Here is a 72,089-nt window from a genome sequence, read left to right on the forward strand (position 1 = left end):
TGCTACTTGTGCATTCATTTGCCTCGAACATGCTTGTTGACCAGCTTAAATGAAATCATGGTGAGAACTGAAGAATAAAATGGGTTGTTTTAAAAAATTTCAAAAAAATTCAAAAAAAGAAAAATAGTTTTAAATCTTGAAATAAAGGTATTTAATAAATAAAAAAATTTCGAAAATGATTTTTTTAGTATAAATTTTCAAAATGAATTTTGACTTTATTAAAATTAAATTTCAGATACAAAATGAGCACCACACAAAGCCCCTCGTCCACGAGTACAGAAGAATTTCTATTTCAACTTCAAATGTGGTGGTATGATTTAGGCGAAGATGGTCAAAAATGGGTCGTCAAGCATTTGGGAAATCTCACGGACATTATGAAAGTTAAACCCCGTGATGATCTGATTGCAGCGTTAGTAACTTTTTGGGACCCTGCTCACAATGTCTTTCGTTTCTCTGACTTCGAGCTTACTCCTACATTAGAGGAAGTAGCTGGATATGGTGGTTTTGACGGAAGTCTAAGAAATCAAAGCTTGATATTCACAAAGGCTCCTTCGGTACATCGATTCTTCGGTCTTCTGAACATCAGCAGTCAAATCAGGAAAAGCAATGTCATCAATGGATGTTGTTCCTTCAACTTTTTGTATTCAAGGTTCGGAAAGTCAGATGGGTTCGAAATTCATGAGAAAGGCCTTACCAATAAGCAAAACAAAGACACTTGGCAGATTCACCGTCGCTTTGCTTTCATGGTGGCTTTTCTAGGAGTCATGGTCTTTCCAAACAAAGAGCGAACAATTGATATTCGCACCGCAAAAATTGTGCAAATCCTCACCACCAAAGAAAATCACACCTTTGTCCCCATCATTCTATCAGACATTTATCGGGCTTTGACTTTATGTAAATCAGGAGCAAAGGTCTTCGAAGGATGCAAAATTTTGTTGCAAATGTGGGTGATGGAGCATCTCCAACAACAGCCCAAGATCATACAGTATGGGTCAAACAATGATAATTGCATCGAGAGCTATGAGGAAAGAACAAAAAATTATCAGGCTCCAGAAGGAATAGAAGCATGGGTATCTCATCTAAAGGCTTTAACGGCAAATCAAATTGAATGGACCCTGGGATGGCTCCCGATGAGGGAAGTAATACATATGTCAACCTCAAATAGTTATCTACTACTATTGGGATTAAGAAGCATTCAGCCGTATGCACCACTAAGAGTCCTAAGGCAACTAGGGAGATATCAAATAGTTCCTGATGATGAAGATTTGAGTATGCAAGTAATCGAATTACACCCAGAAGCCACTATTCCCGAAGCTCTACTTCAGCAGATGTGGAATGGATGTCGATACTTGAAAAGTGATACTCAAGTCCCAGACACTACAAAGGGTGAGATAAATCCTGGATATGCAAGGTGGTTCGAAAAACGGTCTCGCGTGGATGATGTACCAGAACCTGAGCTAAAAAGGCCAACAAAAAGACCCCATGTTCAAAACTTCAATGATAAAATCCAAGAGCGGTTGATCTGGGGAGAAAAAGAAAAAGGGTACAAAGCAACTATCCATGCCCTAAAAGAAAATCTAAGAAGCCTCAGTTTGGAGAAAGATTTGCAAGCACAAGAAGCCGAAGGCGAGAAAAAGAGTCTAGCTTGTGAGAATGAAAATCTTCATGCTCGATTCCAAAAAATGAAAAGAGTTTCTGAAACGCCAAAGAGGAGCTGGAAGGATCAAAAAACCATCGCCAATCTCTTTGAAAGAATGCAAGATTATGATTCCATTCTTGCGGAAAATGAAAGGGCATTGAGCAAAGCAAAAGAGAGGATCAAACAATTAAACGAAGAAGCCAGATCTAACAAGGAACGCCAGGATAGGCAATCCGAAAAAGACAAGGCACAATTCAAGAAGGAAAAAGACTATTGGATGCGATCAGAAGACCAACTTCGTTCACAACTAGAAGAGGCAAGAAGATGCAATAGAGAACATCAACAAGCAGACCTCGACAGGGAAAGAGCGCAAGCAAGATTAGAGCAGGCCAGACTCCGAGCTCTATTAGAATCAGCTCTAGATCGGGAAAATCATGTCAGAGATATAGTCACCACTCGTCAGCAGCAATTGCAGAACCAAGACCAACGTCTCCAAGATTTCAGGGCACAAATCCACGACCTGGCGGTCTACACTTCTCAGAGTTACGTAAACTGTCAGGGAATGGACTATGAAAGGTTTACAGAACATGCACCCACTTTTGCCCGTCATCTAGCATTGGAATTGGAAAGGATGTATCGTACGCTGGGAGGTCATCCAGGTCAAGCTCCACATTGAGCAAATAGTCTAATAATATACAACACAAGTGGAAAGTGGGGCACGTTGTGAGATGTTAAGAATTGTATCTTTTATTTTGATTTAAGTGTGTGTGTTTCAAGCCATTTTCTTAAAGTTTTCAAATGTAATTCCATCTTTGTGTAATGAATAAAAGTGATTGCCTTTAGTCCGAACTACGCAAGGTCTGATTCATGTAAGGCATGATACGTAGGCAATCTCTAAGATTCGACCACCACGATAAAAGATATATATAGTAAATAAAAGTGAATGACAATTTTCAATTTCAAGAAAGCTGGGACGACACAAGCAGCCGAGCAAATGCATAATAGAAAGGGATTATTTGTCTAGGAGCATTGCATCTCAACGTGTGATTATATATGTGTTAAACTCTCAAAACTAACAAGTTTGTTCATTTTCAGAATTCAAGCAGTTAGTTTCTCTAAAGAGTATACTGGCATATTATCACTATCACACAAGATCAAAAGGACCAATACCCGAAAGTATGTCTATCCCAGATGTTGACACAGGTATGGAACTAGAGGAGATGGATGTCGGGAAAATGAAAGAAGAGATGTTTAAGCTCAAGCAGCAAATGGCTGAGATGTACCAAGCCTGGTCTACAGGACAGCTACCCCCATCTTATCCAAATAACCCTGCTCCATCAATGACTCAAACTCAGGATAATATCACCACTGAATTATCCCCAAACTTCCCCATTTACCAACACTACCGAGGCACCACCTCTCAGACACCGCAGTCTCCACCTCCGAAACCCGTTCCATATTTTCCTCTACCTATGACTCCTGTTTTCATAGCACCTCCCCCTGCTACATTTCATAAATCTCCTAGTGAGCCTACATTCCAAGCCCAAGACAACCAATATTACCCCCAGGAACCCACCCTCAAAGCTTCCGAAATTCATTCAACTACTCCTCGTTTTGATCTCCCAACCGAAATTGACAAGCCAGTTAAAAATGTTGAACAAGAAGAGATGTTCAGGAAGGTCAAGAGTCTAGAACAATTGTTCAGAGATATGCGAGGATTAGGCGGGCAGGTCAGTGTAGCATACAAAGACTTATGCTTATTCCCCAATGTACAATTGCCAGTTGGTTTCAAGATGCCCAAATTTGACCTATACAGCGGGCACGGCGACCCAGTAGCCCACTTAAGGGGTTTCTGTAGCAAGATGCGAGGAGCTGGGGGAAAAGATGAATTATTAATGGCTTACTTCAGTCAAAGTTTAAGCGGATCAGCTTTGGAGTGGTATACACGCCAGGACCATGGGAGATGGTACACCTGGGATGACCTGGCACAGGCATTCGCATACCATTTCCAATACAATCTGGAAATCATCCCAGATCGATTATCTTTGACAAAATTTGAGAAGAAACATAATGAAAGTTTCAGAGAGTATGGTTTTCGGTGGAGAGAACAGGCAGCAAGAGTGGATCCTCCTATGAAGGAGAGCGAAATGGTAGACTACTTCCTCCAAGCCTTGGAACCGACTTACTATGCCCATTTGGTTTCAGCGGTTGGGAAATCATTCAACGAAGTAGTGAAGATGGGAGGTATGGTGGAAGAAGGCCTCAAGACAAATAAAATCATGAGCTATTCAGCAATTAAGGCAACTACTCAAGCTATTCAAGGCGGGGTAGGAGGAATCGGAAGAAAGAAGAGGGAGGAAGCAGCCGTAGTTGATTCAGGAATTTGGTCGGGACCTAGAGGTTCACCGCTGTACTATAATCAACAACGACCTCGCCAATCAGCTTACCACCATGATTCATCTCAACACTACTATCACCCTTCAGAGCCTCATTTTTCCATTAACCATGCTCAAGCATACAATCAGCCACTTGTTCACACCAATTGGCGTGCTCCTGTCACACCAAATACTTACCCACGAGCCTATCCAGGACCAGGTTTCAGGCCTAGGCCAGCATTCAGGGGAGAAAGGGAACAGAAAAAGAAAACTTACACTCCGTTGGGAGAGTCTTACACTAGTCTGTTCCACAGGCTGAGACAGTTAGACATGCTGAAACCAATACAATCCAAACTACCCAATCCTCCTCCAAAGAATCTGGATTACACCATTAGCTGTGAATATTGCTCCGGTGCGCCAGGCCATGATACGGAGAAATGCTGGCATTTGAAAAATGCAATACAAGAGCTGATTGATACTAATAAAATCGAGGTTCAAACCCCTGAAGCCCCAAATATCAATAGAAATCCAATGCCAGCCCATCAAGAGGCTAATATGATAGAAATCATACAAGCTGACGGGGAGACAAAGAAGCCGTCACAAACTGTCATGATGATCAAGTCTCATGAAGCCAAGCCAGATAAGCAGTTAACAGGGGAGAAGCCGGTATCTAAGCAAAACAGAAATAGTAATGAACCATCTATGATAGTCGATGAGGGATCATCGAGCAAAGTTGCCGCAAAACGAGAAAGGCCGAAAGTGATAGTACCAGGGGTTGCCAACAAACCCATTGTATTCGTGGAAGGAGCCCGTACAGATCGGGTTATTATTGCACCTGTAATCCAGCTGCCGATCATCAACAACAAAGCCATCCCATGGAACTATGAACGGTTGACTGTAATGTACAAGGGAAAAGAAATCAAGGAAGAAGTGTGTGAGGTGCAAGGCTTGACTCGTTCGGGAAGATGTTTTACTCCCGAAGAGTTAAGAAAAACTAAAAATAATCCAACGCCAACAAAGAGAGCTGTGACGGAAGAAGAGGCGGAAGATTTTTTAAGAAAAATGAAACTCCATGATTATTCTGTTGTGGATCAATTAAAGAAGACCCCCGCTCAAATTTCATTATTGTCATTACTGATCCATTCAGAGGAGCACCGTCTGGCTTTGATGAAAATCCTGAATGAGGCTCATGTTCCTGAAAAGATCTCTGTAAATCATTTGGGAAAAATAGCCAACAGAATCTTTGAGACAAACAGAATTACATTTGCTGATGACGAATTACCTGTGGAAGGTATTGAGCACAACAGAGCTCTTTACCTCACCGTGAAATGTGAAAACTCCGTAGTAACCCGGGTATTGGTTGACAATGGGTCAAGTGCAAATATCTGCCTTCTCTCCACTTTAAGCAAATTAAAAATTAAAGAGGAGAGGATCCAGAAAAATAAGTATCTGCGTACGGGGGTTTGACGGTGGAAGCAGAGATTCATTTGGCGACATAGTGTTGGAACTAACAATAGGGCCAGTTGAATTCACAATGGAATTCCAAGTGTTGGACATAACTGTTTCTTACAACTTGTTGTTGGGTCGACCATGGATCCATGCTGCTAAAGCAGTCCCGTCAACACTACATCAGGCTGTCAAGTTTGAATGGGATCATCAAGAAATAGTCGTGCATGGAGAAGAAAGTTTAAATGCTCACAACAGTACCATTGTACCGGTCGAGGGAACAGAAATTGACCAAGGACCATGGGTATACCAAGTGACCGACACAGTGTCGATAGAGAAAATTCCAGAGGGGAAATACCTTCCAAATCCAAAGATATCCTCTGCATCAGTCATGGTAGCTTATGAAATGTTAAAGAATGGCTTTATACCCGGCAAAGGTCTGGGTTTATCTTTGCAAGGAATTATACAACCAGTATCTCTCCCCGAGAACTGGGGAACATTCGGTTTGGGGTTCATACCCACTGCCAATGACGTGATAAGGGCTAGGAAGCTGAAACACCAAGCATGGGTTCTTCCAAAACCAGTCCCACATCTGTCAAAGTCTTTTGTCAAGACCGGTGCTAAAAATCGCCCGATAACAACAATTCCTAAATCCCGGGTCAATCCTGAGAAGGAATTAATTGAAAGGTTCGAGAAATTGTTTAGTGATGTGAATATGTTGGAAAGCGGAGAAGGGTGTAGCAACGCAGAAGTTCAATTCGTTGGGCCAGAAACAAAGCTCAATAATTGGAAAGCCACTCCTCTCCCAATTCGAAAGGAGTCTTGGTAGTTTATTTTGATTTTCTTTCAGTTTGTTTGGGTTACTTCAGGGTTGTAATCCCAAAGCTTATCTTACAGTTTGTTTGAAGTGTGCAAAACCTTGTTATCTTTCATTCATCCAATAAAAAAGCAGTTTCCTTTTTTATCATTCCTGATAGTTTTCTTTTCTTTTTCTTTCCTGTACAGTTCCTTTTACGCTGGCTCTAGTGATATGGCATGCATGAGGAATCCTCAGCCCCGTCTTAAAAATCAATCTGGTTCCGAAATATTAATTCAAGAAATATATTGTGATTATGAATCAGAATATGATGAAGATGAGGTTTTTGAAGAGATTAGTAAAGAGTTAATTCACTTCGAGGAAAAAATCAAACCTAACTTGAGTGATACCGAGGACATCAATATAGGGGACACGAGTAATATCCGAGAAACTAAAATAAGTGTCCATCTCGAACCAAAGATCCGAGAGGAGTTAATTAAAGCACTCATAGAATTGAAAGATGTTTTGCATGGTCGTATGACGACATGCCGGGACTGAGCACTGATTTAGTGGTTCACAAATTGCCCACTGATCCAACGGTGCCTCCTGTCAAGCAGAGGCTGAGAAAATTCAAGCCTGACATGAGTGTGAGAATTAAGGAAGAAATCACCAAACAATTGGAAGCAAAGGTCATTCGAGTCACTCGATATCCTGTTTGGTTGGCTAATATCGTTCCTGTACCAAAGAAAGACGGCAAAATTAGAGTATGCGTCGACTATCGCAATCTCAACAAAGCAAGTCCAAAGGATAATTTCCCATTACCTAATATCCATATTTTGATCGACAATTGTGCCAAGCATGATATAGGGTCTTTCGTGGATTGTTATGCCGGGTATCATCAAATTCTAATGGATGAAGAAGATGCAGAAAAGACGGCATTCATCACACCATGGGGAACTTATTGCTACCGGGTAATGCCATTCGGTTTAAAGAACGCCGGAGCAACCTATATGAGAGCAATGACCACAGTGTTTCATGATATGATACACAAGGAGATTGAGGTATACGTGGACGATGTGATCATAAAATCAAAGCATCAGGCCAACCACGTTGGGGATTTGAGGAAGTTCTTCTTAAGACTTCGCAGGTACAACCTCAAGCTTAACCCTGCCAAGTGCGCATTTGGAGTTCCATCTGGAAAGTTGCTGGGATTCATAGTCAGTCGACGAGGCATCGAGCTAGACCCATCAAAGATCAAAGCCATCCAAGAACTGCCACCTCCAAGAAACAAAACTGAAGTAATGAGTTTGTTGGGAAGGTTAAATTACATCAGCAGGTTTATTGCTCAGCTCACAACAACCTGTGAGCCAATTTTCAAATTGTTAAAAAAGGATGCTGCGGTCAAATGGACCGATGAGTGTCAAGAAGCGTTCAATAAAATAAAAGGGTACTTGTCAAACCCACCCGTGTTGGTCCCGCCAGAGCCAGGAAGACCTTTGATTCTTTACTTAACGGTTTTGGAAAATTCATTTGGTTGTGTATTGGGGCAACATGACCTCACTGGCAGAAAAGAACAGGCCATCTACTACCTTAGCAAGAAGTTCACAGCTTATGAGGTTAAGTATACTCATTTGGAAAAGACATGTTGCGCCCTAACATGGGTAGCTCAAAAATTGAAACACTATTTGTCATCCTACACTACTTACCTCATTTCTCGGTTGGATCCATTGAAATACATTTTTCAAAAGCCTATGCCAACGGGAAGACTTGCAAAGTGGCAGATATTGCTCACAGAATTTGACATCATCTATGTGACTCGAACTGCAATGAAGGCTCAAGCACTGGCCGATCATTTAGCTGAAAACCCGGTCGATGAGGAATATGAGCCGTTGAAAACTTATTTTCCTGATGAAGAAACAATGCATATCAACGAGGTGGAGCGAATTGAAAAGCCTGGCTGGAAACTTTTCTTTGATGGAGCCGCTAACATGAAAGGAGTCGGAATAGGAGCTGTAATCATTTCTGAAACAGGGCATCACTATCCTGTTACGGCTCAATTGCGATTTTATTGCACCAATAATATGGCTGAATATGAAGCTTGCATTTTGGGGTTAAGGCTAGCCGCAGACATGGGTATCCGAGAAATCTTAGTCATGGGAGATTCGGATCTTTTGGTACATCAAATTCAAGGAGAATGGGAAACCCGAGACTTGAAGCTCATACCATACCGACAATGTCTACATGATCTTTGTCAGCGGTTTCAATCAGTGGAATTCCAACATATTCCAAGAATCCATAATGAGGTTGCCGATGCATTGGCTACCCTGGCATCAATGTTGCACCATCCGGACAAAGCTTATGTAGATCCAATACATATTCAAGTCCACGATCAGCACGCTTATTGCAATATGGTTGAAGAAGAATTTGATGGTGAACCATGGTTCCACGACATCAAGGAGTATATCAGGATGGGGATATATCCCGCACAAGCCACAGGAGATCAAAAGAGGACCATTAGGCGATTGGCAAATGGATTCTTCTTAAGCGGAGGAGTTTTGTATAAAAGAACACCAGATCTTGGATTATTAAGATGCATAGATGCCAGACAAGCTACAGCTGTCATGTCTGAAGTACATTCAGGAGTTTGCGGACCCCACATGAGTGGATATGTGTTGGCAAAGAAAATCCTCCGAGCCGGTTACTATTGGCTTACCATGGAGCGAGATTGTATCAGTTTTGTGCGCAAGTGTCATCAATGCCAAATACACGGAGATTTGATTCATTCTCCACCATCCGAGTTGCACACAATGTCGGCACCATGGCCCTTCGTTGCCTGGGGCATGGATGTGATTGGACCAATTGAGCCGGCAGCATCCAATGGACACAGATTCATTCTGGTAGCTATTGATTATTTTACCAAATGGGTTGAGGCCAAGACATTCAAATCAGTAACCAAGAAAGCTGTGGTCGATTTTGTCCACTCAAATATCATATGTCGATTCGGAATCCCGAAGGTGATCATCACAGATAACGGTGCTAATCTTAACAGCAATTTAATGAAGGAAGTATGTCAACAGTTTAAGATTACACATCGTAATTCTACCCCATATCGGCCCAAGGCGAATGGAGCAGTAGAAGCAGCCAACAAAAACATAAAGAAGATACTTCGGAAAATGATAGAAGGATCAAAACAATGGCATGAAAAATTACCATTTGCATTATTGGGATACCGCACTACTGTTCGCACTTCAGTAGGAGCAACTCCTTATTTGTTGGTATATGGCACTGAAGCAGTAATTCCTGCAGAAGTTGAGATTCCTTCCCTTCGGATCATCGCCGAAGCAAAGATTGATGATGATGAATGGGTCAAAACCCGTCTGGAACAGTTAAACTTGATTGATGAAAAACGATTGGCCGCAGTATGTCATGGTCAATTATATCAAAGAAGAATAGAAAGAGCATACAACAAAAAGGTGCGTCCCCGGAAGTTTGAAGTAGGTCAGCATGTGCTGAAACGTATTCTTCCACATCAGGTTGAGGTAAAAGGCAAATTTGCCCCGAATTGGAAAGGACCATTCATTGTGACCAGAGTATTATCAAATGGTGCACTATGTTTAAAAGATATTGAAGGCAAATGCATAGATATGGCGATCAATTCTGACGCGGTAAAGAGATATTATGCATAAAAGTTTTGAATGTTTGTATTTAGCATTATTTCGAAGATTGGAATGACAAAGACAATTTATTCTGCTATCCAAACACTATACCCTTTGTTTCCCCCCTTTGAGCCATACTTGTTTCTTTCCTACCCCCTCTTGGAAGCAATAAAAAAATAAAAAATAAAATAAAAAAATAATAATAATAAAATATATATATATATATATATATATATATATATATATATATATAAATTTATATATAAAAAATCACTATTATTTGGTGAACTACGTTTGACCTGACTCCTCAAAGAAGGATACGTAGGCGCCTCACGGCTCGGTCATAGAGTGCACAATATACATAATGTGCACAAAAAGTTATGTCAAGCGACCCCAATCAGAAACTAGGGCAGAAATTGTATTGGAAGTAAGAAAAAGATTCCAAGAGTTGTAATTTTAAACCCATACCAGAACTGTTTAGCTTTTAATACCTTTTCCATTTCTAACCCCATACCAGAAAGACCTTTCGACCAATCTTAGAAAAATGCTGAGTCAAGCAAATGAAGATGGTTCATAACACTCTGATACAAACAAGAAAAGAAAGTAAAAATGAGAGAGTCTTATAGGTGAAAACCCACACGGGCACCATAAGGCGACGGAAGTTGAGAGAAAAGTAAAATGAGAGTCTTATTGGTGAAAACCTTCATAGGCACCCTAGGGCGAAAAGGAAGTGAGAAATGAACAAATGAGGAAGGTTTATCGGTGAAAACTCTTTGAGATATTGCAAGTCCAACAGGTCTGTGAAATGAAAAATGAAGTTGGATTACGGAAATTTTGGGGAAAACAAAAATGAGACAATTGAAAGGAGATTGATTAAAAGACTGGGTTGATTAATCCGAAATGCATACCCTGATCATTGGTGCCGGTAACTCCAATCAGATAAGTTTTTATTCTTTCTCCAACAGTCATCCAAACTTGGATTTTTCTTTTCATTCTATAATTGTCAAAATCAGCGTTATTTCGTCACTAATAATCTTACATTTCTAAAAAGCTTTGAGATAAGTTTTATTCCAAAAAAATAAGAGGGAATGTCAAGGTATACTACCAAGATTCAAGGTTACAAAATACAGCCACGAAAGGTGGGAGATAAAAGATATGGGTGTAAGAAAGGTGAAATCAAAAGTGGATCAACAAAGTCAGAAGGGACATATGATTACAGTTAAAAGGGTTTGAAGGAAAACATACAGAGGGGAAGAGAAGCGAAGAGATCAAGGATCAATTACAATGACAAAACAGTCTTTTCAACCATTCCAAGGCAATAAAGAGAAACGAAGAGAAGCATCACCATCGGCAAGAATACCCCAGTCAACCACCCTGTTTTAAACTAATGAAGTTTTCTTTGATTTAAAACAGGGGCAAATACAATATTTGTGTCAGGAAATACCTGGTAAAGAATTAAAGAAGTCAGGCGTCCACCTGGAGAATGAGGATAAGAATTAAAGAAGTCAGGCGTCCACCTGGATAATGAGGACAAAGAAAAGAAGAAGTCAGGCGTCCACCTGGAGAATGAGGATGAGAAAAGAAGAAGTCAGGCGTCCACCTGGAGAATGAGGACAAAGAAAAGAAGAAGTCAGGCGTCCACCTGGAGAATGAGGATGAGAAAAGAAGAAGTCAGGCGTCCACCTGGAGAATGAGGATGAGGAAAGAAGAAGTCAGGCGTCCACCTGGAGAATGAGGATGAGAGAAGAAGAAGTCAAGCGTCCACCTGGAGAATGAGGATGAGAAAAGAAGAAGTCAGGCGTCCACCTGGAGAATGAGGACAAAGAAAAGAAGAAGTCAGGCGTCCACCTGGAGAATGAGGATGAGAATTAAAGAAGTCAGGCGTCCACCTGGAGAATGAGGATGAGAATTAAAGAAGTCAGACGTCCACATGGAGAATGAGGATGAAGAAAAAAAGAAGTCAGGTGTCCACCTGGAGAATGAGGATGAGAAGTTAAAAAGAAGTCAGGCGTCCACCTGGAGAATGAGGATGAGAATTAAAGAATTCAGGCGTCCACCTAGAGAATTACGATGAGAATTAAAGAAGTCAGGCGTCCACCTGGAGAATGAGGATAAAGAAAAGAAGAAGTCAGGCGTCCACCTGGAGAATGAGGATGAGAATTAAAGAAGTCAGGCGTCCACCTGGAGAATGAGGATGAGAAAAGAAGAAGTCAGGCGTCCACCTGGAGAATGAGGATGAAGAAAAAAAGAAGTCAGGCGTCCACCTGGAGAATGAGGATGAGAAGTTAAAAAGAAGTCAGGCGTCCACCTAGAGAATGAGGATGAGAATTAAAGAAGTCAGGCGTCCACCTGGAGAATGAGGATGAGAATTAAAGAAGTCAGGCGTCCACCTGGAGAATGAGGATGAGAAAAGAAGAAGTCAGGCGTCCACCTGGAGAATGAGGATGAAGAAAAAAGAAGTCAGGCGTCCACCTGGAGAATGAGGATGAGAAATTAAAAAGAAGTCAGGCGTCCACCTGGAGAATGAGGATAAGAATTAAAGAAGTCAGGCGTCCACCTGGAGAATGAGGACGAAGAATTAAAGAAGTCAGGCGTCCACCTGGAGAATGAGGACAAAGAAAAAAGAAGTCAGGCGTCCACCTGGAGAATGAGGATGAGGAAAGAAGAAGTCAGGCGTCCACCTGGAGAATGAGGATGAGAGAAGAAGAAGTCAGGCGTCCACCTGAAGAATGAGGATGAGAAAAGAAGAAGTCAGGCGTCCACTTGGAGAATGAGGATGAAGAAAAGAAAGAAGTCAGGCGTCCACCTGGAGAACGAGGATGAAGAAGTTAAAAAGAAGTCAGGCGTCCACCTGGAGAATGAGGATGAAGAAAGAAAAGAAACAGTCAAGGCACCCACCTGGAGAACGAGGGAATGTAATTGAAGTGTTGAAATCAAAAGCCCGATCATATGATAAAGGAGCACACTTAGAATCAATAAAGCGGAGGAGTCCAACAAAATCCCCAGCAAGAAACAACAAGAGTCCCAAAAGAAAATATGGGACACAATGAAAAGGAATGCGGAATAAGCCAAATGCCCAAGAGTCACCAAGATATTAAGACAACAAGAAACGCAAGGGCATGATCTAGATAAGATTTTTATAATTCATGTACCATAGTCTAGTTTAGCTTTTTGTATTTCCTTTAAAGTAAGGTGTAATAAGGAGGTCAGCAAGCAGTAAAAACAGCACGAAGCAGCAGTAACATCACAGTCCCACGGTAGTCCCAGCTACCCAAAATTCCCGAACTACATTGACCTGATTCCTTTATAGCCAAGGATATGTAGGAAACCTTTGAAGCAGAGGTTCGGTCAAATCTTTCTAAAAATGCTTCCCACGGAGTATTCGAACGGGCAAAAATCGCTCGTATCCGCTCACTTTATCTTTGCACGAAAACTCTTCGAGTTTCCGCACAAAGAGGGGCAGCTGTGAGCACGTGATTTTTGCCTTACGAAAAACTACTCCAAAATAAATCAAAAAGTAAAATAAATTTCTTTTACTGTGTAATTTTTGAATTTGCGTGGTGTTAAATATTTGTGTTATGTCTGTAAATGTTTACTTTGTCATAATGAAATGAAAATTAAAATAAAATACATGTTGCATGCATATAGGATTTAATTATGTATTTAAAAGATAATTTAAACAAAATCACAAAAAATATGCAATAGTTATATTTTAAATATTCCACTGTGTGATTGATGTTTTGTTTATATGTTAAATAATTGTTATAGAATAATTAATATATTTTTGTGAAGTTAAAATTGTTTTATAATTAAAATTAGAAATTTAAATTAGAAAAAAATGAAAAAAAATAATACATATATACAACATCGGACCTGGATTAAAATCCAGGCCCAAATCGAATTAATTCCCCCCTCACAGCCCAATCCAAACCAACCTGTCCGGTCCAACTCAGGAGTAAATCCAAACGACGACGTTTAGTCACACTCCATCAAGGACCGTTGGATTAAATCAATCCAACGGCTGATATCCCCTACCCTTACCCATAACCCGTAACCCGACCCATTGACCCGATTCAGTCCGACCCCAACGTTAAACCAAACGACGTCGTTTAGTTAAGTGAGATGATCCTGACCGTGAATCTTACTTGATCGGACGGACAAGATCAATCCACCCCTCCCCTATATAAGTTCCAGACCCCTACCCCGGCCCCCTAACTAAACACCCCCCCTTCCTTACTATTCATCATCGTCCCCAAACCCCCACTCCTAACCCTAGCCGCCCTAGGATCCCACCGCCTGAAACCCGGCGGCATCAACGCTGTCGGTCACCAAAATAACACCCTAGAATCCCCTGAACATCCTCTACACAGATCTAACATTGGTTTCCTTCGAATCAGGCCCCAACTCTTCGAATCTTAAATCGAAGGTTGGCCTGAAAACCTTATCTTCTCCGATGACCTCCAAAATAACACCACAGTTTCTCCTAAATTCCCTCACCAAGGATCTGTTAGTTGCATGGTTCGAATCATACTGGAACTACTCGAATCTTCATTTGAAGATTCGAGTACAACCTGACCTTATCCCAACCTACTTCAAACTCACACCAGTTACCCCCCTGACCTCCCTCGTGCCTAGAACATCTTTGGTTTCCCTCGAATCTAACCAGAAATGAGTAAATCCCAAATCGAACTTTCAAGAACCCTAAAAATACCAGACTTTTGGATTCTGTCCAGATTGAATAAAGATTGAGGTTTAATCGACCTTAGTCGAAGTATTTTCAGTGGAAAATACTTCGACTAAGGTCTGTTTGATTTCAAACAAAGTCCAAATCCAAGTCGAGTTGAGTTCAGTTGAATTTAAAGGTTCAGAGGTAATTTCTATTTCTTATGTGCATTCTATGTGTATTCCATGTTCGTTTCATTAGTTTGTTTAATTTTTCATAATTTTCTAGTCAAATTTTGTTATACTGTCCCCTACCCATCAACTTGATTCTAAATGTGAATTGTTTCTGTTGATTGTGATTATGTACAATGTGTGTAATCGACTCGATTAAGTTCGTCGATTAGTTGTATTATGAATCTTGCTTTTGGAAATATTGACTGAGATAGCCTGTTTTGAATAGATTATTTTGCTATAACCAGTTAATTAGTTATTGTTAAGCAGTTAGTTCTTGTTTAATAAACCAGTGAATTCAAATGAATGTTGTATATGTGTTGATTTCTGAGCATTGAGTTTCAGGGCATTGTCAGTATATTGACAATGCTCCTGTATTTGTTTGTTTTTTGGTTCAGTTTTGAATCTCAGTCGAAATGATCCTGCATATTCTGTGTAATGTTAGTGGGTATTATTCAGGTTCAGTATTCAATTGAGAATCATCTATCTTAATTCAACTCTTGTGCATAAATGTGATGTACTGTCTTTAATCCTAGGACTGGTTATAACTGTTAAAGCAGACTTTAAAATCTGTTTTGCAACATATTCTGATTTTAGTTTAAGGGCTGTAATTACAGAAGGATTTCAGGTTTATTTTAGAATGAAACAGTAGGGTAATGTGATAGTGTGCTTTCAATAATATGATAGTGGCTATAATTTAAGTAATAATGGGGAAAAAGGGATAATGGGGCTGCTGAAAAACAGGATAAATAGCACTTAGTTTTAAATTATTCAAAAGTAGTTTTAATGGAAAAACTTTCTGATTTTTAAAGGAGAAAAGGGTCCATCCAACACTAAACTGTATAGGACCAGCCCTGTATAAATACAGGGAGCTGGACAGACTGAAAGGGTCAGTTTTTCAGAGAGGGAGTCCTTCAGAAGAAAAATAGGAAGAAGAAAAAATAGGAAGAGAAAAATCTGATTTGAAAGGAAGCAGAAATCAGATTTTAACAAGGAGACTTTAGGCAGATTTTTTAGATTGAAGAAATCTGATTTAGGAGGAAAAAAAAAGAAAATCTGAAAAACAGAAGATTTTAAGAAAGAAAAAGAAAGGAAATCAGATTAGAAGGGTAACTTGAAGAGAGTTTGAGAGATTTTAGGAGAGGAGAAGAAGAAAAAATCTGATTTAGGAACCTTTTCAGACAGAAAAGAAAGGAAAGAGAGAAAATCAGTAGTTCAAAAGAAAATCTGACTTAGCAGACTTTAAGAGAGTGAAAAGTCAGATTTGAGTGTGGAAAATCAAGCAGAAAAAATCAAATTCTTTTCGGAATCTGAAGAGGAAGAAGAAACAGAAAAGAAACAAAGAGAACATTCACACACACACACACAGATACAGCAGCAGAAACAGAAAAATCAGAAAAATGGGAATTTGAAACTGAAAAGAAACTGAAATCTGAAATATTGTTCTTTTGTTGAATCTGTTCAACTTTATTTGATTCCATTGTTCAGTTAAAATCTGCAGTGTCTTTTAAAAATATCGTCACTGTTCATTTGGGTTCCCCGGATCCTGTTTGTTGCTCAAATCTGCTGAATTATTTGGCATATTCTGCTGAATTTATTACTGCTGCAACTGCTGAAATTTACTCCTTCTACCTTCATTTTCAGGTACATATCTCTTAAACTTTATGTTGGAAAGAGATTCAACATGACAAATAAATGAAATTTTAAATTGTAATATTGCCTCCTATCGTTTAAGTTTAAACATTTAAGTTTCAACTTTGATTTCATGTTGGATAGCCAGTAGTGAGTTCGACTTGATGGCTACAAGTTGATTGTCTTATTTTTTTCACTTTGTAATAATGTTATCCATGCTGAAATTTCATTAGTTTAGTTATCTTTGAGTTGTGTAAATAGGGAAACATGACATAAAGATTGGCCATTAACTAGGCCTTGTGACGTTGTTAGTTGAATAAAGAATAGCGTGAAAATGTCAAAACCATATTGCTAGTTTATTCTGATAATCTGATTTAGTTGTGGAAGGAATGATATAAGTTGTACGTTCCTATGTGGCATTATAACAGGTATCTATAGAACCATTAGTGGATGGTAAGTTGAGTTGTTATGGCTCAATATGATGTTAAAGTGCTATGAATGTTTCAAGACATACAAATATGTGGCATGTAAGGCAATGTTGTTAATCAATTTGTATAATAATTCCCTTTCTTATCAATTTGATGCCTATTTACCATCCTAAATAAATAATTAGGCCTATTAGATTAAAAGCAAGTATATGAGAATAAGATGAGATATACAAATTGCAACACTTTACATAAACGACAATTAGAAATAGGATTTGAACTAAATAGAAATAATAAAAGTTCTTGAATAAATATTCTTCCCTTTATAAATCATTTTTAGTTTATATACAATTCATTATTGGGCATATAGATATATATGTTGTATTTGTGAAGAATAGTATTAATCATGTTCTTATTCTTTATTTTGAATTTGAATAGTTTTGGATGAACATAAATTATACGCGGAAATTATAATCGACGGGCAACATTTAATAAATTGTGAATTCTTTTTCAAGAATTAAAGGGTATCTTAAATGGAGATTTTCTCATAATATAATAAACAATTTGGGGGAAAAGTCCATAATACTATTTTGCGCAATCAGGGATGCGTTCGCGCACCCTGATTATATTTTAAAAGTAACTTCGGATTATGCGTACGCGCAATTTCGAGCGAATATTTAATAAAAACGAATTTCTTTGGAAAATATTAAATAATTTCATATAACCCGAGATGTGCAGTTCATTGTCTAAATACAAGGGTAATAATGTTCCTGAATTTATTTTAAATTTCGAACATATGTTCTTTTTGTTAATAAAAACTATAACAATTTTATTGTGTACACGTACGCGTGGCACGATCCCCGGTAATTATAAAAAGTATATAATACGAATATACGTACGCGTAATTCGTCCATATAATTGTAAACAATAAGTAAAAAGCGGTAGTAAAATCATGCAATAAAAACGTATTTAGTAAAATCAAGATAATTAAGCCAATAATAAAAACAGTTAAGCGACCGTGCTAGAACCACGGAATTCGGAAATGCCTAACACCTTCTTCCGGATTAACAGAATTCCTTACTCAGGATTTCTGGTTCGCAGAATAATAAACAGAGTCATATTCTCCTCGATTCAGGGATTAAAATTGGTGACTTGGGACGCCTTAAAATTCCCAGGTGGCGACTCTGAAATAATTAAATAAATCCCGTTTCGACTGTCCTTTAATTGGAGAAAACTCCCCTTGTACCCTCTCGGGTATGTAAAAGGGAGGTGCGACACTAACTTTCCATGTCTGCAAGATTAATGTTGAAAGGTTGAGTTGGCTAAAGTGCTTGAACCACTGTTTTGGAATGCGAATACTTTTAGATTCAAACGAGAAGATTTCTTCTAAGTGATTATTACTCTTGAGTCTAGGGACATATTTTCTTAGATATTATGTTCATATCATTTTCTTAAGCGTTGGCCATTCCCGTAGTATCGAATTAGGCCACTTTTTTTGGATGATATCTTCGGTCGATGTAATTCTTAACTTTAAGCAGGGCTCATATTATATTTCAATCATTTATATTATTGTTCTTATTTTAGATCCATGATTGTTTAAATGTTCTAGTATGATTTTATTTGTTTAGTTGTTCTGTGACGTTATCCATGAGAAATACATAGCACTTTGCGTAGGTATAGGGTTAAAATATGGGCGTGAATTAATTTTTTTTATTTAGTTTCCTTTTATTCACTTTGATTTATTATATTGTTCATCTTAGCTTGCTTAAGGTGCGATTAATAAACCATTGTGATTATGGATACGGTTCCCGTGACGTAGTTACGATGCCTAATTCCAAAATTCGGGTGTGCATTTCATGTAACTGATCATAACAACTTTGAACAATAATAAAATCAACATATCGCGAATCACGGGTGCATTTCATGTAGCGTGATTTACGGTGTGTTCCAAAACAAATAAGTGAACGACAATCGTAATTTGTTCAAAAAAAGAAATCCATAAATCCTAAAAGCGGTTAAAATAATTATAAAGAGGTAATAAAGTTAAAAATGCACAATAGGTTTAAAACTTGTAATTAATCAGATAATTAGGCTAATTTTAATAGTTTAAGCGACCTTGCTAGAATCATGGAACCCGGGAATGCCTTACACCTTCTCCCGGGTTAACAGAATTCCTTACCTGGATTTCTATGTTCGCGGACTCTAAAGCAGAGTCAATCTCTCCTCGATTCGGAATTTTAAACCGGTGACTTGGGACACCATAAATTATTCCAAGTGGTGACTCTGAATAAATAAAATTATCTTGTTTCGATTGTCACTTAAATTGGAAAAACTCACTTATACCCTCTTGGGGGTAGGAAAAAGGAGGTGTGACACTCTACCGACTCTCGGGGGTAGAAAAAAGGGGCAGCTGTAGACATGTGATTTTTTACTCTAGCCAAAATTTTATATATTTTAGCATGCAAATATTCAGTTTAGGCCTAATATAGTCATTTAAACTAATTTTAACTCTGTTACTTTATTGCGTCAGTAAAATAAAAATTACAAAAAAAAATTATTTTATTTTATGTACTTTTCGTAAAGCTCAAACAATATATACAAAAATAGTACCTTATTTTTATTTTAATATGATATTTGAAAATACCAAAAAAAATAGGTTTGTTTTAACGATTAGTCTTATCTTAATGTTATTTTACTTAAGTAGGATTAATTGGTAAATGAGGTCGTATTTTTAGTCTTGTTCACGGAGAAGGAATAAAATTTGGGCTCAAACAACCCATTTTTAAGCCTAAGTTTTGGACCTGGCCCATAATTCCCCAACCCATACCCCCTAACCTAAAAAACCCCTGTAAAATAAAGCTAGACCCTAATACCTAGGACTGAGACCGATAGAAAAGCAAAAAATGAGAACGACGCAGAGGAAAATCGGCAGCCATTGCCAAGGCCACCCATTGCCAAGATCTTTTTCCTGTTCGTTCTTATAATCAAAAAGAGAAAAGAACACACGCACAAAAACAACAAAAGCATCATATACACCAAAAACAAAAAGAAAAGAATGGTCACCTCATCCTCTCAAACAGCTGGTAGGAATTTACTACCCTTGTTTTCCATTTTCAAGTCAGAAAAATACAAAAAAAATTTATGCAAGCAAATTGCCATTCATTTTGATTTTGAATTTCGGGTTCGGCTTAAAAAAGAAATGGAATTCAATTGAGGTTGAGGTCGACTCGAGTTCATACGAATGAAATCCGCTCATGGTTCCGTCCGAATTTCTGTCAGATTTGAGTTCCGGCTATAGCGTTTGGTTCATTTGCTCGTGTAATTGCTGAGAATTTCAGTCAATCAAAGTCCAATTTTCAGGTCCATCCCTTTTTCTTTCTTTTTTTTACTGTTCTTGTGAATTTCGTGATTGAAATATAATATGAGCCTACAGTGTAATTTTTATACAGTCATTGATTAAGTTCGAGCATAGAGCTTGGTTTGGATTCACTAATTTGAGTGCTTTTAGCTGGTCTATATGTTTAGTGAGTTATGTTTCTCCTTTATTTTCAATTATACTTAGAAGTATTAAAATATTTTGGAGCTATTATGATGTGCTAGGAAATCTGCATATTAAGTATTTAAAGTTTCAGCTTTGCTTTGACTAATTTCTTTTAAATCTTGACACTAACTTTCCATGTCTGAAAGATAAATATTGAAAGGTTGAGTTGGCTAAAGTCCTTGAACCACTGATTTGGAATGCAAATACTTTTAGATTCAAATGAGAATATTTCTTCTAATTGATTATTACTCTTGAGTCTAGGGACATATTTTCTTGGATATTATATTCAGATCATTTTCTTAAGCGTTGGCCATTCCCGTAATATCAAATTAGGCCATTTTTTTGGATGATATCTTCGGTCGATGTAATTCTTAACTTTAAGCGGGGCTCACATTATATTTCAATCATGTATATTATGTATTATTATATCGAGTTTCCGCACAAAGAGGGGCAGCTGTGAGCACGTGATTTTTGCCTTACGAAAAACTACTCCAAAATAAATCAAAAAGTAAAATAAATTTCTTTTACTGTGTAATTTTTGAATTTGCGTGGTGTTAAATATTTGTGTTATGTCTGTAAATGTTTACTTTGTCATAATGAAATGAAAATTAAAATAAAATACATGTTGCATGCATATAGGATTTAATTATGTATTTAAAAGATAATTTAAACAAAATCACAAAAAATATGCAATAGTTCTATTTTAAATATTCCACTGTGTAATTGATGTTTTGTCTATATGTTAAATAATTGTTATAGAATAATTAATATATTTTTGTGAAATTAAAATTGTTTTATAATTAAAATTAGAAATTTAAATTAGAAAAAAATGAAAAAAAATAATACATATATACAACATCGGACCTGGATTAAAATCCAGGCCCAAATCGAATTAATTCCCCCCTCACAGCCCAATCCAAACCAACCTGTCCGGTCCAACTCAGGAGTAAATCCAAACGACGACGTTTGGTCACACTCCATCAAGGACCGTTGGATTAAATCAATCCAACGGCTGATATCCCCTACCCTTACCCATAACCCGTAACCCGACCCATTGACCCGATTCAGTCCGACCCCAACGTTAAACCAAACGACGTCGTTTAGTTAAGTGAGATGATCCTGACCGTGAATCTTACTTGATCGGACGGACAAGATCAATCCACCCCTCCCCTATATAAGTTCCAGACCCCTACCCCGGCCCCCTAACTAAACACCCCCCCTTCCTTACTATTCATCATCGTCCCCAAACCCCCACTCCTAACCCTAGCCGCCCTAGGATCCCACCGCCTGAAACCCGGCGGCATCAACGCTGTCGGTCACCAAAATAACACCCTAGAATCCCCTGAACATCCTCTACACAGATCTAACATTGGTTTCCTTCGAATCAGGCCCCAACTCTTCGAATCTTAAATCGAAGGTTGGCCTGAAAACCTTATCTTCTCCGATGACCTCCAAAATAACACCACAGTTTCTCCTAAATTCCCTCACCAAGGATCTGTTAGTTGCATGGTTCGAATCATACTGGAACTACTCGAATCTTCATTTGAAGATTCGAGTACAACCTGACCTTATCCCAACCTACTTCAAACTCACACCAGTTACCCCCCTGACCTCCCTCGTGCCTAGAACATCTTTGGTTTCCCTCGAATCTAACCAGAAATGAATAAATCTCAAATCGAACTTTCAAGAACCCTAAAAATACCAGACTTTTGGATTCTGTCCAGATTGAATAAAGATTGAGGTTTAATCGACCTTAGTCGAAGTATTTTCAGTGGAAAATACTTCGACTAAGGTCTGTTTGATTTCAAACAAAGTCCAAATCCAAGTCGAGTTGAGTTCAGTTGAATTTAAAGGTTCAGAGGTAATTTCTGTTTCTTATGTGCATTCTATGTGTATTCTATGTTCGTTTCATTAGTTTGTTTAATTTTTCATAATTTTCTAGTCAAATTTTGTTATACTGTCCCCTACCCGTCAACTTGATTCTAAATGTGAATTGTTTCTGTTGATTGTGATTATGTACAATGTGTGTAATCGACTCGATTAAGTTCGTCGATTAGTTGTATTATGAATCTTGCTTTTGGAAATGTTGACTGAGATAGCCTGTTTTGAATAGATTATTTTGTTATAACCAGTTAATTAGTTATTGTTAAGCAGTTAGTTCTTGTTTAATAAACCAGTGAATTCAAATGAATGTTGTATATGTGTTGATTTCTGAGCATTGAGTTTCAGGGCATTGTCAGTATATTGACAATGCTCCTGTATTTGTTTGTTTTTTGGTTCAGTTTTGAATCTCAGTCGAAATGATCCTGCATATTCTGTGTAATGTTAGTGGGTATTATTCAGGTTCAGTATTCAATTGAGAATCATCTATCTTAATTCAACTCTTGTGCATAAATGTGATGTACTGTCTTTAATCCTAGGACTGGTTATAACTGTTAAAGCAGACTTTAAAATCTGTTTTGCAACATATTCTGATTTTAGTTTAAGGGCTGTAATTACAGAAGGATTTCAGGTTTATTTTAGAATGAAACAGTAGGGTAATGTGATAGTGTGCTTTCAATAATATGATAGTGGCTATAATTTAAGTAATAATGGGGAAAAAGGGATAATGGGGCTGCTGAAAAACAGGATAAATAGCACTTAGTTTTAAATTATTCAAAAGTAGTTTTAATGGAAAAACTTTCTGATTTTTAAAGGAGAAAAGGGTCCATCCAACACTAAACTGTATAGGACCAGCCCTGTATAAATACAGGGAGCTGGACAGACTGAAAGGGTCAGTTTTTCAGAGAGGGAGTCCTTCAGAAGAAAAATAGGAAGAAGAAAAAATAGGAAGAGAAAAATCTGATTTGAAAGGAAGCAGAAATCAGATTTTAACAAGGAGACTTTAGGCAGATTTTTTAGATTGAAGAAATCTGATTTAGGAGGAAAAAAAAGAAAATCTGAACAACAGAAGATTTTAAGAAAGAAAAAGAAAGGAAATCAGATTAGAAGGGTAACTTGAAGAGAGTTTGAAAGATTTTAGGAGAGGAAAAGAAGAAAAAATCTGATTTAGGAACCTTTTCAAACAGAAAAGAAAGGAAAGAGAGAAAATCAGTAGTTCAAAAGAAAATCTGACTTAGCAGACTTTAAGAGAGTGAAAAGTCAGATTTGAGTGTGGAAAATCAAGCAGAAAAAATCAAATTCTTTTCGGAATCTGAAGAGGAAGAAGAAACAGAAAAGAAACAAAGAGAACATTCACACACACACACACAGATACAGCAGCAGAAACAGAAAAATCAGAAAAATGGGAATTTGAAACTGAAAAGAAACTGAAATCTGAAATATTGTTCTTTTGTTGAATCTGTTCAACTTTATTTGATTCCATTGTTCAGTTAAAATCTGCAGTGTCTTTTAAAAATATCGTCACTGTTCATTTGGGTTCCCCGGATCCTGTTTGTTGCTCAAATCTGCTGAATTATTTGGCATATTCTGCTGAATTTATTACTGCTGCAACTGCTGAAATTTACTCCTTCTACCTTCATTTTCAGGTACATATCTCTTAAACTTTATGTTGGAAAGAGATTCAACATGACAAATAAATGAAATTTTAAATTGTAATATTGCCTCCTATCGTTTAAGTTTAAACATTTAAGTTTCAACTTTGATTTCATGTTGGATAGCCAGTAGTGAGTTCGACTTGATGGCTACAAGTTGATTGTCTTATTTTTTTCACTTTGTAATAATGTTATCCATGCTGAAATTTCATTAGTTTAGTTATCTTTGAGTTGTGTAAATAGGGAAACATGACATAAAGATTGGCCATTAACTAGGCCTTGTGACGTTGTTAGTTGAATAAAGAATAGCGTGAAAATGTCAAAACCATATTGCTAGTTTATTCTGATAATCTGATTTAGTTGTGGAAGGAATGATATAAGTTGTACGTTCCTATGTGGCATTATAACAGGTATCTATAGAACCATTAGTGGATGGTAAGTTGAGTTGTTATGGCTCAATATGATGTTAAAGTGCTATGAATGTTTCAAGACATACAAATATGTGGCATGTAAGGCAATGTTGTTAATCAATTTGTATAATAATTCCCTTTCTTATCAATTTGATGCCTATTTACCATCCTAAATAAATAATTAGGCCTATTAGATTAAAAGCAAGTATATGAGAATAAGATGAGATATACAAATTGCAACACTTTACATAAACGACAATTAGAAATAGGATTTGAACTAAATAGAAATAATAAAAGTTCTTGAATAAATATTCTTCCCTTTATAAATCATTTTTAGTTTATATACAATTGATTATTGGGCATATAGATATATATGTTGTATTTGTGAAGAATAGTATTAATCATGTTCTTATTCTTTATTTTGAATTTGAATAGTTTTGGATGAACATAAATTATACGCGGAAATTATAATCGACGGGCAACATTTAATAAATTGTGAATTCTTTTTCAAGAATTAAAGGGTATCTTAAATGGAGATTTTCTCATAATATAATAAACAATTTGGGGGAAAAGTCCATAATACTATTTTGCGCAATCAGGGATGCGTTCGCGCACCCTGATTATATTTTAAAAGTAACTTCGGATTATGCGTACGCGCAATTTCGAGCGAATATTTAATAAAAACGAATTTCTTTGGAAAATATTAAATAATTTCATATAACCCGAGATGTGCAGTTCATTGTCTAAATACAAGGGTAATAATGTTCCTGAATTTATTTTAAATTTCGAACATATGTTCTTTTTGTTAATAAAAACTATAACAATTTTATTGTGTACACGTACGCGTGGCACGATCCCCGGTAATTATAAAAAGTACATAATACGAATATACGTACGCGTAATTCGTCCATATAATTGTAAAAAATAAGTAAAAAGCGGAAGTAAAATCATGCAATAAAAACGTATTTAGTAAAATCAAGATAATTAAGCCAAGAATGAAAGCAGTTGAGCGACCGTGCTAGAACCACGGAATTAAGAAATGCCTAACACCTTCTTCCGGATTAACAGAATTCCTTACTCAGGATTTCTGGTTCGCAGAATAATAAACAGAGTCATATTCTCCTCGATTCAGGGATTAAAATTGGTGACTTGGGACGCCTTAAAATTCCCAGGTGGCGACTCTGAAATAATTAAATAAATCCCGTTTCGACTGTCCTTTAATTGGAGAAAACTCCCCTTGTACCCTCTCGGGTATATAAAAGGGAGGTGCGACACTAACTTTCCATGTCTGCAAGATTAATGTTGAAAGGTTGAGTTGGCTAAAGTGCTTGAACCACTGTTTTGGAATGCGAATACTTTTAGATTCAAACGAGAAGATTTCTTCTAAGTGATTATTACTCTTGAGTCTAGGGACATATTTTCTTAGATATTATGTTCAGATCATTTTCTTAAGCGTTGGCCATTCCCGGAGTATCGAATTAGGCCACTTTTTTTGGATGATATCTTCGGTCGATGTAATTCTTAACTTTAAGCAGGGCTCATATTATATTTCAATCATTTATATTATTGTTCTTATTTTAGATCCATGATTGTTTAAATGTTCTAGTATGATTTTATTTGTTTAGTTGTTCTGTGACATTATCCATGAGAAATACATAGCACTTTGCGTAGGTATAGGGTTAAAATATGGGCGTGAATTAATTTTTTTTATTTAGTTTCCTTTTATTCACTTTGATTTATTATATTGTTCATCTTAGCTTGCTTAAGGTGCGATTAATAAACCATTGTGATTATGGATACGGTTCCCGTGACGTAGTTACGATGCCTAATTCCAAAATTCGGGTGTGCATTTCATGTAACTGATCATAACAACTTTGAACAATAATAAAATCAACATATCGCGAATCACGGGTGCATTTCATGTAGCGTGATTTACGGTGTGTTCCAAAACAAATAAGTGAACGACAATCGTAATTTGTTCAAATAAAGAAATCCATAAATCCTAAAAGCGGTTAAAATAATTATAAAGAGGTAATAAAGTTAAAAATGCACAATAGGTTTAAAACTTGTAATTAATCAGATAATTAGACTAATTTTAATAGTTTAAGCGACCGTGCTAGAATTATGGAACCCGGGAATGCCTTACACCTTCTCCCGGGTTAACAGAATTCCTTACCTGGATTTCTATGTTCGCGGACTCTAAAGCAGAGTCAATCTCTCCTCGATTCGGAATTTTAAACCGGTGACTTGGGACACCATAAATTATTCCAAGTGGTGACTCTGAATAAATAAAATTATCTTGTTTCGATTGTCACTTAAATTGGAAAAACTCACTTATACCCTCTTGGGGGTAGGAAAAAGGAGGTGTGACACTCTAGCGACTCTCGGGGGTAGAAAAAGGGGCAGCTGTAGACATGTGATTTTTTACTCTAGCCAAGATTTTATATATTTTAGCATGCAAATATTCAGTTTAGGCCTAATATAGTCATTTAAACTAATTTTAACTCTGTTACTTTATTGCGTCAGTAAAATAAAAATTACAAAAAAAAAATTATTTTATTTTATGTACTTTTCATAAAGCTCAAACAATATATACAAAAATAGTACCTTATTTTTATTTTAATATGATATTTGAAAATACCAAAAAAAATAGGTTTGTTTTAACGATTAGTCTTATCTTAATGTTATTTTACTTAAGTAGGATTAATTGGTAAATGAGGTCGTATTTTTAGTCTTGTTCACGGAGAAGGAATAAAATTTGGGCTCAAACAACCCATTTTTAAGCCTAAGTTTTGGACCTGGCCCATAATTCCCCAACCCATACCCCCTAACCTAAAAAACCCCTGTAAAATAAAGCTAGACCCTAATACCTAGGACTGAGACCGATAGAAAAGCAAAAAATGAGAACGACGCAGAGGAAAATCGGCAGCCATTGCCAAGGCCACCCATTGCCAAGATCTTTTTCCTGTTCGTTCTTATAATCAAAAAGAGAAAAGAACACACGCACAAAAACAACAAAAGCATCATATACACCAAAAACAAAAAGAAAAGAATGGTCACCTCATCCTCTCAAACAACTGGTAGGAATTTACTACCCTTGTTTTCCATTTTCAAGTCAGAAAAATACTAAAAAAAATTTATGCAAGCAAATTGCCATTCATTTTGATTTTGAATTTCGGGTTCGGCTTAAAAAAGAAATGGAATTCAATTGAGGTTGAGGTCGACTCGAGTTCATACGAATGAAGTCCGCTCATGGTTCCGTCCGAATTTCTGTCAGATTTGAGTTCCGGCTATAGCGTTTGATTCATTTGCTCGTGTAATTGCTGAGAATTTCAGTCAATCAAAGTCCAATTTTCAGGTCCATTTCTTTTTCTTTCTTTTTTTTACTGTTCTTGTGAATTTCGTGATTGAAATATAATATGAGCCTACAGTGTAATTTTTATACAGTCATTGATTAAGTTCGAGCATAGAGCTTGGTTTGGATTCACTAATTTGAGTGCTTTTAGCTGGTCTATATGTTTAGTGAGTTATGTTTCTCCTTTATTTTCAATTATACTTAGAAGTATTAAAATATTTTGGAGCTATTATGATGTGCTAGGAAATCTGCATATTAAGTATTTAAAGTTTCAGCTTTGCTTTGACTAATTTCTTTTAAATCTTGACACTAACTTTCCATGTCTGAAAGATAAATGTTGAAAGGTTGAGTTGGCTAAAGTCCTTGAACCACTGATTTGGAATGCAAATACTTTTAGATTCAAATGAGAATATTTCTTCTAATTGATTATTACTCTTGAGTCTAGGGACATATTTTCTTGGATATTATATTCAGATCATTTTCTTAAGCGTTGGCCATTCTCGTAATATCAAATTAGGCCATTTTTTTGGATGATATCTTCGGTCGATGTAATTCTTAACTTTAAGCGGGGCTCACATTATATTTCAATCATGTATATTATTGTTCTTATATTAGATCCATGATTGTTTAAATGTTCTAGTATGATTTTATTTGTTTAGTTGTTCTGTGACGTTATCCATGAGAAATACATAGCACTTTGCGTAGGTAAAGGGTTAAAATATGGGCGTGAATTAATTTTTTTATTTAGTTTGCTTTTAGTCACTTTACTTGATTATATTGTTCATCTTAGCTTGCTTCAGGCGCGATTAATAAACCATCGTGATTATGGGTACTGTTCCCATGACGTAGTTACGATGCCTAATTCGAAAACTCGGGTGTGCATTTCATGTGAACTGATCATAACAACTTTGAACAATAATAAAATCAACATATCGCGAATCACGGGTGCATTTCATGTAGCATGGTTTACGGTGTATTCCAAAACAAACAAGTGTACAACAATCGTAACTTGTTCAAAAAATAAATCCATAAATCCTAAAAGCGGTTAAAATAATTAAAAAGCGGCAATAAAGTTAAAAATGCTTAATAGGTTTAAAACTTGTAATGAATCAGATAATTAGGCCAATTTTAATAGTTTAAGCGATCGTGCTAGAACCACGGAACCCGCAAATGCCTAACACCTTCTTCCGGGTTAACAAAATTCCTTACCCGGATTTCTGTGTTCTCGGACTGTAAAACAGAGTCAATCTTTCCTCAATTCGGGATTTTAAACCAGTGACTTGAGACATCATAAATTATCCCAAGTGGCGACTCTGAATAAATAAAATAATCCTGTTTTGATTGTCAATTAAATTGAAAAAAACTCCCTTATACCCTCTCGAGGGTAGGAAAAAGGAGGTGTGATAGCTCTGGAGACTCTGCTGGTGATAAGAACCTAGAACCTCTGGTTCAGGTTTAGGGTTCAGAATTCAAGCTTAGAATATCTGTTATAGTTGGTGTTATTTATTATCTAATTTTTGCGTGTTTTGCCTAATGTGCTAAATGTCACTTTTACCGCTTTGATATTGCTCGAACTGTATATAAATTGTTACGAAACACTCCTCTCTCTGAGTCTTCTAAATCACCTTGGAAGTGTGCACTTCGTGTGACTTCTCTTCTGTTAGAGTCATATCCCAATTTTAGAATGAGGTTCGGACAAGTTGCAAAACCGGTGAAGCTTCTGTATTCTCGTTACGCTGCTCCCCTCGGCTCGAGTTGTCCGCTCGAGTAAGCCAGGTCTAGAACAAATAAATCTAGGTTTTTAAACCTAGAATAACATAGACACATGCCGGATCCCTAGTAGGAGCGTTTGTTGAATCACATGCATTTGACTTTGGGGACTCAACACAGGGGTTGGGTCCGTTTAGGACAAGTGAACCCAAAAATAACAGACCATCCTGATGCATCCTATGTGCTACATGTGGCAATCTTAATGGGTGAAAGGGTCATTTGGCCGACCAATGATAGTTGAGAGCAAATGAAAAAGAAAAAAAAAAGAAAAAAGAGGGTGAAGTGTGAAAAATAAAGCAGGTAGGGCCCAATTATGTTTTCTTTCACATTTTTGTTAAGAAAAGACAATAAAATTAAAAATTAAAAAAAAAAGATTTTGCATTTTTTCATCATTTTCTGAAAATCAAAAAATCAAAAAAGGGGGAAAAATCCAAAAGAGGTTACATGTTTCATCATTTTTCAAACAAAAAAGACAAAAACATATTTTCTCTAAATTAGTTTTTTTAATCCTCGCCTGTATCCAATATGCCCGAACTACGCATACCTGATTCTCGTCATTTGGGGCGTGATACGTAGGCATCCCACATAGGGTCCGATCTTCCTAGTAAATCTTAGGTTTTTGGCTTTGCGGGTCTTAGCCAAATTTTGCACCTCTAGCCACCTTTTGGCCACATAAGCAGTTTTGCAAAAATAGCCGCAATCATATCTTGCATGTGTCTAATAGGGAATTTTATTGTCTCATATACTGTAGGTTTAAGTTTTCTAATACAGGTATGGATCTACTTACCGGAGTTTGAGCATGACAGATACCCCAGGATCACTGCACTCAGGAGTTGATCGAGGAGTCATTCTATGTTTTTGAGTCAATTGTTCATGTTTTACTTTCCAGTCCTATATAGTAGTATTCAGTCTTTTAGGTGATGTTAGAGTTTGTATTAGTCTAGTTAAGTTTGCCAAGTCTTTTGTTATTGTATTTCTTAGCCATGTGCCTTAGGAGCTTCCCCTTCTGCTCTAGCCTCGACCTTCGTCTTCTTCGAGTCGGGACCCAACGATTCCCGAGGGAGGGGACTCGGTCGCGGCTCCACGTCGTTGGTGTCTCGAGGCATTCTTCCAAAGTGGCTTGATAGCAAGGAATTATGTCCTCTAATTTCGCTGCATACAGCATGCCTTGTTTAAATTCTTATAGTCTACACACATTCTAAGTTTGTTCCCTTTTTAGGGACTACGACTACATTGGCTAGCCATTCCAGATATTTTACCTCCCGAATGGACCTTATTTTGAGAAGTTTAGTTACCTCTTCTTTTATGAATGTGTGCTTTACCTCACACTGGGGCCTTCTCTTTTGTTTCGCCGATTTGAACCTGGGGTCAAAGCTTAGCCGATGTGTTGTTATCTCCAGTGGGATCCGTGTCATGTCTAAATTGGACCAAGAAAAAAAATCCATGTTATTAATAAGAAACTTAATAAAGTTTTTCCTGAGTTATGGGGTTAACCCTATTACCAAGTATACCTTTTTCTCGGGCAGGTCCTCGATCAGTATAACCTGTTCCAGCTCTTTGACCATTGATTTGGTAGCGTCGAAGACTTCGGGAACAATAAAGGTTTGAGGGGTCAAGAAATCCTCCTCTTCTTCTTCTATCTCCTACTTTCTCGATTCGGTCGAGGCTGATGGCTGTGATTGCTATTTGGCTTCCTATTTACCTTTGATGCTCGACCTTCCCGAAGTTGATAGTGTTGATATAGATGTTACCTCATCAACTGCAAACATTTCCTTTGGGGCATGATGCTACCCGTATACTGTTTTTACACCGTACATCATCAGAAATTTCATTATATGGTGGAGAGTTGAGGGGACTTCCCTCATGTTGTGGATCCAAGGCCTTTAGAGCAGGGCAATATACCTTATTCCACCCTTAATCACGTGGAATTTGGTATCTTGAATGGTTCTAGACACGTTCACTGGTAAAATAATCTCCCCTTTAGTTGTTTCACTGGATATGTTGAAGCCATTTAAGACCCGAGCTGCGAGCACAATTTGATCTTGTAGGTCGAGTTGCTCCATGACCCTCAGTCAGATGATATTTGTTGAGCTACCTCGATCCACTAAAACACGCTTAACTTGAACTTTATTTAATAACATAGAAATTACTAGAGCGTCATTGTGTGGCTGAGAAATGCCTTCTGCTTCTTCTTCGTTGAATGATAAGGAGAATTCGGGCACATAATCTCGGGTTCATTTTTCCCTAGTGATTGACACCTTAGTGCGTTTGAATATGGGTCCATATGGAACATCGACCCCACCAATGATCATATGAATGACATGCTGGGGTTCCTCCTATTTATTTTTCCTGTTGGCGTCTCATTCCCTGAAATGATTCTTAGCTAGATCGCTGAGGAACTCTTAAAAGTGACCCTCATTGAATAGATGGGCTACCTCTTCCCTCAGTTGCCTGCAATCCTCGGCTTTGTGAGCATGTGTGCCATGATACTTGCGCATCAAATTTGGGTTTCTTAGGAAGGATCGGTCTGTATGGGTCTGGGCCAACTAGTCTCTTTGATCCTGCTGATTGCTGATACAATGCCCAATGCGTTGATGTTGAAGTTATACTCCGATAAACGAGGTGCCTCCACGGGATCAACATGGTTATCAAAACCACTTTTTCTCATAAGTCCCCGAGAATTCTATCCTTGATCGATTCTTCGATCATTCTTGGAGGGATTGTATCCAGAACCATTGCTCCTTTAATCTGCGGTATATGGTTGATATCGTTCTCTGTTCGACCTTGGATCCCTATCGACGTCTCTCGAGGTTTTAACTACCAACCTGTTTGGATTTACTGAACTGGAAGGGGCTCCTAATTGGTCGTCATCGACCCTGATCTTTGATTGATACCGATTGTGCACATCTGTCACAGTTGGATACTCGACCAAATTTTGTTACAAGTATCGTGATGCTATCGAACTCCGTTCATTCAACCCTTGGGTGAAAGCTTGATCTACCCAATCATTTGTGACCAGCAGAAACTCCATGCATTTCATTTGAAATCTGAGTACGAACTCCCTCACCATTTTACTATCCTTTTGCCTTATCTTGAAATTGTCTGATTTCCTTGTTGCGACCTTTGTGGCCCCCGCATGTGCCTTCACGAAAGAATTTGCTAACATGGCAAATGCATCGATGGAATTTGGTGGCAAGTTGTGATACCAAATCATTGCTTCTTTTTAAAAAGTTTTCCGAAATATTTTAAACAAAACGGACTCGATCTCATCATCTTTTAAGTCATTTCCCTTTATTCCGCATGTGTATGAAGTGATGTATTCATTAGGATTGGTGGTCCCGTTGTATGTAGGTATATCCGGCATACGGAACTTCTTGGGAATGGGCTTCAGAGCCGCACTATGAGGAAAAGGATTCTGCACAAACTTTTTACGATCGAGGATTCCCCCGGTATTTGATCAACTCGAAAGTTGTATGTTTCCACTTTTTTTATCATTATCTTCAATTTTCTTCTCTCCGACTTGACTCTTTAGGTAAGCTCCTCGAGCATTTTCATTATTGCAGGATCAGTCCTTGATTCGTTACCATTCAACCTTTTTGGCATTGGCTCAATACAGGGAGTGATTTCTGGCTCGACCACACTTGGAGTCCTATGTTGATTTTGCAATTGAGCAATAGCGGCCTGCTTGGCCCGTAGCATCTCGAATATTATCTGGAGGATACCTCCCCCATCTTATCTGCCCTTTGTACCTTGGCTACCAGATCGGCCTACCTACGTACACTCCCTACGGGGTCCGCGCCTAGGTTAGCATTTAGAGAAACGTGCGAACCGATATTGACTTTTTAGGCGATCAGTACGCCCCCGAGATTAGCCGATGTCACCCCGGCTCTTGGAGCAATTATATTGTCATTTTCCCTATGAAATACGAGACCATCATCACTATGTACGGGTGCGTTTTGTGAGTTTGACATGTTTTAACCTGAGAGCAAAAATACTTGACAAGAAGAAGGTGTGAAACTAATGTGTGTTATCAAAATCAACACTGAAACAATCACTATTATCCTTAGCACCACGGTGGTCGCCAAACTGTTTACCCTAAAATTTGAGTAACAATTAAACTTATATTGTTCTTTTAAAGATATGTGATTTAATCCAATACCAATTGATAAAAAAGGAGTCAAATAGATAAATTAAAGAATAAAATAGATCAAACCAGTGTGCGAACTAAGTCTCGAGAGAGTAACGTGTCTATATTTTCTTATCAGAGAACAATGATCAATGTGTTACAAATGGATGGGATATCCCTTTATATAATAGGGGAGTCCTAAATAAGGCACACTTTCAATTATAGTAGGAAATGATATTTAACAACTATTTAACTGTTGAAGACCAATCCATTCTAAAATTTATGCCATGATCTCTGGCCCGTTGCGGGTATCTAGCTTTTTCCGTTACAGACTCGTACCAGTATCGCCTTGAAGTATGCCTTCTTCTAACCTTAGTAACTGTTATCAACCATGATGATGGAATGGAACTTTAACCCCGAGCTCGACGTCTAGGTTTTCCGATATGGTATCACTTTTTTTCTTCGAGGACCGAAATCGGGTAGGCCCAATTTCCACCATATACATAAGTCATTAAATCAAACGAGTTATGTAACAAAGGTCGACAAAAGTTATCGCAACTTACGTTCATAATTTTACTTAAACTTTAGGTAAAATGTTACTAAGCTTTTCTCCCAATTTACTTAGAATTACGGGGTGATCTACCCATAAAATTGAATATCTATGAGTCTAGTTTCCAACTCATTAAATAGTTCATCCGTAATACATCAGTGTAGAGAGATATTCGCATTTTTGAAAGACTACGCCAAGCAGCTCTCTATGGGGCCCACATAGGCGGTTGAGATATATGGATATATATAAGATGCCTCAACCCCGTTTATCTCATTCTTTTTCAGTATATTAAGACCCGAGAAGCCTAAACACATTCTCTCATTCTTCTCTCATGCTCCAAGATCCAAACAAAGGGAAACGATACAAATCAAGTGTCGGAAATCCCTTGGCGCTAGTAAGTTTCTTAATCATCTTGTTGTTGCTGATTTTTGTATTGTTCCAGATCATGTGGTAGGTAGTTTTAAGTGGTTTATATTCTGTAGAATACTCCCTCAAGTTTTTAATATCAATCCTAAGTGATTTCAAGTCTTCTAAAGTGATTCTAGTGCCGCAAAACCCTAATCGATTGCTAGTTTCGCTTTCTTGTTCATCTGGTAGCACTGGAAGGATATTTCGTGGTCAATTAAGGTCTAATTTGAGTTGTTCTTTCTGTTTATAGGTAAGGAACCTCTTACTCTACATTTATTTAAGATTATCCAAGTTGCGGCTAAGTCGTTGAAGCTAGAGCTTGTGAAATATATATCGAAAGTCTTGGTAGTAATGTTGTTTGTTGGTGGACTATTTTGGGAGGCTCAATATGATTATTATTGATGTTGTTTGGTCTGTTGGTGTTTGTTTTGAATTGTACGAAGTCATATAAATAGGGGAGGTTCTGTCCGTTTCATCGTAAAATAAGTTGTGATCGATGCATAATAGTTACGACACTTAAACGATAACGAGGGTATCATTTCTATTATTGTAGACTAAGGATGTTATGCCTCGCAATATTACGTCAATATTACGTCATGCAGTATCATATTATGATGATGTTACGCCTCACAGTATTAAATTATGACGATGTTGCACCTTGTAGTATTGTACGTTGAATTTGTCGTAAGGTAATTAACATTAGTCCAAGGAAAAGATTATTTGGAGATTATAAGGATTATGCTATTTCAAATAAGTGATGAGTAAATTCGCGAATGTGAGAGTGGAAGCAAGTCAAAAAAATAGATTTTCGTCCATATTTGGCATATTGGGATAAAATACGGGCCAAGCGATAATACCCGATATTTATGGACTAGTACCATATAAGGTATCATATGACTATGATAGTAGGATGTATAAAGTGTATTAAAAATAAGTAGGATTTTAAGTAATACTAGATAATTCTTAATTATGTGAGTACTTGATTAATTACCGGGTAGCGGGATACTACCTAGTTAATTAATTAATTATTGGATAATGATTAAATCCTCAATAAGGGAATTATGTGGCAGCAATATAGGATATGTTTGATGACTCTTAAGTCATTAAGAATATGTGGCAAGATTAGAAAAAAAGTTGACAAGTCTTCTAGACATAAGTCATATGCCCTTATATGTAAAAAAAGAATGAAAGGAAGGAAAAGATAAATTGAAAAAAAAAATCATATGGTAGTGGCTTTCTTGATTTTCTTCAAAACTTTATCTCAAAAGATACCAAAATATGATATGAATTATACAGGTCTAGTCCATTAATATTTCATCAACTTTTTTTTTTGAGTTGCATCTGTAGACCATCTTCACAAAAACAATCCACCACTTCATCCACATAATGTTTAGTCAATAACATATTTCTCTATTTCTTGAATTAATTCACGCCCTTCCTGAGAACCAACTTCATCCCCATGATTATGTACTTTGTCATACAAATGATGCTCTTGAAGCATAAAATAGCCTCCCAATTGCAACATAAAGTGTAGGAGCGAGATCTTCATTAGTAAAGAGGAATAGAACAAGGTCGTGGTAGGGGCGCCCAAGACGAGTGGACCTTAATGTTTGAGAATACGATTATGTTACAGGATAGGTTGGTAAATGGGATTTTGCAATTCTAAAGGAGTACGGTGCAATCCTTCTCAAGCGTATCGTACGGAATTTTTCCTACTTCAGGTATGTTAAGGCTAAGCTCCTCCTTCATTTTGGCATGATCTTGTCAGTACATAAGTTTGATAACGAAGCATAAATAAAAATTCATATCCCGGAGTTTACGTATATTTTGCTAATCTCGCAAGTTACAATATTCCCTTTATCGGGACTTCATATTCATTTGAGTATTTCATTATTCCAATCAAGAGAGTAGAGAGTATATATATAGAGTATTAAAGTATTATCATTACCATCGAGCTATAATTGATTGGCAGGCCCCCATTGGGGCAACCTCTGATCAGATGGTAAGTTATACACCGATCCTACTGTGGCCGAACGCCTATGAGCAAACCTAGTTGGTCGAGATACAGAGCCTAGTATGACTGAGCGCCTATGAGTGAGCCTACTACGGCAGAGCAGTTATATATATACCGAGCCTTATAAAGCCGGACAACTATTTTACTTCTTATTTTGAGAGAGTTGAGTCAGTATTCGCGGGTAAGCATATCTTCAGATTATCTTTGACTTCCAGCTACTTGTAGTTACTATATTATCAATTCATTTTTGGCATTCAGTATATTGCCTTACATACTCGGTACATTATTTCATACTGACGCCCCTTTTCTGGGGGCTCTGCATTTCATGCGTGTAGGTTCAGATAGAAAGATGGGTAGGCCTCCTCATTAAGTGTTGCTCGAGTTTAGCTTGATCGGTAAGCTCCATGCCTTTCGGAGTTGTCGGGTCTTCAACCTTATGTACATCTTGTATATATATGTATATATGTTACGAGTAGGTCGGGAAGCTATTCCGATCACAGTATATCTATCAGCAGAGGCTTGTAGACATATCCTGTCAGTTAGTGTAAATAGGAATGATATGTCTATCAGCAAAGGCTTGTAGACATATCCTGTCTGTTAGTGTAAATAGGAATGTAAATATAAACAAAGTACAAGATACTCAAAGGCAGAAGATCGTGAATAGTCCATACTTCGGATAGAAGGTTAGAAGTGTTGGGATTTAGTATCTAGGAATGATAGTGGCGGCGTTAGTGGCGTACATTCTAGCCTTTGGTTTCTAGGTACTGAGAGGTCTATTTAAATAAAGAAGAGTTAGAGACAATGTAATGTCTCGCTTGACTTTCCAAAATAACACAAGGAAATCTATGGTGCAAGGAAGTTGAAGGAAGGCTGCGAGTAGTATAAATGGATTTGTATGGGTCGCAAGATAAGTATAGTAAAGCAACAATGTTTTGTGACAATAGTAAGAACGAGAAAGGGCGAGTTAGAAGGTGACGAGAATGGATAATTCCTCAGGATTTAGCCCATGAAAACATGAGAGCTAATGGTTTCTCTAAGTTATAGAAATCTCAGTATAGCTTGAATGAACTCAAATGAGTCTAAGACTAATAGCATTTAGATGAGATGAAATGCTGCCCTGGTAATAGAATGAGGGTGTAATTGTTAAAGATAAAGGATGTCGTTTGGGCCTTCAATTGAGTAATGATTTGAAGAGGATTACATGAATTATACAGGATTAAAATACCCACATAAGGTGAATCACATTGGGATACTATGAACTACAATTATAGAAGCATGGTATCGCCCCCATGAGGATCAATCTAATCATTTCAGATATTCTCTGATGAGGCGGAGCCCTAGCGGCAGTGTTACATAAAAGGGTTCAAGTTATCAATGGTAGATTATAGAGTTATCAATGGAAGGATAAAAGTTATAAAGTATGAAATGAAATTAGGACGTCATCCTCAAGATGAATAAGTAATGAGGAAGCATTAAAGGACTTAGATTTATACATATAGGATAAGCAACGAGAGTAAGTTGGAGTTTTGTAGCAGACCTCAGTAATGATAAATCGAAGCACGAGTTATGGTATAATGAGACCTACCTAGATGCAGTAAAGTCATACGAACGGATAACCGGGTCTATGAAATAAGATATAGAAATATTAGTAAGTTCGACAAAGTACCGAGAGAAGAACATCAGTATACCCATAGATGCCCAGAGGGACATCTTGCTAAGCTCTGTATATGTTCACAAAGTGAAGCCAAGAGATTGGCTAAAAACTGGAGAAACATAAAGGGAAAGAAGAGTCACATAGGCGCACGTACAAGTTCAGAGTCGTACAGGCTGCATGATAGAAGTTAGCAACAGTTTCGAGATTTGAAGGATTCCGACCACGAGTCGTGGTGTGAGAAAGGGGCCTAAAAGGGGCAATGCCCTGGCCTTTGAAATTATTCACAGAATGGTTTCCTAGATGGCAAGGAGAGTACTAAAGTAATCGGAAGAATTATATGTCATGATATTGATAACTGCATCAGTCAATATTCGAGGACGAATGTTCCAAAGTGGGGGAATGATGTTACTTCAAGTATTTTCATATGTTAAAATTTTGTCGTAAGTTGATCGACGTAAGTTCAGGAATGTGATTATTTTAAGATTATAAGCATTATGCTATTTCAAACAAGTGATAAGTAAATTCGTGAAGGTGAGAAGGGAAGCAAGTCAAAGAAAATAAATTTTTGCCCAAGTTGACATATTGGGATAAAATACGAGCCGAGCGATAATACACGATATTTATGGACTAGTACCATAAAAGGTACCATATGACCATTACAGTAGGATGTATAAAGTGTATTATAAATAAGTAAAATTTTAAGTAATTTGAGACAATTCTTAATTATGCGGGTAATTGGTTAATTACCGGGTAGCAGGATATTACCTAATTATATTAAATTATTGTTGGATAAGATCAAAAGCCCAACCCCACGTGGAAGAAAGATACTAAATCAAAAAAATGACTCTTAGTCATTCTTGATTAGGTGTCAACCTAGTAGGATAATTAAAAGACATGATATTTCTAAAATTTTGAATCTGAGAAGAATGTTAAATAAGATCTTTCAAAAAATTACAAGTTTACAACTTGAAATGAAAGAACCTATACCAACGTATAAAAACATCTCTTGATAAACAAGCAAACAACAAGACATATCTAAATGCAACAATTACTATAAGCTTTCAACATCAGATGTTAACAATTCCAACGAGAATTGTTAAAGCTTTAGCAACGTAAAATTTTGCGGTTCTAAAGGAATATGGTGCAACCTATTCCAAGAATATCGTATGGATTTTTTCTCTACTTCAGGTATGTTAAGGCTTAGATCTTCCTTCAATTTGCATAATCTCGTAATTACAAAAGTTTGATAACGAGTCATAAAGAAAAATTCATATCCCTAAATTTACGTATATTTTGCTAGTCTCGCAAGTTACGTATATTTTCCTAGTTTTGCAAGTTATGATATTTTCCTTATCGGGACTTCATATTCAATTCTGTATTTCCTTCTTCCAGTCAAGAGAGCAGAGAATTTATATATACAGTATTAAAGTATTTTTATTACCATCGAGCTATAATTGATGGGAAGGCCTCTATTGGGAAACCTCTTATCAGATGGTAAGTTATATGTTGAGCCTACTGTGGCCGAAAGCTTATGAGCGAGCCCAGTTGATCGAGATACAGAGCTTAGTATGGTCGAGCGCCTATGAGCGAGCCTACTACGGCAGAGCAGTTATATATATATATATATATATATATATATATATAGAGAGAGAGAGAGAGAGAGAGAGAGAGAGAGAGAGCAGTTGACAACTATTTTACTTACTATATTGAGAGAGTTGAGTCAGTATTAGAAGGTAAGCATATCTTTAAATTATCTTTGACTTCCAGCTACTTGCAGTTATTATATTATCAGTTCAGTTTCAACTTTCAGTATATTGCCTTATGTACTCGGTACATTATTTCGTACTGATGTCCCTTTTATTGGGGCGCTGCATTTCATGCGTGCAGGTCAGACAGACAGACGGGTAGGCCTCCTCATTATGTTTTGCTCGGGTTCAGCTTGATCGGTAAGATCCATGCCTTTCGGAGTTTCCGGGTCTAGAACCTTATGTACATCTTGTATATATATGTATACATGTTACGAGTAGGCCGGGAAGCTATTCTATTCGCAGTATGTCCATCAGTAGAGGCTTGTAGACATATCCTATCAGTTAGTGTAATATGTTGGGCTTATAGGCCTTGTATATATATTTGGTTGGTTTGTCAGCTGCAATAATTATGACGGCCTTGTCGGCCCAGCTTTATATTTATATTTAGTCAGAATTCGCAGTTTTCTTGCAATGTGGCCCATGGCCAAAGTATGAAATCACTTGTTCAAAGTTCCTTAGTCACAAGTTGGTACGCAAGGATAGGTGAGGCACCGGGTGCTTGTCTCGCTCCCAGGTTCGGGGCGTGATAGACGACTGGCTGACTTACCGAACAGACAGACACTTTGATCTTGATTGTTCAATCTATGTGGAAATGAAGGACTATCGTAAAGGTTGCTAATGAGAAGGCCAATATGTCTCACCCATCAATAATGTGACCCATGTGTCGTGAACGTGAAGAAGAAAATCCTTCTTAACTCAAAGCACTCCGCAATCAAGATCCAACCCCCGCAATTGCGAAGAAGGACCTGACACCAACAAATATCCGTAACTTTCAAATGCCCCGGGTGGTTCAAAACTCACCCGAGCCATCCAAGACCCCGTCAAATCATACTAACAAGAATATATATGATATACAAACTCGCTCGTAAGCTCAAAACATCATAATATCAACCATAACCAAAAATTGAACAACAAATCACATAATGCATTTCTTCAAGTTCAAGAACTTCAAACATTCACAACCAAGCATCTGATTCGAGCCTAACAAATTCGGAATGAACCCAAACTTTGCACACAAGTTACAAATGGCTAAACGGACATATCCCAAGTCTAAAAACAACAATCCGAACCAGATTACCTCAAAGACAACCCACAGTTAAACTTATGAACTTTTCAAAATTCAAAGTGCCAACTTTTGGCAAATTGAGCCAAATCAACCTTGGAACCTTCAATTCCAAATTCGGAATTATGCCCAAGTCAAATCGAAATTCGGACAAATCAAGGTCATTTACACAAAAGTCAAATCTTGGTCAAATCTTCTAACTTAAGCTTCCAACCATGAAACTAAGTGTTCTAATTCATTCCAAAACATTCCTGAAACCAAACCAATCATCCCCACAAGTCACAAAACAACAAATAAGCATACAACAAGAATTAAATAGTGGAACGAGGCTCAAATACACAAAGCGACACACCGAGTCATTATATTCTCCCCCTTTTAAGAAAATGTTCGTCTTCAAATGTGTATAGAATAATACCTAGAATATCAAACAGATGAGGATATATGCTCCGTATATCATGCTTTGTCTCCCTAGCTGCCTCATCGGCTGATTGACCTCTCCACTAGACCTTCGCTGATGCAATATCCTTATACCTCAACTTTTGAGCCTACATATCCAAAATGTCCATTGGCTTTTCTTCATAAGCCAGATTCTCATCCAACTGCACTAAACTGAAATCCAGCATGTGTGACTGGTCCTCATAATACTTTCGGAGCATGAAAATATGGAATATCGGATGAACTCCTGGTAAGTTGGGTGCAAATTAAGTATGTAGGACATCTCATCCTATCTCTCTAACACATCAAATAGACAAAAATATATAGTGCTCAACTTGCCCTACTTCCCAAATTTCACCATTCCTTTCATAGGTGAAATTCAGAGATGAACCTTCTCAGCCTCCATGAAAGCCACATCACGAACCTTCCTGTCATCATAACTCTTCTGCCTGGACTCTGATTTATGAAGCCATTCCTGAATCAATTTTACCTTCTCCAAAGCCTCAGAAACCCTACCGCAACCAACAACCTATAATTACCCAAATCAAACCAACCAACTAGAGAACAACATCGCCACCCATATAATGCCTCATGTAGAGCGATCTTCATGCTTGACTGATAGCTATTGTTATATGAAAACTCTGCTAATTGATGAAACTGATCGCACTATACTACGAAATCATGACATATGCTCCAAGATATCCTTAAAAAATTTAATATTTCTCTCGGACTGCCCATCTGTCTAAGGGTAAAATGCAGCGCTCAACTCAACCTGCATTCTCAACTCATGCTGAAATACTCTCAGAAAATGTGTAGTAAGTTGAGTATCGCGATGCGAGATGATACAAATGGGTACACCATTGTAAGGCCCCATAAAAGTTTTCTTAGAAACCTGGAATTTCGTGGTGCCAAATTAGGATTATATGTTAGAGATTGTTGAAATTCTTCGTGGCTCACAAGCTCACCGCAGTTTGGACTTTTTGGATTGATCAGTACGCTGGGGAGTTGAGGAAAAAATTTCAGATTTTTAGGACCGCAGAGTTTCATCAAAGATTTGAGTTGATTTTTTTACCAATTATGCAGTCCATTATGCGGCCACATAATCGTTCCGCAGATCGCATACCCCATCGCAAATACCCACATCGAAATTCTTGGAGGGGTGTTCTGCGATGCATTATGCGATAACAGATCGGTCGCTAACTAAGTCAGAAGTTCCAGTTCTTTAGGGCCATTTTGCTGCCCATTCTGCTGACCACAAATGCATATGTAGTCGCATATGCAACCACAGGTCCATGTTGGGGCTCCAGATTTTTAATTTTTAGGCCCGATCCTATGTCGATATATCTAATGCCATACTTCATTTTGAGCCTATTTTCTGGTACTTTTAGAGTGAGAAAGAGAGTCTTAGATGGTGAAAGTGTTCTTCATCAAAATTACTCCTCAATTCTTATTTAAACCATGAAGATTGTCAAGAGAGGCACCTAGGTCTCATCCTAAGAGGTAAGATTCTATCACCCAAACTCTTAATTTCCAAATTTAACTAGAATAGGCCATTAAATAGGTAATTCCTGGTAATGGAAGTGATTGTCTTGCATGCATGTGTTAAAAAAGAGTGTAGAGGGATTGTGAGATAAAAATGATGAATAATGGGGTATGGGATGATGGAATCTTTCACAAAAAGATCTTAAACACGTAATGCACACCTAGTGTTTGATAATGTGCTCAAATGAGCTAGAATTTTGATCATCCTTCTAATTTTTGATTCAACTTGTTATATTCCTAAAATAGATTGAAGGTGCTAAGAGTTCCGAAATTATTGTAGAATTTAAGGAAAGATCAATTGCGGTATGTATGGCTAAAAATCCCTCTTCTTAGAATTGAACCCCTTGGTGTTCATGAGATCGGTTTAAGTCCCAAATTGATCGTTGTAGAAATTACTATTCCGGAATGTACTTTCATTAAAAGATATATGTGCAATATATGTGTCACAATACTTTCATCAAGTTATCTTATCATTTGAAGATGTGTTAAAAATATATAATATGTGCTACAAATGCCTAGACTTAAAGTCAAAGTTGAATAAAGATTGTTATGCCAAATGGTGTGAAAAGCCCCAATGTGCCTTAGTCTTTAATTTGCTCACGTGTGTAATCTAGTCTTGAATGAAAAGCCTTGTTAATGTTGACATGATAATAATGTGGAAATTTGGAAAGAAACTTGAATCATGACATGCGGCCAAGTGCCAAGTATGATATAACAATTGTGGCCACTAGTGCTGATGAATTGAAAAATATGAATGAATTATGAAATGAGATGATTGATAGAAAATGGTAATATCTCAACGAGACGGCCTAGCCAATTGGGTCGTGATCAGACACCATGTTGCACACATTGTGGTAATTGTGCTGGAAATTGAAACTAAAATTTGAGAATTAAATTGTGATTATGGTTGATGTCTCAATGGACGACCTAGCCGATCGGGTCGTGATCGGACTCCGTGTAAGAATGTTTTGGTATTGTTGATGATGGTGTGACAGTATTAAAGATGTCCCGACCTAAAGTTATGGAAATTTACTTGAAAGCTTATGTAATTCTTAACATGATGATTGTGGAGCTGTATAACGCTCTTATTGATTTTATGATTACTTCCTTCCTGTATTATTGTTTATTCAAATGAGATGTTGTTTAGTTATACATACTAGTACTATTTGACAGTACTAATGTCCTTTTTTTCGGGGTGCTACATCTTTAAATGGATGTAGGTGGTTCTATAACAGACAGTGTTGATCACGGCTAGTGGTGCATCCTTTTCCCAGCAGACTGGGTGAGCCCCACTTCATTCTGGAGTCTTGTACTATATCTTTTGCTATGTTGTAGTCACATTTGAGGTATATCCAGGGCCTTGTCGTCGGCACTATCTTTACACTCTTCTTTTTGTATCGTTAGAGGCTCAGTAGAATCAATTGAATTAGCTAAAGGAAAAATTGAAGGATTTATTAGAGAAGGTTTTCACCCGGCCAAGTGTGTCGCCTTGGGGCGCACTGGTTCTCTTTGTGAGAAAGAAAATGGATCGCTATGGATGTGTATTGACTATCAGAAACTCAACAAGGTCACAATCAAAAATAAGTGCCCACTACGAAGGATAGATGATTTGTTTGATCAATTACATGGTGCTAAGTACTTCTCCAAAATTGATTTAGGGTTCGGGTATCACCAATTGAAGATAAGGGAGCAGTATATTTTGAAAACATCTTTTAGGACCCGATATGGGCACTTTGAATTTCTAGTAATATCTTTTGGGCTAATGAATGCCCCGACAGCTTTCATGGATCTTATAAATCGAGTCTTCAAGTTTTTTTTGACTCCTTCGTTATAGTGTTCATTGACGACATTCTTGTGTATTCTCAAAGTCGAGAGGACCATGCCGATTATCTCAGGGTAGTTCTCCAGACTTTTCATCAGCACCAGTTGTATGCAAAGTTTTTGAAATGTGAATTTTGGCTTGAATCTGTTACATTCTTGGGTCATGTCGTCTCTATAGAGGGAATTAAGGTTGATCCTCAGAATATTGCAGCGATAAAGAATTGGCCTAGACCGACAACACCAACAGAGATTCGTAGTTTCTTTGTCTTAGCAGGATATTACAGGAAGTTTGTGGAGGGTTTTTCTACTCTTGCCTCTCCATTGACAAAATTGATGCAAAAAGCGTTAAGTTCCAATGGTCTGATGCTTGTGAAAGGAGTTTCCATGAGTTGAAATCAAGATTGACTAAGTCGCCAGTGTTAACCTTGCAAGAGGACATAGATGGTTTTTTGGTATATTGTGATGCTTCAAGGATCGGGCTTGGGTGTGTATTAATGCAACATGACAGGGTTATAGCTTATGCTTCCAGGAAACATAAGAATCATGCAATGAACTATCCAACACATGATTTAGAGCTTGTGGTGGTGGTTTTTGCATTAAAGATTTGGCGTCACTATTTGTACGGGGTCCATGTAGATGTATTTACGGACCACAAGATCCTTCAATATATTTTTAAAAAAGAATTAGCTAAATCTGAGGCAGAGAAGATGGCTTGAGTTTCTCAAAGACTACACCATCGATATTCTATATCACCCGGGAAAAGCCAATGTTGTGGCACATGCTCTTAGGCGGAAATCTATGGGAAGTTCATCTTGCAGACTCTAATGAAGGAGGACTAATTGTGCAGAATAGGGTAAATCATAGCTTGTGGCAGAGGTCAAAGAAAAGCATTAAACCAATCCATTGTTGGTACATTTAAAGGAGGGAGTTCATAAACATAAGACCATAGCTTTTTCTCTTGGCATGGATGATGGTACACTACGGTACTAAGGGAGACTATGTGTTCCAAATGAAGATGTTTGGGAAAGAATCATGGTTGAAGCTTTCTAGGTATTTCGTGCACCCAGGTTCAACGAAAATGTACCATGATCTCAAGGAAGTCTATTGGTGGAATTACATGGAAAAGAATGTGGCAGACTTTGTGGCAAGGGATCCGAACTGTCATAAAGTGGAGGCGAAACATCAAAGGCCCGGTGGGTTGGCATAGAATATAGAAATTCCAATATGGAAGTGGTAAATGATTAATATGGATTTTTTGGTAGGGTTACCGTGCACTCCACGCAAGTTTGACCTTATTTGGGTGATTGTGGATAGACTCACGAAGTCATCACACTTCTTACCAGTTAAATCTACCAACACAGCGGAATATTATTCTTAGTTATATATCAAGGAAATAGTCAGGCTTCATGGCATTCCAGTTTCCATCATATGTGATCAAGGGGCTCAGTTCACGACCAATTTTTGGAAGAAATTTCAGCAAGGGTTGGGCACTCAGGTAAATTTTAGCACAGCCTTCCATCCACAGACCGATGGGCAAGCAGAGCGGACTATTCAGACGCTTGAGGACATGTTGCGTGCTTGTGTTCTTGATTTCAAGGGTAGATGGGATGATCATTTGCCACTCATAGAGTTTGCTTATAACAACAGATATCATGCTAGTATTTAAATGGCACCATTTAAGGCGCTATATGGTAGGAGATGTAGATCTCCCATTGGGTGGTACGAGATTGGGAAAGCTAAATTGATAGGGCCAGACCTCGTGCATCAAGCTATGGAAAAGTTTATGATCATTAAGGAGCGGTTGAAAACTTCTCAGAGTCGTCAAAAATCCTATTTGGATGTTCGCCATTGAAACTTGGAGTTAATAGAAGATGATTGGGTATTCTTGAATGTTTCCCCCATGAAGGGTATAATGCGGTTTGGAAAGAAAGATTAATTAAGTCTGAGGTATGTCAGGTTGTACATAATCATTCAAACTATTGGTCAGGTGGTGTACAAGCTTGAGCTACCACCTGAAATGTCATTAGTATACCCGTTATTCCATGTGTCTATGTTGAAAAAGGTAGTGGGAGATCCATCAGCTATTGTGCCATTGAGACCATTGAGGTCAATGAAGAACTAACATATGAAGAAATTCCAGTTGCCATTCTCGATAGGCATGTCGGAAATTTGAGAATTAAAGAAATTGCCTCCGTAAAAGGTGTTCCTTTTGATTATATGTTGCTTATGAGGCCACGGTTCGTATTGTTATGCATTTTGTTACATCGGTAGGTGTGCATATACTTGTAAGATGTGTTTCTGGGGCTCTCTGACAGGTGTATAGGCTTAATTACAAAGGGAACTCTGACAAAATTTTTGGAAATCTAGGGAGTTAGTCAAATTTGGAGTTGATGGTGTGTGATATGTAAACCAGTCTGCATAAGTTACTAATAGTGGACCTTAATCCTCATTCAAGGACGATAGATCTTATGTGGGGGAGGATGTAAGGCCCGTAAAATTTTTCTTAAAAACCCAAAATTTCGTGGTACCAAGTTAGGATTATGTGTTAGAGATTGTTGAAATTCTTCACGGTGAGCTTGATTTTTTGATTGATCAGTACGCTGGGGAGTTAAGGAAAAAGTTTCAGAAGTTCAGGGCATTTGTGCGTCCAATTCTGTGATCGTCAAAATTGATATGCGGACCGCAAAATAGTTGCGGAGTGAAGTAGAGATTTGAGTTGATTTTTATGCGGTCCATTATGCGGTCGCATAATCATTCCACGGACCTCATACCCCATCATAAAACCCCACAAACAAATTATCGGAGGGGTGCTCTGCAACACATTATGCAACCATAGAACAAGTCTACGGACCACAGACTAGTCGCAGACTAAGTCAGAAGTTCCTGTTCTTTAAGGCCATTTTGCGTCCCATTATGCGGATCGTAGATGCATTGTGTGGTCCCATATGCAACCGCAGATCTATGTCGGGGCTCCAAATTTCTAATTTTTAGACCTAATCCTATGTCGATATATCTAATGCCATACTTTATTTTGAGCCTATTTTCTTGTACTTTTAGATTAAGAAAGAGAGTCTTATAGGGAGAAAGTGTTCATCAAAATTACTCCTCAATTCTTGTTTAAACCTTGAAGATGTCAAGGGAGGCACCTAGGTCTTCATCCTAATAGGTAACATTCGATCACCCAAACTCTTAATTTCCAAATGTAACTAGAATGGGCCATTAGAAAGGCAATTCCTAAGGATGGGAGTGATTAACTTGCATGCATGTGTTATAAAAGAGTGTGGGGTGATTGTGAGCTAACAATGGTGAAGAATTGGGTATGGGATGATGGAATCTTTCACAAAAAGGTGTTAAAACATAATGCACACCTAGTGTTTGATAATATGCTCAAATGAGCTAGAATCTTAGTCATCCTTCAAATTTTATATTCAACTTGTTATATTCCTAAAATAGATTGAAGGTGCTAAGAGTTCCAGAATTATTGTAGAATTTAAGGAAAGATTAATTGAGGTGTGTATGGATAAAACCCCCTCTTCTTAGAATTGAACCCCTTGGTGTTCATGAAATCGATGTAAGTCCCAAATAATGCGGAAATGTGGAAAGGAACTTGAATCATGAAATGCGACCAACTGCCAAGTATGATATAACAATTGTGGCCAATATTGCCGATGAACTAAAAACGTGAAAGAAGTATGAAATGAGATGATTGATAGAAAATGGTAATTTCTCGGGCGAGACGGTCTAGCCGATCGGTCCGTGATCAGACACCATGCCGCACATATGGTGGTAATTGTGCTAGAAATTGAAACTAGAATTTGAGAATGAAATTGTTATTATGGTTGATGTCTCAATGAGATGGCCTAGCCGATCGGATCGTGATCGGACTTCGTGTAAGAATGCGGTCATATTGTGAATGATGGTGTAACAGTATTAAAGATGTCCCAACCTAAAGTTATGGAAATTTACTTGAAAGCTTATGTTATTCTTAACTTGATGATTGTGGTGTTGTTTAAGGCTTTTATTGATTTTATAATTACTTCCTTCCTGTATTATTGTTCATTCTAATGAGATGGTGTTTTTGGTTATACATACTAGTACTATTCGACAGTACTAACGTCCCTTTTACCGGGGGAGCTACATCTTTAATGGATGTAGGTGGTTCCATAGCTGATAGTGTTGATCACGGCTAGTGGTGCATCCTCTTCCCAGCAGACTCGGTGATCCCCACTTCATTGGGGTCTTGTACTATATCTTTTGCTATGTTGTAGTCACTTTTGAGGTATAGCCGGGGCCTTATCATTGACGCTATCTTTACACTCTTTTTTTGTATCTTTAGATGTTCTGTATACATTATGTGGGTTGTGTATGGGTGCTAGAAAGGCCAGACAGATTATGTTGTTTTTTGGACTCTTGTTCCACTAAATCGTAAGGTGTATGTATTTTGAAACCTACCAATGATCTAACTAATGAAATGGCTTAGTAATGTATATATGATCTCCTATTGTCTAATCAATGAAAACATGCCTTCTCTCGATCGTAAGTGAGTTCGGTAGAAAGTGTCTATCAGGCTTGCTCGGCCTGGTTCGCGCTCCCCGAGTTTGGGGGTGTGACAACCATGCAAGCGAACAATCTCCCAAATGTAGATCATAAGCCAATTGCTCCGAAGTGTTGGAAGCCATGACCGGAACGAAATGCAAAAACTTGGTCAGTCTGTCCACAATGACCCAAACACCGTCAAATCTCATCAATCTCCATGGAAAACCTAACACAAATTCCATAGTGATGTGCTCCCACTTCCACTCCGATATATCTAACCTCTGAACAAAACCACTAGGTCTTTAATGCTCATAGTTGACCTTCTAACAATTCAAACACCGAGCAACATATCCAACAATGTCTTTGTTCATCCTCTACCATCAATAATGCTGCTTCAAATCATGGTACATCTTCGCAGCACCGGGTGAATAGAATACCGCGAAATATGAGCATCCTCAAGGATCAACTCTCTCAACCCATCCAAATTAGGAACATAAATTCGGTCCTAAAGCAACAACACGCCATCATCACCAATAGTTACTTCCTTAGCACCACATCGCTGCATTGTGTCCTTAAGGACAAGTGAATGGGGATCATCATACCGACGAGCCTTTATGTGATCAAACAAGAATGATTGATATACAACACAAGCAAGGAATATTCTAGGCTCCGAAATATCCAATGTTACAAATCTGTTGGCCAAGGACTGAACATCCATAGCAAAAGGCCTCTCCCCATCTTGAATAATTGCTAAACTCCCCATACTCCCAGCCTTTGCACTCATGGCATTCACTACCATATTGGCCTTCCTCGGAAGATAAAAAAGAGTGATATCATAATCTTTCAACAGTTCCAACCATCCCCACTGCCTCAATTTCAAGTCTTTCTATTTAAACAGATGCTAGAGACTCCGATGATCCGTATACACATCACAAGACACACCATTTTAGTAATGCCTCCAAATTTCAAGCGCGTCTGAAATAGCTGCTATCTCCAAATCATTCACCGGGTATTCTTCTTATTGGGCTTAAATTAATGTGACGAGATGGCGATACCCCTATCGTCCTCCATCAACACACACCCAACGCCAACCCGCAAAGCATCACAATATACTATATATGACCCCGATCATGAAGGCAAAACCAAAACTAGAGCTATAGTCAAAGCTGTCTTGCGCTTCTGAAAGATCTCGTCACAATCATCTGACCACCTATATGGAGAACCCTTTGGGTCACATTAGCCAACGGGGCTATAATAGATGAAAATCCCTCTACGAAGCGACGATAGTAACCAACCAAATCCAAAGAGCTCTTGATCTCTGTAGTGGTAGAAGGTCTAGGTCAACTCAAGACTGCCTCAATATTCTTTGAGCCCACCTTGATCCCATAACTAAATACCACATGATCCAAGAATTCAACCAAGTCCAACCAAAACTCGCACTTCGAAAACTTAGCATACATCTTCTTTTCCCTCAAAGTTTGGAGCACAATTATCAAATACTACTCATACTCCTCCCTACTACGGGAATATACCAATATATCATCAATGAACACAATGATGAAATAATAAAATGCATGAAAGCTTATGGGCCATTAGTCAACCCAAACGACATCACCAAAAACTAGTAATTCCCATAATAAATGAAAAGCAGTCTTAGGGATGTCCGGGGCATTGATCTTCATCTAGTGATACCCGACCCCAAGTTAATCTTCGAGAACCCCTTGGCACCCTGAAGTTGGTCAAATAAATCATCAATGCATGGAAATGAATACTAGTTCTTGATGGTGATCTTGTACACCTGCCTATAGTTAATACACCTTCTCATAGACCCATCCTTTTTCTTAACAAACAACACTGGTGCACCCCAAGGTGACACACTAAGCCTGATAAGCTCCTTATCCAATAACTCCAATAACTGCTCCTTCAATTCATTCAACTAAGCGGGATCCATACAATACAGAGTATTACATATAATACAGAGTAATAGTAATAGGCTAAGTGCATGTCACCATATCAACATAAGGCCCTGTAAAAAAAATTCACCTAAAACCTAGGGTTTCGTGGTGCCAAAGTAGACTTATGTGTTGATGATTGTAGAGATTCTTCGTGGCAAGCTTGCGAACTGCGGTACAGACTTTTTGTGTTGAACAGTGTGTTGTGGAGTTGAAGAAATTTTTTGGTGGAGCAGGGCACTTCTACGGTCCACTATGTGACCGCAAAATTGCTCTGCAGGCCGTAGATCCGCTGTTGAGTGAAGCAGAGAAATGGCCAATTTTGGAGTTTGTTTTGTGGCCTATTATGCGGCCGCATAACCATTTCGCGAGTCGTACAATCCATTGCAGATTCAGCATGAAGATTTTTGGAGGGGACCTTTGTGGTAGCATAATGCGAGCCGCAGACCTGGCCCGAACAACCCAGTTCTTGACATCACATCGGCGGCCCATTTTGCGGACTGCACATCCATTCTGCAGTCCACTCTGCGACCGCAGAGCTATGTTTGGAGGGTCAATTTTTTGGTTTCTATAACTCAATCCTATTTCGATATATAGACGTTAAGGACCATTTATAAAGTAAAAATCTGATAATTTGAGAGTAAGGAAGTGATCTAGAGTGATAGGGGATTCCTAAACTGATTGTTCATCAATTGTTGCTCAAAGCTTGGAGAATTAACAAGGAAAACTCAATAGATCTTCATTCTAGAGGTAAGATTCTACTCTCTAGCCCTCAATTTTCGGGATTTAACTGAAACTTTGGGAGAAGCAATTCTTATGTGTGGGAGTTGTTCATTATGCATACATGTACTATCAAGGTTTGTGGGAAGATTGTTGAGCTCAATTGGGTAGACTTTAGGTAGTGGGATGAAGGAATCCACCATAGGGTGACCTTGAAATCATAATGCCCACCTAGTGTTTGATAAAATGCTCAAATAAGCTTGAACCATGAACTCCTTCCTAATTTGTGTTCGATTTTGTTATGCTTCTAAATAGATCGAATTTGTTAAGATTTTCGAAACATTGTAGTAATTTAAGGAAGTTCAAGCCGGGGTATGTTGGCTAAACTCGTCTATTATAATTGAACCCCACGATGTCCTTGTAAGTCCCGATGTTGTTCATTATAAATTGACTATTCCGAATAATCCTTGTGTCAAAAGATATATGCTCAATATGTATTCCAAATTCTCTTGGTATTTCATGTTACCATTTGATAATGTGTTCAAAGTATGGGTCATGTATCCGATGTTATAACTTCAAGTCGTGTTTCAAATTAAAGCTATTATGCCAAATTGTGTAAGAAATCTCAATGTTCTTAACACTCTTATTTGCTCACATATGTACTTAAAGTCTTGAATAGAAATTCTTTGTTGTCTATGATCTGTGATGATGTTTCTAAGTGAAAGAGGTGAGCATGAAATATGAAATACGGCCACGTGCCTAGAATGATATTACATTTGGGCCACTAGTACCAATGAAATAAAGAGATGTGTAAAAGATACTAAAATGATTTAAAATTCCTTTATATATACATTTTTGGGAGTATCGTTAGTTACCGAGGAAGGGTAGGTTGAAATAACCTAACCCCAAAACTACATGTGTCGGTGTAGGAGTGAATTGTTATTATTCCCCTCATTTGGAATATTCCACTTTATTAAGATGATATGAATGCTATAAAAGGGTCATATTGATCTACACAGCATTGTGGTGAGACGTCCTAGCCGATCGGGTCATCGGACACCATGTCGCACACATGGTGGTGATTGTGCTTGAAATTGTAATTGAGATAATGATTGAGGTTGTGATAGCGATTGTGATTGTGGTTGATGTCTTCGGGTGAGATGGCCTAGAAGATCGGTTCATGATCAGACTCAGTACTAAAATCATGGTGGTATATCCGTGCTAAAGATCTCCCAATCTAAAATATGAAAATTTACTTGAAAATTTATCTTGTTCCTAACTTGATGTTTTGGTATATTTTGAGGCTCCCATTGACTTTATGATAGTTCTTCCCTGTGTTATTACTCTTTCTATTGAGAGGGTGTTTAGTCATTCATACTAGTACTATTCTATATGTACTAACGTCCTTTTTGCTGGGGTGCTGCATCTTTAATGGATGCAGGTGGTTCCACAACAGGCGGTTTTGATCATTGATAGCAGTACACCCTCTTCCCAGCTGACTTGGTGAGCCCCACTTTATTTCAGGGTCGTGTATCTTTTGTTCTTTGGGTATTATGTTTTGAGGTATAGCCAACGCCTTGTTGCCGGCACTATAATCATTCTATTTTATATATATTAGAGGCTCCGTAGACATAGTGTGTGTTGCATGTTGGTATTGGGAAAGTCAAACTATTAATGTTGTATTTCTACCACATTGTCAAACTATAAAAGCGTATGTATTTTGAAACTTATAAGTGATGTTACTATTGATAATGAATTGGTGTTGTTCACATGGTCCTCCTCATTATCTAATTAATGAAATAAATCTTCTCTTTATTAATGAGTGAGTTCGAGTAGAAGGTATTGTACAAGCTTGCTCGGCCGGGTTATCTCGCTTGAGCGCCGATCATGCTCCCCGAGGTCGGGGCGTGACAAACTTGGTATCGGAGCCTAAGGTTTTAAAGTATCCTAGGATGTCTCAAAGCCGTGTCTAGTAGAGTTCTTCTTATCGGTATGTTATCGACCACATCTATAATTAGGAGGATACTTGGGTATTTAGGAATAATTTTCTTCTTTGATGTGATAGATCGTGCGTTAGAGCTGATTATAAGACTATTCCTCCTCTAACTCGTGCATTTCTCTAATTTTTATTACATGGCGCCTAGGAAGAAGGCAAGAACTAACCAAGGAGCCAATGCCACCCAGGAGTGGCAGATGATTCTTTACTCGCTGATGTGGGTGATCACCCGAGGGGTGAGAATATTCCCCCTACTACTACATTGCCTGATTCTACTACACTTGATATGACTACACCAGTTCCTGCACCTACTGAGGGTGCAACTGTCATGGCCCAAACCTAGGGAGGTGTGGCTGGCACCCGATGTCGTGCTGGCCCAAGCGAACCACTATGTAACTCATTTGTTTTTCTTTTATAACTATTATGGACCAACATGGCCAAAACTCAAACTGTATAACTATAAGTGGGCAACACTGTATCACCGAACCATTTTTCTTAAAACATGAATATATACGGGCCGTTATGGCCTCTGACATACTATATAAACTGACCTGTAATGGCCCGACCAGTCATTTTGAGCATTTGCACTTTGCTTGCCAGTTCTCGGGCATGACTAGCCCCGTATAATGTATTATGTCTTACGTAAATCATCGATTTTGGTTTTCAAAATAATCGAAATAGATTTGGAAGAACAATTCTCAGCTTGAAGCTTTAAATTTGAAAGGTTTGACATAGTTTTGACTTTTTAGTATTCGATCTCAGATTTGGATATTTATGATTTGGTTAGCTCAATTAGGTGATTTTGGACTTAGGAGCGCGTCTGGAATGTGATTTGGAGGTTCGTGGTAGAATAAGGCTTGAATTGGCGAAATTTGAAATTTGGTGTTTTCGCTCGGCAGCTAGAATTTCAGAAGCTGGAATAAGTTCGTAGTGTAATTTTTGATTTGTGTGCAAAATTTGAGATCAATCGAACTTGATTTGATAGGTTTCAGCATCGAATATAGAAGTTAAAAGTTCTTAGTTTTATTACGCTTGAATTGGGGTGTGATTCACGGTTTTAGCATTTTTGATATAATTTGAGGCATCGACTAAGTTTGTGTATATTATGGGACTTTTTAGTATACTTGGTTGGGGTCCCAAGAGGCTCGGATATGTTTTGGAAGATTTTGACGTTTTGAGCATAAGCATGTAATGATCCAAAGGTCCATTTTTAGTTCTGGAGATCAAAATTTGAATTTGAGTCTTCCAGGATTTTGATAATGAATTATAGGAGTGATCTGGAAAGTTTGGTCTAATTTCATCAAGTCGCGATTGGGTTTTTGACGCTAATCATGAGTTAATTGTTTAATGAGAAAAATGGGTATCGCACTGAGCAAATGAGCTCCGAATTGAGTTTCGATTGAAGGACTATGTTCGTATTATTATTTGTGACCCATAGGAACAAGAATCATCAAATTCTGAGTTTGTATAATGGAGTTAGAGCCTTTTTAGTGAAATTAAAGATTGTTGGTGCATCAGATCTGGTGTGCACCTTTAGCGACAAGAATTGGCTTTTAGCGACCCGAATCAGGTTTATTAATGTTGTTCTATTTTTTAGCTCATTTTAACGTTTTTTTGGTGAAAGAACATGGCTTGGGATGATTTTTTAGCAAGAAATCATGGAAAATCTTGAGGTGAGTTACATGTGATCATTTCTACTCCACAATATTGAATTATCATTGAATAATCCAACTAGCTAACATGTTTTTGAGGTGTAAATTGAGAATTTGGACCTCGGGATTTAAAAATAAGATTTGAGGATTTGAAGGCCGAATTGTTATCGGAATTTAGTAATATTGGAATGGTTGGACTCGTGGTTAAATGGGTTGTCGGATTTTTTGAGTTTCATCGGATTCCGAGAAGTGGGGCCCACGAGCAATTTTGAGTTAAATTTCAGATTTTTGTTTGAAAATTAGTATTTTCATATGGAATTAATTCCTATAAATAGTATTGACTAAATTGAATTAACTGTGGCTAGATTCGGGTAGATTGGAGGCCGATTGGAGGTGCAAAGGCATTTTCGAGTAGGACTTTGCTAAGATTGAGGTAAGTAATGATTGTAAATCTAGTCCTGAGGGCATGAAACCCTGGATTTCACATTGTTTTACTACTTTGAGGTGACACATATGCTAGGTGACGGGTGTGTGGGCGTGCACCGTTGGGGATTGTGACTTGGTTCGTCCCATAGCAACTATAAAATTGCGTATTTACTGAAACTATATGATACTTATGTGATTTAGAAAGAACTTCTATAAATTGGGTTGAATGCCATATTTTGGCCTTGTGTCAAAGCTGTTTGGACCCTTAGGGGCATGTTTCTTATTATCCTCTCACTGTTTTGATTTAAAAACCTATACTCAGTCATGTTATGTTTACTGATTTCATAACTCAGTCTTTATTACTCCATTTTGATGATTAAAAATGTTATTTTGGGATGAGCACCCTGTTTTACTGATAGTCCGAGTGGCATGAGAGGTTTATGACTTAATGAGGCTGAGGGCCTATTTTTGTGAGGATATTTATGGGATCAGGACGCACGCCACAGCATGATATTACTGATTTATGATTTTGTGAGGCCGAGGGCCTGATTGATTTATGCCACGAGGTGGCTTGGTATGAGGCCGAGGGCTTGATTGATTTATACCACGAGGTAGCTTGCAATAATGCTTGGGCTGTAGGATCCCCTCCGGAGTCTGTACACCCCTAGTGAGCGCGGGTACCCCGAGTGAGTGATATGATATTTTTCCCGAGGGGCCGTTCTTGATTCATGTTGTGCCCGAGGGGCTGTTCACAAATGATTGTGAGGCAATTCCCGAGGGGCTTTATATGAGTGACTATGAGTTTTTCCCGAGGGGCTGTTTATGTTTTCATATACTCACTTGTCCATCATTTTGTTGAAACTGTTGAAAGATTTTTTTAAATGGTTTTACTGAAACTGGATTTAAATGAGCTGAGTTGATTCAAAACCCTAATTTTAAAAGCATGCTATATTTTACTTTGATTTCATGATATGAAATGTATATGTTTTATTGCCCGTCGCTACTGCTCTGTCTCTATTTACTTTTATTATTTATTGAGTTGGCATACTCACATTACTCCCTGCACCTTATGTGTAGATCCAGGTATTTCTGAACCCGGTTGCGGGTGTTGATTACTCAGTGGCAGGTCCATCGGAGTTAGTAAGGTAACTGCCTGGCGATCGCAGCCCTGCTTTTCTCCCTCCTTATCCTCCCTTAGTTGTTTTCAGTTATTTCCAGGATATGTTAGTCTTGATGTTGTCAAACGGTTGTAGTAGATGCTCATGACTAGTGACACCCCGATGTTGTCTTTCTTTCTGCACTGTCATCTTGATTTAAACTCCTTATGCAGGTTTATTGTTAAATAGCTTTGGTTTTGTCTTTAAAATGAAAGTATTGATTGGTTTTGGTAGTGTGTCGGCTTGCCTAGTACCACGTTAGGTGCTACCACGACAGGGTTAGTTTTGGGTCGTGACAAGTTGGTATCAGAGCCTAGGTTACATAGGTCTCACGAGTCATGAGCAGGTTTAGTAGAGTCTCATGGATCGGTACGGAGACATCTGTACTAATCTTCGAGAGGTTGCAGAACCTTTAGGAAATCCCACATTCTTGAATTCTTATCGTGCGATATTGATTCAGCTTGAAATGTAACTCTTTAAATTCCTTACACGCATTTGTATGCGTGCATGAGCGCTCGGTATCAGCTGTGCATCGACAGGTTGTGATTCCCTGAACGAGGGGGAGATATGATTTCTGTGTGTTGATGTTGGTCTAGTCTGGAAGACTTGAGGCTGGGCCTTGCATGTAGCTTGAGCACTGAGGTGTTGATGGTGTGAGCATGTTATTTTGGATTTAAATGTTTGGTAATGTCCCTATTAGTGAAAGTGATGGTCGGATGGCTACGTGATGAGTATGATGTGATCGCTAGATGTGTTCATATGATTTGAATGTGACGAGAAAGGTCTGCTTGAGGGTAGAAACAACTATTTGGTGCTTTATTTCCATCTTGATTTCATGTATAGCCCCGAGTTACGGGTGTGTTGAAGGATCTTTTCATGTTGTTTAGTTGGGGAGTGAAGTAGATTTCATGTCGTGATATGAGTTCAGATTCAGAAAAATTAAGTGATTGCATGGTGTTTATGACTGTGGAAAGGTATGAAGAGATGTTAGTTTGAGACGAAGCAGGCGTGTTATCTCATACGGGGTGTCCTAAGGGCGTGTGATCCCTATGTTGTTTGTTGGAAGTCCTCTTTTACCAGTAAGATATGTATGTTGCAATTTGATTTTAGATCGCTTACGAAAGTGTTCTTGACTATTGCGAGGGTGAATGCGAGATTTTTAGATGATTTGAAATACTACATGGTTTGTGTTGCATGAGCTTATAAAGTATTTAATTTAATCTCACCATGGTATTATGGCAGTAATAGAGTATGGGCATTGCGAGTTTTTGTGTGTTTTGACCTATGGCTTTGAGCCAAGTGGGGGAGTCTGCTATTGATAAGTTGATTGCGCGGCTAAGTGTCTTATTAGTTTCAGCTTGAGGTATACTGGCGAATCAGTTGTAGCTTACAGAGGCTGAGATCGAGGATGGCTCGAGTAAAGGAAAATTTTGGATAAGGGTTGGGTTATGCTTTATGGGTATATGAGAAATCGTTGGATGAATTAGTTGTTGTTGTATGGGATGTAAAGGGTATGGAGTAGGATATCACTCGGCTACTTATAAGGATGAGTTACTTCCTTAGGTGTTGCTGTACTAATGGGGCACATGTCGTTCGGTTTGTTTGATCAGTTTGATTGAAACCTGAGTAGAGTGGATGATTTCCGAGAATAGTTTTAATGGATTCAAGATTTACATGTAATAATTGAAGATCTTAAGGATGTGTATTTTGCTAGAAATTGAGGTTTACATTGGAGGGTGTCAATACTTGTGGCATTTCTATATCATTATGTCACGCCCCGAACCTGGGGGGCAAGATCGGCACCCAGTGCCTCACCTATATTTGCATACCAACTTGCAACTAAGGGACTCTGAACATATGATGTCATACTTTGGTCATGGGCCACATTGCAAAACAACTGCAAATGCTAACTAAATGTCAATATAAAACTGGGCCGACAAGGGCGTCACAATTATTACAGTTGATAAACCAACCAAATATATATACAAGGCCTGCAAGCCCAACATACTGCACTAACTAACAGGATATGTCTACAAGCCTCTACTAATGGATATATTGTGATCGGAATAGCTCCCCGACCTACTCATAACATATATACATATATATACAAGATGTAGAAAAGGTTCTAGACCCGGCAACTCCGAAAGGCATGAAGCTTACCAATCAAGCTAAACTCGGGCAACACTTAATGAGGAGGCCTACCCCTCTATCTATCTGAACCTGCACGCATGAAATGCAGCGCCCCCAGAAAAGGGACATCCATACGAAATAATGTACCGAGTATGTAAGGAAATATAAAAAAAAACTAAAACTGAACTGATAATATAATAACTGCAAGTAGCTGGAAGCCAGATATAATTTGAAGATATGCTTACCCGCTGATACTGACTCAACTCTCTCAATATAGTAAATAAAATAGTTGCTCAACCCTATAAGGCTTGGTGTATATATATATATATAAATGCTTTGCCGTAGTAGGTTCGATCCTATGCGCTCGACCATACTAGGCTCTGTATCTTGACCAACTAGGCTCACTCATAGGCGCTCGGTCATAGTAGGATCGATATATAACTTACCATCTGATCAGAGGTTACACAATAGGGGTCTGCCCATCGATTATAGCTCGATGGTAATAAAAATACTTTAATATTGTATATATTAATTATTTTCTCTCTTAATTAGAACAAGGAAATATGCAATTGAATATGAAGTCCCGATAAGGAGAATATGGTAACTTACAAGACTAGGAAAATATACATACATTATGGTATATGAATTTTTCTTTATGTCTCGTTATCAAACTCGTGTAATTACGAGAACATGCAAAATGAAGAAAGAGCTTAGCCTTAACATACCTGTATATGGTGAAATTGGAGGCTCCAATTTCTCTTCTTAAGGCACTTCGGAAGATCACCTCGAAGGCTCGAGGCCACGGCCGAGTATCCTCCCTCGAGGGTCGTTAACACTCGACCTGGGGGTTGTAATGATCACGATAATGATAGAAATGGGGAGTTCCCAAGGCACACAGCTAAGACTGACAGAGTCTAGTGGGCTACTCCAAACCCGAATCAGGGTGTCATCTAGCTGTCCCATCTCCATATCTTTGTAATTAATGTATTTTTTACTATGTTGGGATTACCCTCATATATAAAGTGGAATCCTTTCCATTTTGTAGACCTCTGTTGCTGCACACGAAATGCAGAAGAATATTCTCTCTACTCTTTAACGTATTCTATTGATATTAGTGCTTCTATTTATTATCTTCTTTATGGTTCTTGATTTATTGCTTATCATTGGCCATAAAGAGCCTCTGCTAATTTTATTATAACTGCTAGTCATACTTCGATCAACTTCGATAGCTCCCAGCTGAGTACCGGAATCGACCTCGAGGTCCCCGAATCGACAAGCTCGAGGCCCCGATTATTGACCTATCGGTTAGGTTATCACCTTATTCTTAACTCTTATCTCGTTTCTAAGTCTCACACATAGCACCATCTGCTTAACAACTAGCATAAAAATAGATCACGTATTTTTAGAGTCACATACTCAAATTTAATTGTTATTACCATTTTCATGGTAAACAGTTTGGCGCCCATCGTGGGGCTAAAAATAATAGTGATTATTTTCTTGCTAGTTTTACTACATAACACAAGTTATCTTTCACGCTTTTTCATGTCCAAGATCATCGATTTTAGGTCGAAATGTCTAACTCAGTGAATGGAGGTGAAAACAATAATTTTGAGGACCACGGAGAAAATGGTGTGGGTGTTCTAGGTGTTGGTGTGCCACCACGAAACCCTGGGAATGCACCAGAACCAATTCCGGTGGACGCGGTCTCACGCAATGCCCAACACATCGACATAAGCTCCCACACTGACAGGAGCGTGCACCTACGAGATCAATCAGAAGCTCAGAAAACCCAACCATGGAAGAACGGGAGGTTATCTTTCACATTATTTTTGAAATGTTGCAGGCACAACAACTGGCTATTGCTCAGCTGCAAAGTCACCAGAAAACTCCTAGTATAGTAGCATCGGGGACAGCTCCCCCGGCTGAACAGGTACCAGAGAGATCGAGCAATAACGGGTTGATAGCCGATCCTGTAATAGTAATTATGCTTGAGGACCTTCCCAGAAGGATCGAATCGGGCGAGAAAATTATTGAAGCCAACAATAAGAAGGTCGAGACTTACAACTCCAGGGTCGACCAGATTCTAGGAGCGCCCCCGATCTTGAAAGGTGTGGACTCAAAGAAGTTCGTACAGAAGCCGTTCCCACAGGAAGCGGCCCCGAAACCCATTCCAAAGAAGTTCAGGATGCCAAACCTTCCGAAATACAACGGAACCTCGAACCGCAACAAGAATGTAACCGCCTACACTTGTGCAGTAAAGGGCAACGACCTAAAGGACAATGAGATTAAGTCTTCCTTGCTAAAGATGTTTGGGGAAACATTCTCAAAAGGAGCCATGATGTGGTATCACAACCTAGCTGCTAGCTCCATAGACTCACTCACCATGCTGGCAGATTCTTTCATAAAGGCACATGTCGGTGCCATCAAAGTAGCAATAAAAAATCTGATCTCTTCAAGATCAAGCAAAAGGAGAATAAAATGCTGCGAGAATTCGTATCTCGCTTCCAAATGGAACAAATGGAACTACCACTGATCTCCGATGACTAGGCAGTGCAGGCCTTCACTCAAGGTCTGAATGAACGAACCTCGGTAGCTTCAAAGCAGTTGAAACAGAATTTGGTCAAGTATCCCGTTGTGACCTGGTCAGACATCCTTAACCGATATCAGTCAAAGATCAGGGTCGAGGACGACCAACTAGGAGCCCCCTGGGGCTCGGTACAGGCTTTCGGTAAAGGATCCCAAGCCAAACAAAGAAAGATATCAGCCATACACCGAAGACAAAAGGAATGCCCCAAGGCGTAACCCACCTCGCAATGATCGAAGGATAGATCGAGGACAGAATCCTCGGGGACTCATCAATAGATCTAGGTTCGATAGAAATGCGGGCCAACGGAGGCACCTCGCTTATCAGAATACAACTTCAACGTCGATGCGCCGGACATCGTGTTCGCCATCAGCGAAATCAGAGACGCTAGATGACCCAGACATGTACATTCAGATCCTTCACAAAGGAATCATAACTTAGTATGTGAATTCCACAACACGCACAGTCACAGGACCGAGGATTGCCACCAGCTCTGAGAAGAAGTAGTGAGACTACTCAATAAAGGTCACCTTCGAGAATATTTGAGTGACTGGGCCAAAAATTAGTTCTGGGAAAGAGAGGCGGCCAAGAAGAACGAAATGAATGAGCCGCGACATGTCATCCATATGATCATGGGAGGCATCGATGCCCCTACAGGAGCCCGTGATGAGAATGACAAAAATATCCACACTAGAGAAAAATTAACTCGGGGATACATACCCGAGGATGCCCTCACATTCAGTAAAGAGGACACTGAAACCTTGTCTTATCCTCACAATGATGCACTGGTAATCTCTTTCCTTGTAAATACATTTCAAATAAAACGTGTACTCGTGGATCCAGGTAGCCCAGCCAACATTATCAGGTCAAGGGTAATAGAGCAGCTCTGACTGCTTGACCAAATCATGCCCGCCACTCGAGTCCTCAACGGATTAAACATGGCAAGTGAAACAATGAAAGGAGAAATCTCTCTCCCAGTCAACGTGGCCGGCACAACCCAGAATGTCAAATTCCATATCATCGAAGGAGACATGAGGTACAATGCCATGTTCGGGAGGCCGTGGATACACTGCATGAGAGCAGTACCATCCACCCTCCACCAAATGCTGAAATTCCTGACGAAGGTTGGGATTAAAACTGTCTACAAGGAACAACATACGGCGAGGGAAATGTTCGCGGTGCACGATGGGGCACCGACACCAATACCTCCACTAGTAAAAGAGCCAAAATGTAATCCAACTACATCTTCGGTTAAGCCCGATTAAACAGAGCAAAGGACTGTACCGCATCCTCATCACAAGCGACTGGGGCATATCGGACCTCGAAACATCGCAGGCACATCCCACACTAAGGTTTAACCATATCCCTTTTCATTTTATATTTCACATTAACCCTTATGCAGGCACTCGACCGAAGCAATCAAAGCGTTAACCCAGCCCGAAGACCTTAAGGTTTTAAAGCATTCATTGTACTCTTTTCCTTCAATCGATCTTTTATCCCAAAAAGGGTTTTACCGGCAAGGTTTTTAATGAGGCACCATCCACATGCTACCTAGGAAAGACTTGACAAGTATTCAAGGCTTCTTTTGCAACCAACCTCAAATACTGGTGGGCATTCCCCTCGGGAAGGCCATCCGTTTGGAAAGGCCAAGAAACGCCGAATGGGGTCCCAATAGGAAAATGATGTACCGGGCCAAATGGTCGAATAAACCGTGTCCATATATTCGGGGCCTCCGACGGAAAAAACATGTATACTTGTACCAAGTAACAAAAGAATACATTATATCAAAACATCCCGAGCATTCAGGGATTGGCGTCAACAATTTAATACCTGAACGACCTCCGGCTTGGAATTCCAAACTAATAAGCCCTCAGTGAGGCAACATGAAAATCACGAAATATCTCCAAGGCCAAAAGTGTCCTGAACACTCGGGGACTGGCATCAAAATCTCAAAAATCTCATGGCCTCAAGGTTGGAATCTCCAAAATCGTAAGTCCTCAATGAGGAAATACCAAATTTACGAGTAACGACTCCTGAGCCTGAATACCCTCGATGACTCGGGGACTGTCGCCAAATCACCATTCATTAAAAGACCCGAGGTCATAAGACCCCAAGCAGGTAGAGTCGGTCTCATAAGACCTACATAAGGCAGCAACAGTATCTGTAAGACCTCAACCAAGGCACGAATCATACTTGTACCAAGTATCTAAAAACTGTAAGACCTCAAGCTACCAAGTATCTAAAAATAGTAAGACCTCAAGCAAGGCATGAATCATACTTGTACCAAGTATCTAAAAACTATAAGATCTCAAAGGCATGAAAATTTTGTAAGACCTTACTAAATGCATAAACCTGATCTCAAAGTTAAAGATATATATCGAACTTGTAAGACCCCTAAAAGGCATACCCTCGATAACGACGCCGAAACTACTTCACTCGAGATCAAAATGGCTCTGGCCAAGAACAAATAACTACGGTCATAAGGTTGTACCAGTCAAACTAATGCAACTCGGGGATGCCCGACCGTCGCTACAAAATCACAGGCCTTTAATTACTTTGAATCTACTTCGAAAACAACCGGTTAAACAGGCTACCCTCGACATAGGAAAAAGAGCTTCGACCATGTTAGCTCAAAATCGCAGGATTCGAGATACTCAGCCTCCGAGCCAAACCTCCAGAGGTGCTCGATCAGCAAAAAATTATTTCAAAAAAGTCCTTAAAGAGGGAAAAATAAAGCCAATAAAAGGTCGCTTCGACCTAAGCCGTAAGAGCCATTGTCGTCAGCCCGCATAAAAGGCCGCAACGGCCCAAGGCGTAGGAGCCACTATCGCCAGCCCACGCAAATCCAAAAACTTGAGGGTCGAATGAGCTCGAGTCAAAACCCAACTCAGAGACTGTACCCAAAATAGTTATCTTGATATGCCTAAGAGCAAGGCGTAAAAGCCATTATTGCTAGCCCATATAAAAGGTCGCTTCAACCCAAGGCGTAAGAGCAATTATCGCTAGCCCACATAAAAGGTCGCTTCGACCCAAGGCGTAAGAGCCATTGTCGCCAGCCCGCATAAAAGGTTGCTTTGACCCAAGGCATAAGAGCCATTGTCGCCAGCCTAATGAGCCTCAGCGCCACACGTAAAAGGTCGCATAGACCAAGCGTGTAAGAGCCTACGACCCAGCTAATTAGCCCCAGGGCCATATCGTGAACCTAAGGATTACTACCAACTCAAAACCAGTTGATCTGGCTAAAATCTAAACAAACAAAAACCCAGAAGGTACAAAATCATGAGGTTTCCCCCTTATGTACACATGTAATAACATACAATCTCCATTTACAACATACTGTGAAAGTACTATACACAGAGATAGAGAAGGAAATAAACGTCCCTCTCAGGGACTATGGCCCGACGGCCCCATCCTCGATATCTTCGACATCGTACAGAAGGAACTTGACATCGTATTCTTATGCCTTGGATTGCTTGATTTCTTCCGAAAGATCGAAGCCCCTGGCGTGAATTTCCTTGAGAGTTTCCCTCCAAGATTTGCATTTCGCATGCTCTTTACTACTGCTAGCACTACCAAGAGTTCTCCTCAGCTCAGCTCTAGCAGCTGCAGCGCTCTTCAAATAGAGAGCCACTTCTTGGTCTGCCCTAGTGCTACTCATTGCAGCCTCGGCCCGAGTATTCACCACCTCGTTCTTCGCCTTCGAAAGTTCGGACTCAAGCCTTGTGATCATATTCGCTCGTGCAGAATCATTCGCACGAGCGGTTCGGACTTGCATCTAGAGGGCAGAAGCCTTAGTCAAAGCATTCTCCTTGGCCGCAACTTGGGCATCTACCTGAGCCTGCAGCTTGTTAAGATCACGCTTGGCCTGGCCGACTTCACCCCAAAGTCATTCCAGCTCCCCGTTTTGCTCTCCAACTGAAATATCAAAACATTAATCTCCAAAAATGAAGGGAGGAGCATACATCAACACAACAATACATGTTACCTGTCTTTTGAGATGGCTCTCGCAACTCCAGCTTCGATCCGCCTCGCACTGCAAGGGTACCAGCTCGCTTTCATTTCTCGCATAAAGAAGATTAAGGGATTTCTCCTTATCCGAAGCTTTCCGCAACCCGGCCTCATAGCGAAGCAGCTCGGACTTAAGCCTATCAAAAGCTTGCAAAAGAAAATTCAATAAGAAAGGGAAAGTGTGAAACCAAAATAAGCCTATGCCTGCTTCCAAGGTTTACCATAAAGCCGAACCGCTGAGCCTCACCAAAGGCCGAGCCAATGTCCGATGGCTTAGTATCCCCCGAAGTACCTTTGGTAGGAAAAAAAGAAGTCATCACGTGCTCCTCACTCTTCGAAGTACCCTCAGTAGGAATGGGGAATGTTCTTTCGAAAATAGAGGCCTCTGAAGTCAGAAGATCAGCCGAGTCGCCTCTTTTGAACCTCTGAGAAGGACTTGCCTCGGAGACCTCTTTCAGTTATCATCAACCCTTCCCAAGGTCGGTAGTCTCTCCTCCTCCCCAGGGGGCACGGCCTCATCTGGGAAGAATGTCCAATACCTGTGGCGGCTAAGTTAGTGGGCAAAAAAGGAAAGCACCATTCTAGGAAATAAGCCACCAAGCACATGTCGTGATGCTTTGCCTCACATCTCCCCTTGGACAGGTCTCTCCACCTGCGCTTATCATAGGTCGAACAAGTTGCCAGCTTACGAGACCACTCAGCCAAATCAGGGACCTCGTTCGAAAACCAAGGAGTCGCCACAAAAAATGAAACAGAAAAATGTCGTTATGGAGCCCGCCTCCAGACAATGTGATAAAAATACAGGTATGACACTTACGTGTGAAATTCCATTTCTCAAGAAAGGGAAGAAACTCTCCAGGAATGATATCGATCGTCCGTGCTCAAACGAATCGGCTCATAAATCCTCGGTCCTCGTCCTTTTCACCGTCAACAGCAGGACACTGGGTGGATCGACGCTACAAAGTAAAATGCAGCGGCCTATATAACCTCACGAGATGACTGAGGGTAAATTTGAGCTCGGCCTTATCTGCACAGTATCTTATCGTCTGCACTATCTTCCAAAGGGATGGGTGAGACTATGCTAAGGTAACCTGATGTCTCTGACATAACTCAAGCACGACCCGGTCGAGGGGACCCGATGTAAAAGTGTGCATACACGCTCAAAAACCACTCGACATAGGTCATGATGCTCTCCTTAGGGGAAGGTACTTGTAGTACCACTCTTTCTCCCTATCCTTTCTGATCATTTTGAGACATTCCTCCCCTACTGATGAGATGAACCTCTACGCGTGCTCCCGATGTCTTTGAACATTAGGAGGTCTCTCCAACGTAATGTCTCTCCTCGAGACAAAGCACCTCGAGGCCCGCTCACCGGGCACTAACGGTATACCACCGACCGAATGCGGAACAGAGGTAGAACTCCCCTCTCCTTGATGGGCGGATGTCAATGTAGCAGTCATGGCTATGATAAAATAAGAGAAGGAGGATATAGATTTGGGCAAAGATTTTGAGTTGAAACGACGGGAGAACTAGCACAAAGCACCAAGTTCTATGGAAGAAATAGTTATTCAGAGTAGTAGAATCTCCACTAGAGAAGCAAGTAAATGAATATATAGGGGCAAAGCAGCGGCTACTCGCCTACCCAGAGAGCCAATTAATTCTTGCCATGATAACGTCACTTTTTCCTTGGGAAATGTACTGACAGGACCACCCCGGGGGTCCCTTTATCAGATCACATGAATGTTGCTATCCCACGAAAGTCGATAGGCATTGAGACCTTGAGGGTTTGTCGCTATCATAGGCACCAGGCCTAAAGAAGATGTCGACCTAATTTCAAGATTGGACCCGATTTCGGGGTCCCGATCGCTCCAAGTATGGGCTCCAAAGAGTTAATGTTAAAATTCAAAGATTAACTCCGCAAGAGCGACGAGATATAAAGAATGGAAAGATATAGAGTAGAAAAACCATTTTGTATTGCCAAAAATATATTTACAAGGGGCGTCTTTACAAGACTCATTCCTCCGGGAGAACGTACACAGAAAGAAAAAAAGAAAGAAAAAAAAAGAAAATCGACACAAGGCCTACTCTTCATTGCCACTATCCTCCAAACCTTCTCTAGGATCCTCATTTAGAGCGACCAAGAGTGCCGATTTTCTCTCCAACTCTCAGGCCTCCTAAATCTCGGCTGAAAGATCGACACCTCAAGCTCTGACCCCCTCTAAGGCTTCCCTCCTTGCCTTCGTACTAGCATGAGTGGTAGCCCGAGCCAGTTTTAGCTCGGTCTCTATCGATAAACTACGGGCTATTTTATTCACCATGGTTGCGTCTTACAGGTAAGTATCAACTTTTCCTTCGATCTCGGACTTGGCCTCAGTCAGCGCAGAAATCTCCTTTCGAGCATTTTGGAGAAGACCATGGGTCGATGCCAACTCCGAGGTTGCTACCTCATTTTGCTCCCTCAGCCCGAGGATCTCCACATTCTTTTGCCCGATCTCACTACTAAAAAATCAGGATTTAGCGACGGACAAATTCTGTAGCTAAAAAGAAAAATCCATCGCTAGTCTCATTTAGCGACAGACTAGCAACAAATTATCAAGAAATTCTGCTAGCTACGAGTATTTTAGCGACAAATTAGTGACGACGTTCATAGCTAATTTCATTTTTTTTGTAGTGTCTGCGAATCCTTTCGCCAGATCTATGAAGGGAAAAGTAATCTAGTCAGTATCAAAGTATAGGAACGAAGGGCGAATTCACGTATGGAAAAATACCTACTCAGCAAGATCAACTTTTTCCCAGAGCGCTCCCTCAAAAGTAGCCCGGAGCTCGCCTGACTCTTTCTCCTTCCGGGCAAAGTAAGCCTCCGATTCTTGCAGCCCCGAGATAAGCCTCTCAAGCTCCTTTTCACGGCATGAAAGTTCCTCATGAAGCCTGGAGAGGGCGTGATCATACATATCCTTACACCACGGCATAACAGAAGAGTTAGAGGAATGAAGAATAATGCTCGAGACTAAAAGAAATACACATAAAACAGCTATCACCTGCCTCTGGAACCTCTCCGCCGCCTCGATGGTCCCGGGAGCGTCTAGATCGATGTTTTCGCTGACATCGTCAAGAATGTTGCCAAGCACACCTCCCCCTTGAAAGGACCCTCCACTCTGGTGGTATTCATATCCTAAGCGGCCCTTAGCTCCCCGGACGAGAACTGAGGGCCCGAACTGAGGTCACCCAGGTCATCGATGTCCCCGATGGACAACTTCTGCCCTCGAAAAGCTCTGGGTCTGGACCCTACAGGACAAGCAGCAACGGTCCCCCCAGCAGAAACTGTACCATATCCACCCACGGGATCCAAAACCACATTAACACACTTCTCGAGGGTATTCGCCGCACGGGACCGACCTGAGTCGGCCGTTCCCGATTCAACAGCTTCCAGTAGAGGTGCCTGCGAGGCTCCCGCATCTGACCTAGTTCTCCGTACCAATCGACACTCGCCCTCGTCATCATCCTCATCCTTAGCGCCAAGGCTCGCTCCAAAATTTGAAGTCGAGGTCCTTGTGACGGCTCGAGGCCCACGTGACTTCGGTTTCTTTGCCATAGAGGGATCGACAACTGCCTTACCCTTCCTTTTCTTTCCCTTAGCGGGCTCCGAAGCCTCCATATCGCCACTAAGAGGCAGCCTCATCCACATACTCTCACCAAGGTCAGCACGTGCGCAGTGACCATAACTTATTATCACTAAGGATACGGGGAGAAACATAAGGCTAAAACGTAGGTGGCAAGGAAAACTTTACCATGATTCTTGGCCACCCACGCGTCTTAGCCAGGTTGTGCCAAGACTGGACGAGATATGGAAATAAGGTATCCAATCCCTTGATCCATCTCGGTACATCAGAAACCGCTTCAAGATACCAAGCGGTAGCTGCAGAAACCAATAGGAGATCATTTTTTCAGAAGGAAGGAAAGAAAATCACAAAACATGTCTGATGGAAAAAATACTTACGATGTGTGTTCCACTTCTCCGGGAATAGCATCCTCCTGGCCAGAATCATGTCAGAGGTCTTCACTTGGACGAACCTACTCATCCACCCTCGATCCTTGTCTTCGTCGGTGCTTGAGAAAAATGATTTTTTGGACCGGTGGTGAAGCCTAATCAAACCTTGATAAAATCAAGGTCTATACAACCTAATCAAATGGTCAAGGGTAAAAGTTTCGCCCTCGACCCCATCGGAGAAATAGCGGAGCATCAAGACTATCCTCTAGAAAGAAGGATAGATTTGACCAATCGCCACATTGTATTTGTAGAAAAAATCGAGGATAACCGGATCTATCTCCGAGGGAGGGGATTTAGGAGGATCTACTAGACCCAAAGTGAACAGGTAAGTATATACATGAAGGAAACCAGCCTTGTAATCCGTTATGCTCTCATCAGGGCCGGGAATCTCCACCTCCATTGCGTCCCCCCATCAGTAGTCCTCCTTCACCTTCCCTATGTTGGTCACAACACTAAGGTACCGGGACACGTGTTTGCATCATCCCAGTGTAGATGAGATTTTGTCGACGGTAATGTCCTTCGACATATCAAGCTCGGTGGGAGTTCATTGTCCAACCGTAGGTATCACTTTGTATTTCCCTTTAGACGTTTGAGACGAAAAGGCAACCTCGTCTTTCCGAGGAACCGTCTTGGAGGTTCTAGCCATGATGATGGTGAAATTTCTCTAAGAAAGTAAGAAGAAAGGATGCAAATGGGGATGGGTCTGGCTTTGCAAATTTGAAGATGTTGAGAAAGTAAGAACTATCAAACGATTGGTGTATTTATAGGGGTCGTGTGGGTAGCGGAAGGGACGAACTAATAGCGGTTCGTGGGCCTCTCGATAGTCGCATTTGACAACGACCCTTGCACAGTTTTTGGGCATGGCATTTAATGCTCTAATAGGATGACATCACGACATAGGGGAACTATCTGTATACGATGAAATCGGAGGGTCCAATTTCTCATCATTAAGGTACTTCAGAATATCACCTCGAAGGCTCGAGGTCACGACCAAGTATCCTCCCTTGAGGGTCGTCAACACTCGACCTGGGGGCAGTAATGATCATGGTAATTGTAGAAATGGGGAGTTCCCAAGGAACACGGCTAAGACTGACAGAGTCTAGTAGGTAACTCTAAACCCGAATCAGGGCGACATCTAGTTGTCCCATCTCCATATCTTTGTAATTAATGCATTTTGTACTATGTTGGAATTACCGTCATATATAAAGTGGAATCCTTGCCGTTTTGTAGACCTCTATTGCTGCACACGAAATGCACAAGAACATTCTCTCTGCTCTTTAACATATTCTCTTGATACTATTGCTTCCATTTATTATCTTCATTATTGTTCTTGATTTATTGCTTATCATTGGCCATAAAGAGCCTCCGCTAATTTTATTATAATTGTTAGTCATACTTCGATCAACTTCGATAGCTCCCAGTTGAGTATCGGAATCGACCTCAAGGTCCCCAAATCAACAAGCTCGAGGCCCCGATTACTGACCTATCGGTTTGGCTATCACCTTATTCTTAACTCTTATCTCGTTTCTAAGTCTCACACATAGCATCATCTGCTGAACAACTAGCATAAAAATAGATCACATATTTTTAGAGTCCTATAATCAAATTTAATTGTTATTACCATTTTCGCGGTAAATAATACCTAGGGTAGGAAAAAATCTGTATTATATTCTTGGAAAAGGTTGCACCGTACTCCTTTAGAATCGCAAAATTTTACGTTGCAAAGGTTCTAATAATTCTTGTTGGATTTATTTTGTAGGAAATGGTTGAAGAAATCATGTTGCTAACCTTGCCAAAGCTTCACATTTGATTTTGTATTCCAACATTTTGGAATCGTTACCAACTTTGCAAAAATCAAACTGTTGGAAACGTAACTGTTGGAAATGCTACAAAAATCAAAGCTTCACATTTGACACTATTGAAGAAGCTTCACAAGTTTATTTGTCCAAGAAGTATATTGTGGAATCCTTGTATGTGGCTAATGATAA

Source organism: Nicotiana sylvestris, chromosome 8 (genome assembly GCF_000393655.2).
Source record: "Nicotiana sylvestris chromosome 8, ASM39365v2, whole genome shotgun sequence".
Lineage (NCBI taxonomy): Eukaryota > Viridiplantae > Streptophyta > Magnoliopsida > Solanales > Solanaceae > Nicotiana > Nicotiana sylvestris.